Here is a 72089-nt window from a genome sequence, read left to right on the forward strand (position 1 = left end):
GGGAGAAGTACTTACCCTTAGTGGAGTATGCTTACAATAACACTGTACATACTTCCACAGGAAAAGCACCTTTCGAGGTAATTGAGGGAAGATCAAAAAGTCCCTTGCTACTTAAGGTACATGGGAAGATCTTCGCTGCAGATGAGTATAGCCGAGACCTACAAGAATCTTTCCAAAAGATTAAGGATGCTATCTCTATCTCACAGCAAAGGCAAAAGGCTGCTGCTGACAAGCACAGAAGAGGCCAAGCCTTTAAAGAAAACGATTGGGTCTTGTTAAAGTTTCCCAAGGCTCGATTAAGGCACACGACGGGCAAGAATCCTACGGGCCACCAAAAGTACTATGCTAAACTAGCAAAAAGGTACTATGGTCCCTTCCAGATTCTTAGGCCAATCAATGACATGGCCTATCAACTTAAGTTGCCCAATCATTGGCTCATACACAATGCTTTTCATGTGAGCCTATTAAAGCCTTAAAAAGGAGAGCCACCTCAAGAACCAACTATTGAAGACCCATCGGAGATCGAGGACCAAGAGGAGGTGCTGCAGCCCGAGTCCATTCTCCGACATGAAGACAAGGTATTAAGAGGCGGTAAGACTATCCGACGATATCTTATTAAGTTTAAGAATTATCCTTTTGAAGATGCTAGATAGATGCAAGGCATACAATTAAAGGATAACCTAAACCTTGTCAATGCTTACAATGCTTCCCAAGAGTAAGCAAATGTACAAAATGTTAAAAATGAACAAAGTTTTTGTCTTATAAGACTCTCTTTTTCTTTATTTGTGCACAAAAATAAAGTAGTATGCATGCTTAGATCAAGTTTGTGGAGACGACGTCTCCCAAACACCAAGTAGAGCTTGTCACTCTACTATGGAAGACTGATAGGACTGATGTGCAGACATGCTTGCGGAAGTCTCAGGCTCTCAAGCGCCAAATGGACTAGTCATCCATTATGGAATGATGTCGTAGGGTAACATAGGGATCCTCTACCCGCTAAGAAAAGGATTCATGAATATGCTTTATCTTCTCTACACCATAGTCGAGGACGACTATGATTTCAAGAGAGAGGTAATGTCATAATAATCAATATCTAATTCTCCTAAATGATTTTCTCATATTAAACTGATCATTTAATGTGGGGAGGTACCAGGGGAGAAAAAGCTAGAATATTGGTTAAGCTAGCAGACCGGCCACAGTAGGGATCCAAAGGAGGGAAAATAGGGATCAAAAAGGGGGGGCCATCTTCAAAAGAGCCATGTGCAACAATGGGCTAAAAAGACCCTAAGGTTCACCCATTAAGACTTCCAAAATGCTAAGGTTCCAAAATTCAAAGGTTGTGTCCAAAGGTCAACCCTAGGGAAAATTGGATGCTTAGTGTGTGTACAAAAGTGTTCTTCAAAGCCTACAAAGGAGGGGGCAAGCCCATTTAGTAGGGGATGAGAGAGAAAGCCACACACACACACACACAGGCTCCCTTTACACAAAGGGAATTAGGGACACATGTCAGCTCCCTAGGCCAGATGCCCACAAGGTGTGCCCAATTCCTATTGGAAGACCCTTGAAGTGGACCAATGAGAATTAAGCTAGAGTAAATTTAGTTTAATTAATTTAAAAACATTTAATAAAAGAAACCAATGAGAATTAAGTCTCCTAGAAGACTATTGGGCAGTCTCCCAAGGGGTCCAATGAGCATTCAGGAGCCCAATGGCTTGCCTGATTCCTATTGGCCAAGAGGCAAATGGGTCCAATGAGAGTTTAGTTTAATTATTTAATTACCTAAAGCTCTCACAAAAGGGGAAAGGGGGACACATGTTAGAAGGCTATCACTTATGCTGCTTAACACCCATTGGCTTGACTTGGGGAGGTCCAATGAGGCAAAAGCCATACCAATTTAACAGGAAGGGCTCGCCCAAGAGAGAGAGGGGGCTGATTTTTGCTTGGCATTGACACACACACACTCACACTTGACCATATGTGAAGAAAGAATACTCTATCTCCTCCCAAGCTTTAATGGATAGCTCATCACCTACTCCAAGCTTGTGAAATAGAAGCCTACATCAACACTCTCTTGGCATGTGGATGCAAATCCAACCAAGAGCCAAGCTTCAATGCATGCTCATCTTCTCTACCAAGCTAATTACTAAGCTACGCTATGCTAATATGAGTGATTATGTGAGGAGATGTACATCTTTCTTGTAAGATACTCCTTCTTCCTCTCAATCTACTCTCATACCCTGCTAGCTCTCACCATCTTCGAAGGTGTGTGAGGTCTTGGGTCTGAGAACGGGGATAATTCAAGTTGTGTTTGATTAAGTGTTTTGCTTAGTGCATGAAGCTTCCATCTTCATTGCACTAGCTATTCTTGAAGGAACACAAAGAATTGTATTGTACAATGTCTCTCTTGATGGGAGAAACCATAATACAAAGCCTTTTGGAGGGGGGACCGGCTCCATGAAAATCCGGTCCTCAACTGTTGTCAATAGCTTAATTTCTCTCTCTTTTGAAAGTATTGTTGATGCTATCTAACTAGGTGTTATGCTTTTTGTTGCTCTCTCCACCCAAGCACTCTTGTAATTCTCATTAAGAATCTATTCTAATGAAATGCCCACTATGTTCATGCTAATTTCTGCTACACATAAGTTATTAGGCCATTAAATGTTACAGTTCCATGAACTTCCATCGCCAATGAGTGAGAAGCTCTGAGAGAGAGAGCCATAGCCATCTCTGTGAGAACCTTAGAGAGAGAGAGAGAGAGAGCGAGGTCGCCAGTGAGTGAGAAGCTCTGAGAGAGAGAGCCATAGCCATCTCTGTGAGAACCTGAGAGAGAGAGAGAGAGAGAGAGAGAGAGAGAGAGAGAGAGAGAGAGAGAGAGAGAGAGAGAGAGAGAAAGAGAGCTCCATTGGCAGTGCATGCAGGTGAACAACAGTGGTGTGTGTGTGTGTGAGGCGCTGGGGGAGAAGCGGTGGCAAGGGTCAGGGTGGCAAGAGGGGGGGAAGGGGCAGCGGTGAGGACACGGGTGAGGCAACGAGAGGAGGGGTGGGAGCCCTATGTGCTTTCTCTCGCCGGCCCACAGCCTCCCGCTTCCTCTGATATAGGTCCGAGCTCTTCTGTGGTTGTTCACGGCCCTACTTTCTTATCAAGCTGCATGACCAAAATAGGCGCGGGGGGGGGTGGGGGGGGGGGGGGGGGCTATGACAAGAGGGGGGCTGCAATTGCCTCACGCTTGGACACCTTGCCTTGCTAGAGCTTCGTCGCCAGGCCCCAACTGCGTGGCACCGTCACTGCACCAGCCGCCTACATCACTGCACGCCTGCGCCGTCACTACACCAACCGCCCGCATCACTGCACCAACAGCCTGCATCACTACACCAATCACCTGCATCACTCACTAGCCTATTCCACCTGTATTCATTGCGCAACCAGAGAGAGAGAGAGTGTCGGGAGTGAGGATAGAGACAACAGGAGCAGGAGTGGCAGGGGTCGGGGTGGCAAGAGGGGGGAAGGGGTAGGTGGTGAGGACAGCCGCGAGGCAACGGGAGGAGGGGTGGCGGGGGGCGGCGAAGGCTGCGGCGACAGGATGCAGGCTACACAATAGCGCAACGAGAGAGAGAGAGAGAGAGAGAGAGAGAGAGAGAGAGAGAGAGAGAGAGAGAGAGAGAGAGAGAGAGAGAGAGAGAGAGAGAGAGAGATGATGAAATGAAATGTTATATTAATGAGTGTATGATATATATATATATATATATATATATATATATATATATATATATATATATATATATATATATATATAAAATAGAGAGAGAGAGAGAGAATTGAAAATAAAGATTAAAAATTATTAAGAAAGAGAGAAAGCAATGAAATGATATATTAACATTTTGAAGAAGTCGGTGTTGTGCCCTAGGTGACCAAACCATTTCAAACTTGTGAATCATAAACCATGTATGGTATTGTGTGGGGTGTGTGATCATTGATACAATGCAATGTCGTGAGAGAGAGAGAGAGAGAGAGAGAGAGAGAGAGAGAGAGAGAGAGAGAGAGAGAGAGAGAGAGAGAGAGAGAGAGAGAGAGAGAGAGAAATGAAATGATATATTAACGTGTTACAATTAACGTGGTAAATCTAATATCGTGTCTGCATGGAACAAAAAGAGACCCTAAAATGGATCTAGGGTTGCTACTAGCAAGAAATATGTGGGGTGTGTGTCATCATTGATACAGAAAACCAAAGAGAATGCAAACCATTACACTATGGTGAATCTGTGTGTGAGAGAGAGAAATGAAATGATATATTAACGTGTTGCGAACAAAAAAAGACCAAACTATGACAATTTGGTGAATCCACTAAATCTTATACCATGTTTGCGTATAACAAAAAAAGACCCTAGAATGAATCTAGGGTAAATCTGATACCATGTCTGCGTATAACAAACAAAGACCCTAAAATGAATCTAGGGTTGCTACTAACAGGAATTATGTGGGGTGTATGTCATCCAAAAGAGAGAGACGATAAAAAACCAAAGAGAGAGCAACCCGAGTACACTATGGTGAATCTGATACCATGTATAGCTGTGTGGGGTATGTGCGATCACCTATTGTATGGGTGCCCAATGCAACATAACCGTTGCATACTGGTAAATCTGATACCATGTCTACGCTTAAACAAAAGAGATGCTATAATTAATATAAAGTTGCTACTTATTGGAACTAGTGGGGTGTGTGTCATCGTATAATGGGTGTCCTCTACAATATAATCGAGACCAAACTATTACAATTTGGTGAATCCACTAAATCTGATACCATGTCTGCGTATAACAAAAAAAGACCTTAAAATGAATCTAGGGTAAATAGGATACCATGTCTGTGTATCACAAACAAAGACCCTAAAATGAATCTAGGGTTGCTAGTAACAGGAATTATGTTGGGTGTGTGTTATCCAAAAGAGAGAGATTATAAAAAACCAAAGAGAGAGCAACCCGAGTACACTATGGTGAATCTGATACCATGTATAGCTATGTGGTGTATGTGCGATCACCTATTGTATGGGTGCCCAATGCAACATAACTGTTGCATACTGGTAAATCTGATACCATGTCTGCGCTTAAACAAAAGAGATGTTATATTTAATATAGGGTTGCTACTTATTGAAATATGTGGGGTGTGTGTCATCACTGGTCCAATGGGTGTCCTCTACGATATAATCGAGACCAAACTATTACAATTTGGTGAATCTGATACCATGTTTGGACGTGAGTGGGATATATGGGCCTCCAATGCATCATATATATACACGAGAGAGAGAGAGAGAGAGAGAGAGAGAGAGAGAGAGAGAGAGAGAGAGAGAGAGAGAGAGAAAGAGAGAGAGGAATTGAAATGAACTTTTATATTAAATTCTGCAAAAGGCCAAAATAACTTATGAGACAAGAAGGATACATCCATGATGAACCACATAGGAAACAGAGAGGGAGAAAGAAGCAAATTAAGAATCAATTCCAAAATAACTTATGATACTAAACGTTACATCCCAATAATATCTAGAAAGTGTAATATAGATGGAGGCTTAGAGGAGAAATTTCCAATGCTTTGTTCTCCCTCGGGCTGCTGTTACACACACACACACACACACACACACACACACACACAGAGAGAGAGAGAGAGAGAGAGAGAGAGAGAGAGAGAGAGAGAGAGAGAGAGAGAGAGGCTGAGAGGAGAAATTTCCAATGCTTTTTTACCCCTTGAGCACTACTAGGAAGTAAACTATTTGATATGTAGAAGATGTAGAAGACAAAGATGTACACACTTTATAAGCATGATTCTTAGAAAGCTCCAACATGCTTGAAACTCTCTCTCTCTCTCTCTCTCTCACGCTCATTTATAATAGCTCTGTTGGGTGATAGAAAAATTATGTACCATCCTTCGATTACTATGAGCGAGAGGGTATGCCAGTTACATGTGCTTACTTTCACACCCCACAAATCTCAAATGTCTCTTGGACGGACGGACGGACAGATAGATAGATAGATAGATAGATAGAGAGAGAGAGAGAGAGAGAGAGAGAGAGAGAGAGAGAGAGAGAGAGAGAGAGAGAGAGAGAGAGAGAGAGAGAGAGAGAGAGAGAGAGAGAGAGTTTTCTAATGCTTTGAGCATTTACTCAAGAGACAAATTTTAACGTCAAGTTTTGCTTTAGAAGAGAATACCTTCGTGGGAAGGATCCTAGAGAAATTAAACTTATACTGTCTTCTTTTTTTGTAAAGCAGAGACCTCATGGCAGCTAAAGTTTTTGCTGAATGCTTTGGTCATGGATATGAAGCAATGGAGATAGTATTTGATCATATAATGATCCATTACTCTCCAGAGAAGAAAGCTGATTTTTATCAAAGCATTGTTCACGGTTTCTTTCTAGGTGTTACTATAGAGGAAGCTTGGAGAACCTATGATCGTACATCTATGACTCGAGATGGCATACCCTTTCACCAGGTTTTTGTCAGAATTCAAAATGATCCCAGTCAATGGTTTCGTAACCTACACCTATTGCAGTTATGAGTGAAGTTGGGGTACTCGGCTGTTCTCTACCTTGATTCCGAGCTAGGGTGTTGCTCTATTTGTGAAGCTTACAGTAAAATCAATACTTTAAAGAGCATTGTAGGCTTTGAAAAGATAGAGAATTACAAAGAGCCTGCTTTCAAGCGTTCGAGTATGAAACGCTCTTTCCTATTATTCAAATGTAGATGGGGTTGATTATGTAATGATAAAAAACAATTTCATTTGATTGTAGCTATGTGAAGAGTAACTTGGGTTGATGGCAAATTTCCATGTAATTTCTCACTATACCTCATAGCTTATTGTTTTGCCAGTATGGTTGTAGGTAGTAAGCACTGAGATAATTGTAAAGATTGACATGATGGAGCTCTTTATACTTTTTAACATTATGCTTATGTTTTTTTCCAAGTATTTAAGTGTATGTTTTGCAAGCGGTCATGTTAATAAATCTCTCTCTCTCTCTCTCTCTCTCTCAGTCTCTCTCTCCACACTTTTCAGGTTTGAACACTAATGTTGTCCTATTTCCTTGCAACCAAAGAAATGGCTCACAAAATTTCGAATATTTTTCCAAGTGTAAAAACTCTTATTATTGATGCCTTTGAAGAAAGTTTGTTACCTGTTGAGTGGAGATGACAATGGGCATGGGAAGTGGTAGAACACAATTGCACTGCATGGGGGTCACATATAGACGAAGAGTTGGATACAATTTACATGAGGTTGCTTGATCCCTATTTCTTTCCCAATCTTAGGCTCATGGTCTTAAAGCTAGAGCTTGGGTTGATTCGTCATTACAAGATTTACTTGAGTTGGATCCAAAAAATAGATTTAAGAGAAGTATGTCGAGCTCCAACTCAGTATCTTGATCCTGTTGAAATAGCACGACTAAGAGTGTTACGTAGAAATATTCAAGAGCCTTTTTGGCACTGATGTAACTTTTGAAATCTTTTTGAGTGAAAAGTTACAAAATCTTTTTTGGTTTGAAATCTCTCTCTTTATTGATGTGCCTTTATGTAATCTCTCTCTCTCTCTCTCTCTCTCTCATTGAAGGTAGAGGGAGAAAGGACAATCCATATGAAATGTTTGCAAGCATGTCAAAATGCACGACACAAATGCATGATAATCTTCTCTCTCTCTCTCTGTGGCACCCAACATGGAGTGGAATAAATCGGCATTTGACAGCATGTAAACAAGTATCAGTAAATTAATTTTATTTATGTCATAGTAAGAGAGAGCGAGACTCGCCGGTATGCGGGTCACGCAAGCTAATGTTCAATATAGATGTCACTATAGCAACGCCTTTGGCCAGGCCAAAGAAGAGTTGGGTCACCAGTGCCCATTGGGCAGGCAGTAAATAGGATATGTCCCTCCACATTTCCACTCGGCTGATTACGCCGCACACTCAGGCTCTTCGGCCATCGTTCTCTGCTGCAGCGTTGGTAAACGAGAGGGCGAGAAGGGGTTCAAGCCTCAAGGGGATGGTGGCGCCAAGACCGAGATGAATCTTGGCGGGAAGAAGAGGGTGCAGGGGACACGGCACTGCGGGTTCGTGGTGTCGGACCTAAGTAGCATAGGAGCAGGGTCTTCAGAAGGATGGATCCAGCATCCCTCGCTTCTGGTCGCTATGTCTGCCCATCTCCTAGCCTTCGCCAAGGGAGCCCACTCGCTTATTGTGGGCTGGGAAGGCCCCTCTCCAGAAGACGAGGGCTCTGCTCCCCCCCCTATTCACCTCCGCTTGCCTGCCGGAGGCAAATCTTTTCAGGAGGAGCCCATCCTTACCCACTTTACGTCCATCCAGTGGTTAACCTATCGTGACTCGATGTTTCTTGTTCTCGGAACCTCGCAAGGATGTGTTCTCTTCTACTCTACCAGAGGCTCTCTTCTTCACAAACAGGTACCAAGGAGTGTTGGATTTATGAAGAGGAAAAATCGATGTGTGTGGTATCCTAATTAAACTTTGTTTACATATATGTGCCATTGAAAGTTTGCCATCATGTCCACTAGCACTATGAAACTTTGCCACATCCAACCATACTGAAGAAGTGCTTGTTTTACCATAACACAAATTCTTGTATTTTAGACTTGGATGGTATGACATGCATCTTAAACTGACTGACATTATTTTTTGGCACCAATTTGGCTAGGGATTTGATATGAGAAATAGCCAGAGACAAAAATTGAGTTTAAAAAGCTGACCTTCATAAGATGTGAAGCCCCTATGCTAACTTGGATTGTTAATCATTGAAGACCGCAGGCTTTCCTTTAAGGTCTATCCATACAAAAACTTTCACTCATAAATTTATACCAAATGCTTACAAAGATCTATATTTGGTTCAATGCCAGAGAGTTGTTGTTGGGTCACTAGGATCAACCAAAAGTGTTGTTATTTATACCCATCTGGAGCTTGCTATGACCAATGATTGGAATTGTGACTATATTTTCTAGGAGCTCATGGCCAGCATTTGCCAAGCAGATGACTAATCCTTTGCTTTGGATTAAATGTAGATGATGTCAATGGGTGTCAGATATCCTAGGGCCACCTTGCATGAGAAATGGCTGAGAAAAAATGTTGTCGTTTGCCAAAGCTAGTCAGCTTAAGCAACCATTTCATACCTGAATCCAACGAGTTTGGAAGCAAGAAACTATCAAGTAATCTGGTATCATTCCTCCATTAGTGCAAAGTCTATGCCCTCTGCACATCCATCGACCTGAATGTCTGCCAATTGGGTAATTTGGGTAGCTTGTATTAGCGTTTTATTGCCACCTGGATGGTGCTGCAAAGGCGGCTGATCTTGGATGTGAGCTAGCTTTTTTGGTGCTGCTATGTCTCTGCCATGTTTGCCCAGCCTGTGTGTGTTCGCATGTGCTAAAAGATGCCTGGAACAGGAAACTATTTTTCTCACTTATGGCTTGTTTTTGGGTTGCTCTACACTTTTTTATCTCATCTGACATATGTCATGGGGTCTGCATGTAAGAGTTGTTCAGTGTTTTATGTGCATTGGGCCTTTTACATCAACAATGTGATCACAGCATATACTGGCATTTTCAGCCCCCCCCCCCCCCCCCCCCCCCCCCCCCCCCCCCCCCCCCCCCCCCCCCCCCCCCCCCCCCCCCGGCTCTCTCTCTCTCTCTCTCTCTCTCTGTTTGGGCAAGGAAAGTTACTGTGTACTGACTACAAGTAGACCTCTAGTGATGCTTGTGTGAGCCTGTAATGATGAGGTTGCAACTTGGTAAATCTACGTACATATGAGCCATTTTCATGAAATATTTGAAACCATTTACAAATGCTTAAGCTGTGAACAGGCATGTGCACTAGTAGTCCTCAGGCTACATGTTATGACTATTGTTGTCCAATCACATTCTGCAACCTTGCAGACCTATGATCTATCAGTTGACAAGTCACCTTGGAAAGATGCTGGTTTGGCATGAATTTGCTTCCCATTTGAATCAGATTTTTATGAACAACAGATTCTTTGAGCAACATGATTTTGGTGGATATACAAAATTTTTTTAATTGCTTTCTCTTTAAATCGCAGTCATCTGAAGCTGATTTCTAAAAAGTGCTCTAATTTTGTGGTAGACAGGTGTTTCAAGGGACTCCTGTTTTACAGTTGCGGGTTCGAGGAAGTCACAATAAATCGTCACAGTATAGCTTTGTTGAGGAGCTGTGTGTGGTGTATGCTAAAGCCATTGTGCGGATTGATGCACTTGACTTGCAGGTTCTTGTCTCTAGAATTTTCTTAGACAATCTATGTTAGTTGAGGGGGATACCTTGATGTGTAGGAATTCGATTGATGGACTTCTCATGATGATATGGGACATAGCCTTTGTTGCACAGGTGCCTGCAAGATGCTGAAAATCGTGCACGGAAGGGGCTATCAGATGATGTGGCCAATGACAGGGATTCGACTGTGCAAAGGCTTGCACATCAAGTTTGGAATGTAAGTAGAAACCTTGGAGGCACGTCTACCTGTTTAGATGGGGCAATAGCAGGTGTGATGCCCCCCCCTTTATTGGAACATCAGGTACTTTAATAAGGCTTCTGTCATTGTCCAAGGTTCTGTTGTTGCAACCTTTAGCTAACTACATGGACTTCAATGCAGTCTACTCAAAGATACTATTGTGCCCTTACAGTTGGATCGGATTGTGCCCTTGCAGCGCACAGGTACTCACTCTGCGGGTTTGACATTTCTTCTTTTTTCCCCTTTAAGAGAGGCATAAGTGCTTTTTCTACTTGTGCACTTTTGCGACCTTGCGCTCATGCACAAGGCGCAGAGACATACACCGCTTGGTGACAATGGAACTCAAAACATTTTCAAAATGAACCTGTTTTGCTTAGTGCACCACTGCACCGTTCTTCCGAGTTCGTTCACCAGTGATGAATTTTCTTGACAAATTAATCCAGTCTTGGTTTGGGCTAAGAAGGTGCCCAAAATGCTTGTCGACCGATCAATTCAGTCGTCAGAAAGATAATTTTTGGTTTATTTTGGTTTCTAACAATGAATACATGGTTCCCTTGTATGTCCAAAATGCTACGCTGCCCAATTATCACAACTTGGTTACGTGCCATATGTGGTTGTATAGTTGCGAGCTAATGTGGCTAGCCATATAGAAAGTTGATTGTGTGGCACTTTTTAGGCTAGGTTACCTCTTTAGTGCCAGTTATTGCTTTTTTATGATTTTAATGCTTTTTGTTAAGACATTAAGTAAACTTATAGAGTGACAAGCAATGAAAAGTCGTTCAACCTACGAGATCCTGGAATGGCTAGGGCCATTGAATAAGTCCTAAAGATAGACCAGGTGCGAGTGTGTAAGTAGGTTGCATGGCTAGGCATGTCAAGTGTGATTGCAGCACACAGGGACAAAGGCACCAATATTAGCCATATATTGCGGCAAGTAGCCAAGAATCCGTCCGACACTCGGGAGTGCTTCTAAGAAGAGAAAGTTCGGCAAGGTCTCACAGAATGTTCTAGAAGGGCAAGTGCTTTCCTTATGTATTTTCAGGCATTTCGCCACTGCCTTATGTCTGCAGCAAGGTGTTTCCTTTTGGGCACCTTGCAATAGTGAAGCAGACACAATTCCGTGGTGATACACCATGCCACCAGAGCTTGGTTGTTGAGTTCTTGAGTGTTGGATACCTTTGGAAGTGCTATGAACCCACGACTCTAGAACACATACTTATTGGCAGCCTAGATACTTCATCTGCCAGCTTGGCACCGATGCTGCCACAACAGAACAGAGGAAGCTAAGTGCTAGAGACTCTTGCAATGAAGGACACAAAGCTTGGGAGCGAAACTGAAGCAGGCAATAGAGCATATCAAGGGGTAGAAGGAATTGCAATGGCCATTCATCAGTATTTGTGTATGGGCTCGCGATGCCTCTGTTTGCTCTGCCGTGGACCACCCATTTTACCCTGCCTTGCACGCGACACCCCGCTGGACTCTTCGACCGCTGCTGCCAGGCCTCCACCTCATCCCTACCAGCCTCCGCGCGCCTCCCTTGGATGTTACTTCTGCTCCTTGCTGTTTCCTGCCCTTACCTGCACACCCGCCTTTGCATGCTGCCTGTCAGGGGGAGTGTGTGTTAGGGTTTCTGTTTTTGTGACTGCCTGTATGGCGTGTGTATTTGCATCGCGTGAGGTTTTCTGTTTGCATGTGTGTGTTTGTGTCTGTTTTTTCTGGTTGCTGGGGTGTATGTGTGATTTTCTGGTGTGCAGGTGTGTGAGTTTCTGCTGTGTTTTGTGGTTGTGGATTTGCCTGTTTGTGTGGTTGTTGGTGTCTCTGTGTTTTGTGTGTGTGATTTCATGGCTGGTGTTTGTGACTGTTCTCGGCATGCACTCTTCACTGCATCCTCTTCAAGAACAAGTTCAGCATGGTGGGCCGTTGCAGATCGTCCGGGACAATGACTGCGCTGCTCCTCTCCTGCTTTCGACTTGTTTGACAGTGCACTTTTCGGATTTGGCCCACCCGGTACTGCTGCCTGTTCCTCCAACCGGATTCGAGGAAGTTACAGCAGGCTTTGTCGTGTCAGGCGACTCTTTTGGTCTCCTTTGGCTAGCCTTTCTTCAGGGTTTGTAGTGGCTCTCTGGTGCTATATGAGCTTCTTCTTGGTCTTCATTGCTGGGCTGGATTCTTCTTAGCTTTCACTATTCCCTCACCATCTACTGGAGGACTCCATCTTCGACAGTGCAGGTGCCTATCTTTCAGAGGCTGGTGTAGCTCCATCCTCCTCTCGGCTTTCACCTAGTTCCTGGGGCATTTTTTACCCTCACTAGGAGGGGTTCTTTCCCCCTGATTTTTTTCAGTTTTGTAGCCTGCGGGCATTAGTTTCCAGTTTTTACAGTTTTTGATGGGCTTTAGTTTGCAAAGGTTCTATGCCATTTGGCAGCCTTGTACTTTGCCTCCGGGTGGTTGTATCAGTTTTACTTCCCTTGTAGGCAGGCACCTTTTGGACACCTACAAGGGGCTTAAGTAATAGAAAATAGCACTCTGTTCTTCCCCACACACACACACACACACACACACACACACACACACACACACAGAGAGAGAGAGAGAGAGAGAGAGAGAGAGAGAGAGAGAGAGAGAGAGAGAGAGAGAGAGAGAAATGAAATGAAATGAAATGTTATATTAATGTCTTCAAAAGGCCATAATGACCTATGAGACGTGAAAGTTACAAAGTGGTGGATCTGATACAAAGTCAGAGTAACAAAATAACCTAACAACAGTACAAAGCAAAGATATATACTATGGGGTCCTAAGTTGGTCGATGTGAGTCAAGCAAAAACTAAGCAGAAAAATGGGCGGCTTGTTGGGATAGTTGAATCACAAGAGATCTAGCATCGGTCGTTGGCGAATCTCATCAATTTCCTCCATGGTTAGTAGTCTGACCGGGCATCGTGCATGCTTGGCCAGCGTGCTCCGAATTTTGTGTCGTAGCCTCCGTCAATGCTGTGTAGTTCTCCGCAGTCGCGGGCGCCTGGATTTCCCCAGTTCTATCGCTCGGTCAATCAATGTGCCTCTGGTGTGAGACGAGGGGGAGCTCTGCTGCGGGAGTGGCTCTTGCGGCTGTCCCGTGTTTGCTTTGAAGAAGTCTGTGATCCGTCTTTGAGACTGGCTAGCCTCGCCATTCATCAGGCTATCTCTGTGTCTGCGCAGCTCGAGCAAGAACAAACCTAGACATCTCTGATCTTCGTATCCCATGACTCTTGAGAGTGGTCCAAAACCCTCTTTGAACAAGCAATGGAAGCGGCCTCGTATCGTGTAGTAGATGGGGCAACGGCATGTATAGTGTAGCTTTGTCTCAGGTTCCATGTTACACAAGGGGCATGTCCTGTCCTCTGTTGGTACTCCGCTGTATCTCCCAGTCTCAATCCGCAACTGGTGAGAAGATGTGTGTAAGTGGCCAATAGCACATCGTATCCCATGAGACAAGTGGGTATCCATGTATCTGGGTCTCGCCACAAAACCATCTTCCGTAAGCTGGAGGAGGTGGTCTCTGTAGAAAGCCATCTTCGTGCCCAATTCCTGTGCTGGTTGTATCCATGTCCTCCTGGTGTCTAGCTGGGTCAGGTCTTGGCGGATGAGCTTGGTGATCTTTGACTGTGTAAGAGTGAGAGATGGTGCATCCAATGAGTAATGGAATGGTGGCAGCTTGTCTATGTTGAACCCATGTGCCTGAAACCATGATGTCATCTCCCCATACCAGCATGTATCTCCTTGTATGGCTAACTGTCGAGAGGATTCAAGTGCTATGCGAGCATATCTGTCTCTAGGAAGTGCCCATGTGCGGTTTATGAAGGAGACTGATCTGGTGAGCGCCTCCACCACAAGTGGGGGGGCCGCTAGCTCTGCTCGGATAATGGCCCGTGGTACTGATTCCTTGGCTCTAATGAGCCGCGAGATCATAGAGACGAGAGGTTTCTCCATGTTCCCCCATCCGTCTGAGCGACCCGGCCTCCCGTGGTGATCCAGTGAAGGTCCCCATATCTCGGTTCCATAGAGCAATGCTGAAGCCACCAAGGTGTCAAAGAGCCAGAGCTTCGTCCGAGGCTCCTGAAACTGAACCTGCGAACACATCCTCTCCAATCTACCCAATGCTGCGTGGGCTCTAGTAAGTCTGGTCTCTGCTGCTCTTCTGAGTGAGAATGCAGGTCCGCTAAAAACCACTCCAAGGTAAGTGTAAGCGTCTGTGTACTCCACAGTCTCTTGGCCGTATGTGAATGTAGGTGCTGACCTCCTGATCCGTTGTGGGGTGGTATTAAACACCATAACCTTGGTTTTTCCCAGGTTGACAGACAAACCACTTTCGTGGGCAAACGTATGCAAAGCATCCAATTGATGCTGCATTCCCTCTGGGGATTCGGAGATCAACACTATGTCATCAGCATATAACAAAAGTGGAATCCATGTCCCTGCCAACTGAGCACCTTTATCCCCATCGTTGTCAATGTAGTCAGAAACCTCATCCACATACATACCGAAAAGAGTAGGAGAGAGCGGGCAGCCCTGCTTCACCCCAATAGTGGAGTGAACCGGTGTAGAAAGTCCCTCCGGGGTGCGTACATTCCCTACTACTGATCTGTACAATGCCATGATCCCCCAAATGAGTTCTGTGGGTACTCCCAGTTCTTGTAATCTGCGCATCAGTCTAGCTCTGGGTACCGTGTCGAAAGCTTTGCGGAAGTCCACAAAGCTACAATAGATCCGTCTCCCATGAGATCTGCCTTCTTCAATGATGGCCCTGAGTGTTAGGATATGGTCAAGAGTAGAGAAGCCTCTCCTAAATCCTGCCTGCCCAGTTGCACGTATTCCTTCCCTCTTTGCCCATCTACTCAACTGTTGCTCCAGAATGGATGCATACAACCGTGCCAGTGTGTGCCCAATCATAATAGTGCGATAATTCCCAGGCTCCATGGGGTCTCCTGATTTGAAGATAGGTACGATCGTAGATAGGCTCCAAGTGTCCGGTAGGCCCTCACACATGGCCCGGTTAAACATAACTGCTAGAAGCTCTGCTAGTAGGTCTTTGGCATGCATGAAATGCTCAGCGACTAGGCCATCATGATCATATGCTCTCCCAGTCTTCATCCTGTCAATAGCTTTCTTCACCATCTCAGCGGTGAAAAAGACACATGCGTGTGGGCATGGATCGGGGGTTGGGGAGGGGCGGCTGTCCAGGTACTGTGTACAAAGATGATGCGTACTGCCCCCAGGTCTCTATGGAGGAAATAGGGGGGGGGGGGGGGGGGGGGGGGGGGGGGAATTGCTCGTGAAAGAGCCGCCACGCCTCACGCGAGTCCTGACTCAAGAATAGCTGATATAGATCCTGCTCGAGTCGAGCCAAAAAAGCCCTCTTCTTCCGCCGCACCAGACGTCGGAAGTCAATCTATGACTGCCTGTGAGTGATGTCCCCCAACAGCACCTCCCTCTGAAGTCTGGCTCTAGTCTGGCGGCACTCCTCATCGTACCAGCTGTTCTGAGGCATGCTCCCTGATCGGCGGCTGTGCTCAGGCTGGGTGTGTGGGTATGCTTCTGCTGCTGCCTCATGTAATGTCTGTGTCAGTATAGTAGTTAGCTCCTCCAGAGGTCGCCCCGGGTCCTCAGTGCATAGGCGTCTGTAGATTCCGTCCATGTATACAGAATCAGTCTCCCGTGTGAATGTGTAGCGAGTAGGGGCTGCTACTCGTGGCCTGTGTGCTACACTGAACTGGAAGGAGATGGTCATCGACACCAGAGCATGATCCACTGCCACCCCGACCGGTCTGGGCTCAACTGTGAGATCCTGGATACTAGAGATGAGATTCGGCTGTGCCATGACATAGTCCACTGTGCTGGCTCCATGTCTGTGTGGGAAGCATGTGTGTGAGTCTTGAGAGAGAGAGAGAGAGAGAGAGAGAGAGAGAGAGAGAGAGAGAGACGACACTGTATGTTGGGTCACAATCACCCTCAAGAGTCTCCTTGCTTTGTTGCCCTTGCTTAGATTACTTGCACAATCGCTGATATAATGCCTGAGTATGAAATGATGATGCTGATGCTGATGCACAAATGCTAGGGTTGGATCTGATGCAAAACACTAGGCTGACTGATGCAAAAACTTTGGGCTGAACTGATGCAATGTGCAAATGCTAGGGTGTTGAGGTGTTGTGGGCGTTGGATGCCCTTGCGGGTACTGGGTTCTGATGATCCAAGTGGTGACTGTGTATACTCTACGTAAAAGCCTTGTGCTCACATACGTTTTTCAATTATGATTGTTTGCGGAACCTATGCAGTGGTGTTATAAACTTTGACAAAACCTTTTTGAACCCTGTTACACACACCAAAACTACGTGGCTTCAATGGTTGAATAAATAAATAAATTTTGCTCATATAACTTCTCCTATTTATTTGCTCTCTTGGTGTAAGAAGATCTTTCTTTCTTAAGTTGTTAGAAATGCTGAATGCTGTTCTTTTTTCAGTATGAGTTACAGAATGTTGGTTGCTACATACGCTTGCTGTTTATGCTGCTTTATTATTCTCTATCAGGCTATCAGAAGACAGGAGCAGCTCAATAACCAACATGATCATGAAAAGAATCATGCCAGCTACAGTGTCTACAGTAACTGCCTTGGCAAAACTACTCTGGCGGAAAACTGATAATCAGCAAGCATTGGATTACAGGCCACCTGAAGTAAAGCCTCAAGAATTTGGAAGAGGTTGAAGTCACATTGCTGTTTCTCTTAGTGTCTTTGTTGTTAGGAGCTTGTGAACATATGCAACGTGGTGGCCACTTTAGTTGTGTGTAATATGTTCACATTACTTAGTACGTCTGGTGATATAAATGCAAAACTTTACTTTAGGTATGGTGATATAAATGCAAAACTTTAATTCACGTGCAGCTTCATTGATTACGTCGCTTAAGGATCGCCCAAGGAAAGGGGAGAGGATTGCTTTGTCTCCAAGTGGTGCCATGGCAGCAATAACTGACTCTCTCGGTCGGATTCTTTTGGTTGACACACAAGCTTTGGTTGCCATAAGGTTATGGAAGGTAGGAGTTTTACTGCTTTTTAGTGGGATGAGGTTTATGAGGTCTGAAAATGGTTGAATTTACTTGCCAGGGATATCGGGATGCGTCCTGCTTCTTTCTTGAAGTACCAGCTGGTAGAGGTGCTAACCCTTCGTCCAGTATGCCTTCACACCAAGGCACAAGAAAGCAGGACTTGGTCTTGTGTCTTGCAATACATGCTCCTCGGCGGGAGGTAGTTGAGGTGAGGTTTCAAGAAACTCCCATGGGTTTAAAAGTGTGTGCCCATATGGAGGGGTTTCTAAACAGGTACTTGGCAACATAGGTATGGAAGCTGAGAGATGGGCCACGAGTGTCAATAGTAAAATGTGAGAGTGGTTGCCGCGTGATTCAACCGGCTTGCTGCTTTCGGGGATCAGATTATGACATGGATGAAGATTATATACCTGCTCAGGCATATATATTAAATGGTGATTCCGGCCACCTTACTGCTCTTAGCCCTCAATTATAATTATTATTGACGAAGTACATGGTACGTGCACTTATTCACTAGCTTAAAATAATATTCTTCTGATTGGTTGCTTTATAATAAGAACAGGAAAAGCTCATCCAAGCCTTTGTACGGTCGTAACGTGTTTGCTTTGACTTGTGAAGTTGTGTCATAAGCTTCAAGATTTTGTATGCTGCAAATGTCGTCCTAACCGCCTCAATCTAAGCCTCCATAATAGGAATGAGGGATGTACACTCAGGGGGTGCACCTCAAACAAGTGTATAACGTGCTTTCAAAAGGATCGCTATTTTGATTCATCAACTTTATTTTATTTTAAAGTATATTATTAATAGAAAGGGTTTTGTAATTGAAATAAGAGAAAAGCCAATAAGTTTAATAGAAAAAGGGGTCATTTTATGACGGCAAGTACTTTAACACCATTTGAACACATGTGATGCACCCCACCTCAAGGATGTACATTTCCAATTTTTGTGCATACGCGGAAGCACATTTTGTGTTCAAATTATTGAAGACCTGGGATCTTTGTTTCTCTCTTTGTCCATATGTACTCTGAAACTTCCTGATTTGCAGATAAAAATATGGCCTTACAGTAGTTGAGTCCTCCGGTGCGTGTACCTGATTTTCTTCTTCAGAAAGTCATCCCTTTTGTAGTAGAAACTCTGCTTATAGCAATACATTGGCTTGCATGGGCCTCTTTTTCCTTTTTGGTTTAGCCTAATGACTTGTTTAGAGCTGAGTCCCACTTGGTATTAGTATCATTAGTGGCATGAAATAAAAAGCATTGAAAGGCAGTTATCCATCATTTGAATTTGTTTAGTGATGTTTAGGGACCAAGATCCTATAAACTAATGATTGTACTAATACACTCTTCCCTTGGTATTAATATTATTGTGGAATGACTATCCAAAAAGACTTCAGCCTTGAAGGCTTCCCTTTTCAAGAAATCAGCATGTTCAGCTTTATCCTTATTTTTTAGTGGAGTCATCTTTCAATCACTTTTGAGTGGGACTATGTATAAGTTTAATCTCTTTACGCACTTACATGCATGCATATGTATGTATATGTATGTGCATACATCCATTTAAAGGTTGTTCCATTTGGGAAAATCTCAAGGTAGATTCGTCCTGGATTCATGTATGTATGTATGAATCTCAAGTAGATAACAGTGCTTTGAAGGGAGTGCTTGATTTTTATTTTTTATAACATGTGGGAAATTTTATCGGGAAGTTGACTATAGTCGAGTGTTTTATACTAACTTTCTCTAATTTGTAGGCTTCCAGGTTACCAAGTGGAGGTAGATTTCAAAATTTGTCGGTGGGTCTAGGTATTTTTGAAGCACTGACAATTAGATTTAGGTATGCAAACCCTAAGGTGGAGAAATTAACTCAGGAAGTTTTACTGAAGGAATCTTTGATGCTATGACACTTAACAAAGTAATGACAAGTCTAGGATTTATGTTTAGATCGATTGGTACTAATCCAATAGATATGTTTGTAAAAAAGTTTTTTTTGTAATTTTCTTTTGGACGTTTGAGGAACTTTTGCATTTGTTGATTTTTTTATAGGCATAACCATTGGAAAGGCCTACTATTGAATTTAGGTGCACATTTGTTCTTTGAAGGTGCATAAATTTTCTTTGGGTATGCTCTTTTGGACAAATGGCGTAGAGGATGCTGGTGTGAATTATTAGCAAGTTGTAGTTTAGGGATTTTAGAAATGATAAGCATAATTACTTTCCTCGAATTAAGAAAGATGGGTGCATCATCAAGCCCCAAATTCTCCATAATCCAACCTCATCTGTGGCAAATTATGTGTGTACAATACTACCCAGAGTTTCTATCTTTGAAAGTCCGGGCATGTATGCTGGCTATATATGTATATGTTATATTCAAAAAACACTCTTGAGAAGTGCTTAATTGTCACTTTGAAGTGCACATATGAGCAGTATTCCATGTTTTGTGCTTCTACGTATGTGTTTCTTCATATGCTTTGCCATAGACTCACCTTCTCGAGCAGAGAAAGATGCACATCTCATTGATGGATTATTGTGGATGATTTATATAGTATTTATGCTTATTACGCTAAATGGTCGATGTTTGCTGCTTACTATGCACCATGGTAAATTTTGGATGGGCCTAACGAAGGCCCCATTACGCTATTGTTCTTATAGCATCTCTCTCTCTCTCTCTCTCTCTAGGTGTGGTGGCCACCGATCTGCTAGAGGGTATCTAGTTGTCATCACCACCTCTAAGAAAGCTAAAACATTATTCTCCTTGGCCCCTCCGTGTCTAGAAAATAAAAATTTGTAAATATCCCTCCTTTACACCTGTATAAAGAGGTCATTGAAGGACATAACACCATTGAGGTGCATTATTATCAACTCTAGGCACCCATGATGCACCACATATTTGATTTTTTTTTTTCTCTCGAGTCATCGCAATGCTACTATCCAACACAAATCCCAAGAGGATTTACCTCAAATACCCCCACACCCCCTATCATGTCACTACATGAGCTTGCAGTGAGATCATTAGATGCACCACATGCCACTGAGTTTGCTAGCACAATTGCTTGTGAATTTATGTGTAGCAACACCAGCTTGTAGGATCTACATGGTGTAGTGCATAACACAACAAACTCACCCAAATCTACCACCAATCAAGTTTTTTTGTGTACGCATCAAAACCAATGGATGGGACACGACAGAGTCCTTGTAAATTCAAGTTGTTTCCTTTGTGATCTATATACATGTGTGATGACTTATGATTGACGGTTTGCAATGGGATGTTTGGCATGATTTTTTGAAGACTCTCTCTAACTCCCTCCTTTTCTCTCATCTTTCCCTCTCGCACGTGCTCCATATTACCCTCTTTATGTGGGTAGAGTGTGTTCCATTCTTGGTTGTGCTTGATGAGTGTGTGAGCAAGCGTTCTAGTGTTCTTCTGTTTGCATACTTTTTGATCTGCACCCTGTGTCCTAGACACACTCCCAGCTATAGTTGCAATGGGATGTTTGGCATGATTTTTTGAAGACTCTCTAACTCCCTCCTTTTCTCTCATCTTTCCCTCGCACGTGCTCCATATTACCCTCTTTATGTGGGTAGAGTGTGTTCCATTCTTGGTTGTGCTTGATGAGTGTGTGAGCAAGCGTTCTAGTGTTCTTCTGTTTGCATACTTTTTGATCTGCACCCTGTGTCCTAGACACACTCCCAGCTATAGTTGTGCCCCCCCCCCCCCCCCCCCCCCCCAACACACACACACACACACATTTGATGCCAGAGCGAGCATTCTAGAACTCGTGTTTGCATGCTATGTTGATCCTTACCCTATGTCCTAGCCACACTCTGAGCTAGGTGGTGCAACCCCCCCCCCCCCCCCCCCCCCCCCACATTTTGTATCCACCATTTTCATTCTAGTTTGACATCATCAAATGCTCTCTCTCAACTCCATAAAAGAAGTCTAAACTAAACACTTTGTATCCTCTTATTACCTATCATCGTATCCTACTTTGTAACCAAACAATTTGCATTATAGTTTATCATTAATCTACTCATAATTTGCTATCTCCGCTAGTATTGATCCCTCTCTCTCTCTCTCTCTCTCTCTCTTTGTAATCTCTTGTAATTAGCACACTAATCACATCATGAATCGTATACTCTTCTTTCATGTGGTATTAGAGCCAATGGTTCCACATGTAACCCTATTAACTCCTATTGCATTAGCATCCCTAATAATCCTACACTCTAATCACCACTTGAGCATGAGCATGATTCACTACCCTTTGATGGTTAGGTGAGTATAAGAATGTATTTTGCATTTTTGATTGCGATTAGAGTGAGTGATTTCATCCACCTCTTATAAATAATTAGGATGGTTTCCTTGCGTCTAGCGTGCATTTTTTTGGTGTGTGTGTGTGTGTGTGTGTGTGTGTTTTTTTTTTTCATATTTCGCAACCCCAATCAATCTTGCTCCAAGCCATAACTCCTCCAAGAGACCTCGAAAGTGTCCTAATGACACTCGCTTGGTGATTTACAAAAGAAGTTACATGATGTAATGACATTTAATCAATAAGAGAATTGTTTACCTTGTTATGTGGACTTGCCTTCTGCATGGCCATCTATTCTTGGAGAGAAGATCTACCACTTTTCTCTTTCTTTGCCTTGCAAGCCAATGGGAAGGTGTGTGAGAGGTGGTTTACATGATGGTGAAGGTTGTGGGAGCATGATTAGAGGTGAACATACTTGTCTACAACTTATTTAATTATGTGTCCGCTATCTTCAAGTTTTCTTTGTGAAGCCACTTGAGATCATTGATTCTTTGAGCCATTATTTGTTCTCCTCACTAGAAGAGGTTCGAAGTTGGTTAAAGGCGTGCACTTCCTTTGTCCTTGCATTTCTGATTGAAGTAATTGTGGTGGAGATGGCATCATTATTCGTGAAATATCAATCGGTAATTATTAGAATTGTTTTTACTTAAGTAATTCCTAAAATCTCCAGCCTTTCCTCTTGGCAAAATCGAAATGATATTCAAGGCGGAAAAAAGGTTCTTTTCTTTCTACTCATTTTCATTGGCTATCCATCTTCGTTTTATTGAGTTGTATCTATCTAAATAGATATAGATAGATTTTTCTGCTAGGTTGGGCAAATAGAGATTCCCCTCTATCCATAGGTCAATGGATTTGGATTGAACCATTCAAAGCTAGTCATGTGGAATGGTAACAGACTGTTGCTCAAAGTAGTATACTGTGTATCCAGATGGAAGTTGGATGGCTTGTTGATGATATCTTGCAATGGAATTTGTAGGAATGGAAAGAGCAAAGGTATATGGAGGAAAAGGTATGCAAGTGGATAAGGAGACTAGGGAGAATGAAATGATGCTTTGGCCTCTTGAGCTTTGAACAAGGATATGAAAATACGAGGCAAGAAAGTGGTGGAGATGGAGGTGAATAACGACAATGGAGAAAGATTCGAGGGTGGGAATGGCAGATGGTGCATATCTCATAGCTATGGATTTTTGAGAGATAGAATGGTGGTGGATAGAGATTGGTGGGGGGTGGAAATGGATATGGAGATGGAAAGAGAGTTGATCTATGGAGGATCACATAATGTAGCATTCATGGTTGTGTGAGCACCATAGCAATAGAGAGATAAGTAGATTAGAGATAAAATGTACTCAATACAATGAAATAGAACTTGCTTGATTGATTGAACTAGATGTGGAGAGAGGATGCAACTTTAGCATAATGGCCTTATATAAGCTCAAGATGGAGGTTGATGATAAATGCAAAAAGTGATATGCGGCACATATGGTAAAGGGAAAGTAGCATGTGGGCTATAATAAATAGCATATGGCTATAATGTGTAGCATGTGTGCATAACAAAACAGCATGTATTAGGGAAATTTATGTAGGAGGGTTTATCCATGTGCATAGGGGTGCATGCTAGTATGCTTGGATTTTTGGATTGGTCACACATAGAGTGTAAGTTAAAAGCTTACCCCAACATATGCCCCCATAATCTAAAGCTTATATGAAACACATGGATTCTAATAAAGGATTCTAATATGGGCTACATTGGGTAACCACATATGGCTTAGAAGATTAAATAAAATGCAAAAGTGTAGGTCTTACCGACAATACATCCTCATAGTAGATACTGTTGAAATCCTTTTCTTCTTCTTCTACAACATATACATTTCCTTTAGAATCTTTCGGATTCTTTTGGTTCTTAGCATTGTCTTGAAAAAATATACATTAGATGCGTGTACATTCTTGTTGCAATGAGGGCATACCTTAATGTGGAAGCATTTTATGAAGGTTAATGCCTTGATAAGAATTGCATGCATAGCATGGGAAAATGGTTGAATGCTTATTGTGTTCATGAGAAAGGTCTTACCGTATTTAAATGTGGCAGTGTAGTTTTTTGTGCAACACAAGTGAAAGATCTTCTCCATAATGGAGAACATATATTGTGGGATGTGATATAAGGTTTATAAGACTCATTGCGCTTGTAAAGTCCTCCTCTTATGCTCGAATGCTGGAGGTGCTTTGGATGTGTATCGTAGTGGAGACAAATGTTAGTGCATTGGATGTATTGTTGAGTAAGCCGATATGGATGAAAGCATGTATAGGTGGTACCACTTTTTTCACTTTTTAGTGGTACCTTTTTAAAAAAGTGGGGACCATTAAAATTTTTGCAAAAGAAATTAAAACTTGTCAGACTTTATGTTTTAGATACTACATGAAAACATATATCCATTGATATATAACATGCTAGTTTATTTTACATGTAACACATGAAGATGGGCCTTGTAAATTGCTACCAAAGGACTGTCCAAGACATCCCTTTTTGGTGTACCACCAATACATGCTTTCACCCAATCGCCTGTGGGAAGAGGTTCTTGATTGCTTTAGTCTTTCATTCTTGCAACATCTTCACCCCCCTAGGTACAATACTCCAATGAACTTGTTGATGTCGTTTAATGTGTTCAACACATAAAATGCATGGCTAATTGACATTTGTTTCTTTGACTTCAATGCGAATGCTGATGCTACTGCATAATTAGGCATTGTGTACATTGGTGGCCTCTTTTTTGTAAAAGGAAAATGTTGGTGGTACAACCAGGTGCGATCTTTACCGGTTTTATGGATCATGTTTGAGAATGTGTTAACAAATTTATTCTTGGTGAACACACCAATACACTTCTTTTCCTTAGATCTCATAGAGACGCTCTTTGTTGGAAGCTTTAGAGTTTTTGCAGCCACTTATTTTGGGATATTGGATTCAACTATTTGTCCTGTTGAGTAAAATTTTTTGGCGGTTCCATCTCCTTGGATTGTATTCAAAAGCTCCTAAGATCATTGTAAGTCAACCTTGAATGGCTCCATTTTCATAATGGTAACAAGCCTAATATTTTGTTGGGCTTTTTGGTGTCTGGTGCTCTAGCCACCTCATATATCTCATTTGGTAGGAGTTGGAGTTCAACCACCTGGTTGTTGTTGGGGTATAAAGCCCAATGTGGTCGCCCAAGTAAGTGGGCGGGCCGCCAGGTATGTACACATATTCTTTTGTAAAAACCTAATAAGAACTCACTATGCTCTACACATTACAGTAGAGCGAGTTCACCATATCGTCGTGCTCTTCTTCTCGCACTCTCTCTCGCGTCGCACTTCCGCTCGTACTCCTTCAACTAGTATCAGAGCTCAGATCGAGGCTCGGGGCAACACTGTAGGAGGCTAGAGTCACCAACTCAGATTGGAGTGAAATTCGACAGGCAAAGACACGGCCCCAAATCTCGTGGGATAGCCCTAAGGGCTTGGTGTTGTCATAATTTCATTCTGAGGTCATCTCGGCCACCGTTCGGCTTCGACAAAGGTCTGCGCAGGCCATTTTCGACTACGTGGTCTCGACGGGTGCAGATCCGACTCTGCAAATTTGGGGTTTTCGGCCTACGACTGTAGGTGCTGAGGATATCGACACTCCCAGAGTGTTGATTTGTGGCTGTCTACACATCGAAGGACGGCTCACAGTTCTTGGAGGCGTGTCACATACGACACGGGCGCATCTACACACAGACTGTAGGCGACATCCACTAGTTCATCAGGTAGCTTGTGTTTGCTGCTTGATATTCCAGATTTCATCTTGACATTGCAGGTACTTCCACATGGGATGTATTGTCAGAGATGATGTATGTTTGTTGAGGGTTTGCTGGCTGTGAGTCACGCAACAAACAACCGCCGCAGCGGTTACAGCATACAGTGGGAAATTTGTGAATGTATGACTTTGTGGGAAGTCTATGTACTGTCAGATTTACTGCAGCCTTTGTTGAGGGTCGAGTGAGGTTTTATTGAGCTGGGAGATTCTCGAATGTTGAGATCCTTTCGGTGATACAGGTCTTGGAGCGATCCCTCGAGCACCCTTAGATAGGCAGCTAGGATGTATTGACTGTGAGTTAGACAGTTGGGATTGCATCTTTGCTTTACTGCCGTTTAGGCATTGTCGCAGTCTATGCTTATAGGACAGTGACAGGACAGTCAGAGACAGTACAGGTGCAGGACAGGTTTACCCACAGCTTACAGTGTCAGAGAGATAGTGTTTTTTGAGCTGTTTTTTGGTCTGTTTTTTAGTACACCAGAGCCATTTTACAAAGGAGACTCTGCCAAAATTTATGCAGAATCTGAAGCTTTCTTGGTTCATTTGACAGGTTGATATTGGTTCAGAGGTCAGTTTACAGGGGAAACTCTGCCGAATTTTTCCCAGGAAAGTAAACAATTGTGAAGCGTAGCTATGGCTGGATCACAGGACACTGCTCTTTACAATATCAAGAAGCTGGATGGAACCAATTTCCCATTGTGGAAGAAGCAGATTTGGCACGTGTTGGTACAAAAGAAGCAGATAAAACCTATAAAGCTCAAGGGGATAAAACCAGAAGATATGGACGAAGATGAATGGAGCGAAATGGATGAATTAGCACTTTCTACCATTATGCTGACTTTGGCAGAAAGCGTTTACTTCAATGTAGCAGACGAGATGTCGGCTTATCAAGCATGGTTAAAGCTGAGTGATCTTTATGAGAAGTAGAGTGCAACTTCACAGGTATACTGGCTTAAGAAGCTTGTTGACTTGAAGATGAAAGAAGGGACACCTATGTCCAATCATCTGAATGAATTCAACACAATCTATAGTCAGTTGTCAGCTCAAGGTGTCAAGTTTGATGAACATGTTAGAGCTATGTTCCTGTTGATCACATTGCCGGAAAGTTGGGACACTTTTCGCACAGCTTTGAGTAATTCTGCACCTCCAGATGGTTTGAACATAGCAGTTGTAGAAGGAAGTCTGCTTACTGAAGAAACCAATAGAAAGACAACTGACAAAGGCAAAGGAACAGCCTTAGTTGTCAGGGGAAGGACCAAAGAAAAGTACAAAGGTGGAAAGAGGAATCAGTCTCGTAGCAAGTCCCGCAGTGCTAAAGGAAAGAGTGACATAGAATGCTACCATTGTGGCAAGAAGGGTCACATGAAAAGAGACTGTAGAGAATGGAAAGCAGAAAAAGGCAAAGAAAAAGCTGAAGACCATGGTGAGAAGAACAAGTCCTCAGTGAAGATTCAAGAAATAAATGTGACAAACACTGTTGCAGAGGATGACAGTCTAGTGTCAGGAGACATCTACTTCTTGAAGAATACAATGGACTCAGCTCTTCTTACAGCATCTGATGGAAATGCACTGAGTGATTGGATTATAGACTTAGGGGCATCACTTCATGTGTCTCCAAACAAGGAGTGGTTTACTTCTTATGTGACCACTAAAGATCATGTTCGGCTAGGCAATGGGCAGACATGTGAGATCTTAGGTGTTGGAGATGTTCAATTGAAGTTTCAGAATGGCTCTTCTTTCACGCTGAAGAATGTGAGACATGTTCCCGCAATTACAAAGAGCTTGATCAGCACAGGTTTACTTGATGATGCTGGCTACGTCACCACTTTTGGACAGAACATGTGGAAGATATCCAAGGGTTCTATGACAGTAGCACATGGAGTAAATTCTGGAGGACTTTACATGATTTATGTATCAAATGTCTCTAAAAATGTAATTAATGTAACCGAGCAGCCGAACGTTTCTTTGTGGCATAGCCGGTTAGGACATATGTCCAAGAAGGGAATGGAAATCTTGTCTCGTTCTGGTTATTTGCCTGGCTTTTCATTTAATGATTTTGAATTCTGTGAACATTGTCTGTATGGTAAGCAAACATAGCAGCCACATAAGCATAGAAGCAGTAGAAGAGATACACAGTTGGCACTTGTTCATAGTGATTTGTGTGGACCTATGCCTAACCTATCTCTAGGGGGAGCTTCTTACTTTATGACATTTATAGATGATTACTCGAGGAAAGTATGGGTTTACTTTCTCAAGCACAAGGATGAAGCGTTTAGTGTTTTCAAAACGTTTGTGACACTTGTGGAGAATCAGAGTGGCAAGCAGCTTAAATGCTTACGCACTGACAATGGTGGAGAGTATGTTTCAAAGGCCTTTCAGGACTTTTGTGAGTCAAAAGGTATAAAACGTGAACTTACTGCTCCTTACAATCCTCCTCAAAATGGTGTTGCTGAGAGGATGAATAGGACCATACAAGAGAAGGTCAGAAGTATGTTGTCTAATGCACAACTGCCAAATGGGTTTTGGGCTGAAGCTGTATCAACAGCTGTTCATCTTGTAAATAGATCTCCTAGCAAGGTTTTGCAGAAGGATTCAGTGCCAGAGATGGTATGGTCAGGCAAAATGCCCTCATACAAGCATCTCAGAGTCTTTGGCTGCGAGGAATATACTCACGTTCCAAAGGAATTTAGGAACAAACTTGAGCCAAAGAGTAGAAAGTGCATCTTTCTAGGCTATGGTAATTCTGGTGAGATGGGGTACAGACTTTGGGATCCCGAATCCAGAAAGGTTGTCCGTAGCAATGATGTTCACTTTAATGAATCCAAATATCATTCTAAACCAGAGAGGGTTGAGGAGATTAGAAGAGTTGTCTTCCAAGAAGATGGACCTGCACGTGCAAGACAAAATGTCAGGGCTCAAGAGGAGCAAGGACAGGATAGAGTGGAACCACAGGTTGTGGCTGAGCCTGAGCCACCTATTGTGCGTAGATCTGGACGTGTCACGCGACCTCCTGATAGGTTTGTTCCATCTATGAACTATGTCATGTTGACTGATTGCAATGAGCCTTCATGTTACAAGGAAGCAGTGCAAATGAAGGACTCCGAGAATTGGCAATTGGCCATGCATTCAGAGATGACAGCTCTGCATAAAAACAAGACATGGAAGCTAGTTAAATTACCACAGGGCAAAAAGGCTCTACCTTGTAAATGGGTTTACAGGTATAAGATCACCGCTCATGATAGTCAGCCAAAGTACAAAGCAAGGCTTGTTGCCAAGGGCTTTAAGCAAGAACAAGGCATTGACTTTGATGAAGTCTTCTCTCCGGTGGTCAAGATGACTACATCGAGATGCTTTCTTGCATTGGTTGCCATATTAGATTTGGTGTTGCACCAAATGGATGTCAAGACAATGTTCTTGCATGGTGATTTAGATGTGGAAATTTACATGCAGCAGCAGAAGGGTTTGTTGAGAAAGACAAGGAAGATTGGGTATGCCAGTTGTTAAAGAGTCTTTATGGCTTAAAACAATCACCGAGGGCATGGTACCATAAATTCCACAAGTTTATGCTTTCTCAAGGCTACAAACGTAGTGAGTTCGATCACTGTCTATATACAAAGAAGGCTAAGGATGGTAGTTGGTTGATCCTTATTTTGTATGTGGATGACATGTTGATTGCTGGCAAGCACTTGGAAGAAATTTCAGCTTTGAAGTCAAAGATGGCAAAATCGTTTGACATGAAAGACATGGGTGAGGCAAGTCATATACTTGGTATGCGCATTGAGAGAGACAGATCAAAGAAGTTGATTTGGTTATCTCAAACAGAGTATATTGACAAGGTTTTGCAACGTTTCAATATGGAGAAGGGAAAGGCACTGAGTGTTCCATTGCCACCATATGTGAAACTTAGCAAACAAGATTGTCCTGTGTCTGAGGAAGAACAGGCTGAAATGGATAAGATTCCATATGCGTCTGCAGTGGGTAGTTTGATGTATGCAATGATTGCTACTCGCCCAGACATTGCATTTGCAGTGGGAGTAGTAAGTCGATACATGTCAAACCCAGGCAAGAAACATTGGGAGGCAGTGAAAGGAATATTGAGATACCTGAAAGCTACAAAGAGTATGCGTATATGCTATGGGAGTCAGGAGCTAAGTGTAAAGGGTTTTACAGACTCAGATTATGCAGGTGACTTAGACAACCGAAGGTCTACGTCAGGGTATGTCTTTACATTGGCTGGTGGAGCAGTATCATGGCGTTCTAGATTACAAGATTGTGTTACTCAGTCTACTACAGAGGCTGAATATGTTGCAGCATCAGAGGCATGCAAAGAATCAATTTGGCTTAATCGACTAGTAACAGATTTGGGAATCAAAGAAGAGATGCCTGTGTTATATTGTGATAGTCAAAGTGCTATACAATTGGCTCGCAATCCAGTTTATCACTCAAAGACAAAGCATGTGGATGTGAAGTATCATTTCATCAGGGAAATGCTCGAGGATAAGCAACTTCAGCTTGTCAAAGTTCACACCACAGAAAATCCTGCTGATCTACTTACAAAAGGACTTCCCTCAGAGAGCTTTGCGCATTTTTGCAAGCAGTTAGGTGTAGGGTAGTACATCACTTCTCTACATCTCTTGTATATAATCTTGTATAGTAGATTCTCTCACACTTAAAGTACCACATTGGACTTTAAGTGGGAGGTTGTTGGGGTATAAAGCCCAATGTGGTCGCCCAAGTAAGTGGGCGGGCCGCCAGGTATGTACACATATTCTTTTGTAAAAACCTAATAAGAACTCACTATGCTCTACACATTACAGTAGAGCGAGTTCACCATATCGTCGTGCTCTTCTTCTCGCACTCTCTCTCGCATCGCACTTCCGCTCGTACTCCTTCAGTTGTCAGTACTTCCAAACAGGGATTTCATTCACGTCTTCATGTGAATTGTGAACTGGTAACAACTCGTGTTATCAACAGCCCATGGGAGTGTTAATAATGTCAAATTCACATTGACTTGTTGGAGCTGATAGTTCCTATTTGCCTGCCAAGCCCCCTTAGTAGCCAGGTGGGCTCGACATTCCCTCTAAATTTTCAAAGAGCTTCCAAGTTTGGAGGGGCCTATATAAACAATGGCCCATCCTCTTAGACACCCCTTTTGGCACACTCTCTAGAGTCCTAAATAGAGCTAGAACTTGAGGTCCTTGAAATTTATCATGTATTTTGCATATTTTCTTCCCAATTAGGACATCCACAAATAGCTACCTCCCCTTGTGTCTATCTTCTTGGAAGCAAGTTTAAGTAGAAGGATTCTCATGGAGGGTTTAGGTGGTGAAAGTGCTTGGGACTCATTTCTATTCTTGGAATGGAGCACTCCTCATCACTCCACCAGCGTACTTGTATTTTATGACTAGTCCCTTGGGGTGTCTATTCACTTGGAAATAGGTTTGAGTAGGGAGAATCCTCATGGAGTATTAAGGTGGTGCAAGTGCTTGGAAGTCATTTCTATTGTTGAAATGGAGTGCTCCTCATCACTACACCAGCATACTTGTATTTTACGACTAGTTACCTCCCTTGGGTTTCTATCCATTTGGGAACATGTTTGGGTAGGAAGCATCCTCGTGGATGGTTTAGGTGGTGCAAGTACTTGGTGCTTCTTTTGTTGTAATGAAGCACTCCTCATCATTACACCAATTTCATGCTTTTTAATTTTTTTTTTTGCCTATATATCACCTTTATTGGGGTGTTGATGTTGCCCAAAGGGCCCTTGATGCTTCTCGAAGGGCTAGGTCTATTGCTTGAAGGGACTTGGAGGGCCAGGGCTATTTCCCGAAGGGCCAAGGATTTTTACCGACAATCAAAAGTGATCGGACTATCTAGTAACCTTCAGGTCACATGGTCATTTTCTATGAATGTGAAGAGTTAAGAGTTAACAATTTTGTTAATTAACATCGTGATCACATGAAAAAAAACATGTGATTACGTGAGTATGAAATCCTTGAAAGTTCCAAACTTACCATGAAAAATGGCCACATGGTGCTCTTCTACCAACTGGCTTCCGTCACACATGTTTCCTTTGCCACTTTGATCAAATCCTCTTCCAAGTAACCTTTTATTCATGGTTTTCCTTTTTTGAGTAGCACTTGGTGATGATTGGATTGAGCCTACAAGTAGTAAATAATTCTACAAGTTAGTTACATTGCGTTTTGAGTAGCACTTGTTGATGATGAGCTTGCAAGTAGTGAATAATTCTACAAGTTAGGTACATTGTAGACTTCCAATATACATGAATCTCCATTACTTGAGCTTGGAAATATCAAATTCAATTTGGATGCTTACAGATTATCACAAACCCATGAAAACATGATGCAACCCCAAAACCCAAATTTGGGCAAAAATTTTAAACACGATAATAATCACAATTATTATCTAGGGCTTGATTTTGACATAAAACTAAAACTTTGACATTGTACATGGGTTAAGGGAATCATCATAAATAGGTACAATTTCTCTTGTGAGCTTGTGATGACATACTAGAGCCTTGGGTGATAAGAAAGTATAAAGTTGGTCTCATTTTGGCCCAAAAAATAATAAGCATGATTACTATCTACTGACAATTTTTCAATTATTTTGCAAGTTTGACCCTGGGCATTGATAGACCAGGAGATTTGATGAATCTTTGGATGTGGTTTTTGTAAAATTAGGACATTCTAAGTGCTTTGGTCAAATTTTAGAAATTTGAAGCCTTGGTGCAATTTGTTTTGGCAAACTGCCAAGTGAAATTGGATTTTTGCAATTTGACTTGAAATTATAGAGTGTGCGGTGTATGTAGAGTGTGGGGGAGAAGAAGAGTAGACACATAGAGTGGGTAGAGCATGGAGTGAGTGTTGGAAGATTCCAACAATGATGCCTATTCTAGAAAAGGAGATGCTCAAGAAGATTTTTGAGCCTTTATAACAAAAATCGGTTGTAATTATCTTTCCATAAAATCATTAGATTGTTTCTACTTTGTATTCATGAAGAATTTGGACCTATAAGGTTTCAAGTTGTATCCTAATCTATTTCCGAAGTAGTTTAACCCTTGTACATATAAGACCCCTTTGTAAAGTTTGAGAGGCATCATCATTATTAATGAAAAAGAGCACATAAGGTTTATGTACATGTTGTGTGTCATCCCTTACTACTGTGTCTTTATCTCTTTGCACCACACCACACAATCATCCTATCTAAATTTTGAGAGCACCATTGTGTTAGTCTCAAGGATCTCTATGCGTGGATATCAACATTTGCAAGTATATCATAAGATCTAAGCATCAACTCCCATGATCTTCTAGGTGATATATCTCTTATTTTGAGTGTCATTTAGCATATCCGATTGTTGAGTCAGAGTTCGGATGCTTATGAGCATTTGTTAGGTGTGTTAAACTCCAGATTTGGTAGCCTAAATTTTGTGTCTGTAGAAGATTTCATTTTTTAACAGAGTACGAATTTAGGATTTTAGGGTCCAGAAGTATTTTTGACCTTGCACGGATAGTGCCTACTAATTTTGGTGTTTTTGGAGTTGATTTGCTAGTGGTTTTGCCTATTGAACGGATCATAGAGATAACATAGATACTTTTAACGGAGTGTATGGTGTTTAGACAAGAGATTAACAACCTCTTGGCATCCTTCCATGCCCTAGTTGAGTCACTTACTTCCTAGGATTGACATTATAGTCCTGGGTCTATCTCTTCATGAGATGTGATATGTGATGACAGTGTAGCCCTAGACATTGGTGCCATTGCTGGGGAGTGAGTACCTAGACTAGTGTGAATGCATACAAGTAGAAGTAGAGCTTGGTGTGTAGGTTTGTTGGTGGTTAGAGCATTGAAGTTTGCACTAGGCTAAAAAAATTCAAAGAAAACATAATTATTAGGGTTTCTAGAGTAAGTGTTGAATTTTTAAGTGGCTTTCTTTTTGTCATAGGAGTAGAGTAGATAGAAGAAGTTCAGAAGAAGAAATTTCCCTAGTTTGGCTCATATTTGGACAAGATAAGTGATGATGTATGTTGTATGTAAGATGAAATAGTAAAAAGTGGAAAAGATGTTGCATAAGTTGAAAATAAGTGCTTTTGTCACATAAAGGGAGTCTATAGCATCTTGTGGATGTGCTGCATTCAAGATAGAACTGAAAACAGGACACAAATTTATAGTAAGAAGAAAATAGCATTTTTTCTTGACTGATAACAACAGCTGAATTTTTAGATGAAACTTGATAAGAGATCTTCAACAAAAGGGTAAACACTTGTGGGAAAGTCAAAGTTGAATCTAGGACCAAAATTAAGGGTGTGGAAAGATATTGCGCTTCATTCATGACCTCACATTTTGGTGCAAATTTTTCAGTGAAATTTTGCATAAAGCATCCACTGACCAATACAAGCACACTTGTAAAGTCAAAAGTTGGAAAATAAGTCCACAAGTCAACTGCAATTTTCTTTTGAGGTAGCTCTAGAAGTTAATTTTTTGGATTTTGCTTGGACATATGCATTCATTGGATGCTTGAAAGCTTGTTTGTGCTAGAAAATTGCATACTTGATTGTGGACATTCACAAACAGAGAGATTTCAGGCAGGAAGAAGCGTGACAAGCGCACAATAGATAGTGGAGATAGTCAACCTTGACCAAAAGTGGGTATATAACATTGCTCGAGACTACTAAGTACAATGCTACTGTCAAAAACCAAATTGGACTAAGGGCATGTGGGAAAGAGAAAAAATTGCATTTTTTTTCCAACCATCTACTATAGGAGTTAAAACTTGATAGAACTTGGGACAAAGGTCCTCCTTAACCCAAGAGATCAAACCATCAAATCAAAAGTGAGTTTAGGCATACAATTTGAGTGTGAGGTCAAATCCTGGCTCTCAGATTGACCAAATAGATAAATTGAGGGTAAGGTTAAAACCAGTAGTTCAAACACTGTGAAAATTGGTGTGTACTCTTAGAAGAAGGTAGAAAGAACACTTAGAAATTGGAAAAATTTGCAAAAAGTTAAAAGAAGCAGGAGTAGAGGAAAAACTGGCACTTTTTTCTTGACTACCTATTGGAAAGGGAATTTGTGCCCAAGATTTGGACGAGAGGAAGACTTTGATGCAAGGATCAAACCTATCAAGTCAAAATCGCAAAAAGTTGACAAATGCAATAGTAGAGAAAAAAATCGCAATTTTTTTCTTGAGTACCTGTTAGAGAAGGAATTTTTGACTGAGATTTGAATTAGAGGAAGACCTTGATTCAAGGATCAAACTTATCAAGTCAAAAATGAAATTGGGATTTTGCACATTAGGCTTGACCAAATCCTAGTCAAAAAGCTGGCAAAAAATTTGGTTAAGTGACTACCAAAGACCACTAGTAAGCTAATTTTTTTGGATTGGTGCATGATTGCATTCATAAAGATGTGTTGCAAGCCTATGAAAAAGAGGGAGTAAAAATCAGGTAAAAAATTGATAGACAAGAAACAAACATGAATTTTTCTTCTAGAGAGCAAGGAGCACAAAATTGTGACAAATTTTGATTCTAGGTAATGATTCAAGCCTTGTATAGAAAAATTATCCCTTTGGATCAAGAAAATTGTGCATAACATATTGTTGGATGCAAAAGTTGTGTATAGATCAATTGTTATCTTGACATAAGTCAATCAGTACTTAAGTTTTGTGTTTAGTCTTGTACAAATAAGGAGTCTAGTGCATGAATGGAGTTGAAAACAAGTGAGGATTACCAAGGGATCTTAAGAGTTTCAAGTAATAGGTTAGGTTTCATTCACACACATAGTTCATGTTCTTATGGTTAGGTGAAAGTCTATCAAGAGATCAGTTGAGTCATGTGTCTACTAAAGAGAGCATCAATCAAGCTAACTTGGAGCATTTATTGACTATTTAAGAAGAGGTAGCCTCAGATATTTCATTCAAACAAGTGTTTTCTATTCTTATGGCTGAGAGAGCATCAAGTATGAATTATCATCGTGAGAGAGATGTGGTTGGTGCCTCTAGGAAAACCAAATTCAGGCCCAACCATGCTTTTACACTAACATTACATTAATGGTAGAGGAGCCAAAATTTATCTGAATATCCATAACAAAAGCTATCAATAATGGAGATTGTTTCATTGATGATAGAGGGGTTACCTATCTTAGGACACATAATAATGATCTTGTAGATGCGGTATGACTAGAACCAAGGACAAAGTTGATGAGGGGTGGAGAGAATGCCTTTGGAGAATGACCCGAGAGCTAAATTCATAGCAATGAAAGATATTGAGAGGTGTTTTATTGATAATCCTAGGGTGGTATTATATAATCTGGAGACCAAAGAAGGGGAAAAATATTACATCCGAGAAGATGTGAACCAAAATCAAGAAGATGTACATGCATGTCTATCAATTTGAAACAAGAAAACAACCTATTTTGGTAGACAATAATGGGCATGAGTATAGATACGCGGATGTTGCAGACATGTAAAATCTTTCTTGTTGGGGAGAACCATTTTTTGTCACTTACCTAAATCAAGTGGCTAATAGAAAGCCAGTCGAGAAAGAGGCATCAAGTCACAAAAATTTCATTGCTTGTAGAAAACACACACATGACAAGGTCAATATCATAAAGAGTTCTAGATCTTGGGATGAGAGGAGCTACTTGTCTAAACTAGAGCCTATGAGAGGTGGCTTTATAGACGTTATAGGGTTATACATGCCACACCTTACCAAGCGAGTAGTGCTAGATGTGACTACGAGAGAAGTGTCAAGAGCGTCAGCACTTGCATATGAGGAATCTTTCCTAGGAGCTCCCTGATTGATGAGATATGTCACTGAGACGAGGCCCATGCATCCATCTCATGTCACAAAATTCATGGAATCAAAGTATAATGGATCAAGGGATCTCCATGCACATTTCGCATCTTTTAAGCAGGTATTGAGAGCTAGACACATCACAAATTTCCACATTTAGTTTGAAGGTTTTGGATTAACTTTGGAGGGCATAACCCTTATATGGTTCCAACCTTTGAAAAAGGAAGACTATGGGAACATAGAAGCATCACTGCAAGATTTTGTGGAGAAGTTTTCCATGCAAGGAAGTAAGAATAATATAGTGTTGCAAATCCATTCTTTCAAGCAAAAAGACATGAAAGAGTATGAGAGGTTGCCTTGCAATTCAAGCAGTATACCAAGAGATGTCCACCATGGGAGAAACCTAAGGACCAACAAGTAGTGTTGTTCATTAAAGGGATCAAGAACAAACACCTCAAGAAGGACCTGCACTTGAAAAAGTATGCAACTTTAGATGAGGTCATGAGAGAATCTGTCTATTTAGTAGACAATTGCAAGATCTATGGAGAGGTATCACAAGATGCAAATACTACCTCAAATGATTCATGTGCAATATCTAGTGGTGTAAATATAGCAAAGACAACATTGCTATAGCAACAACCAATGAATATTGAGCAGCTTGCAGATGAGCTCATGAGGAGAATGAATAATACGTTTAGAGTCCAAAATCAAAGAGTACAACCATTGCAACATTGGTTGACATGTGGAGGAGATCAACTAACACAACAGTGTCCCATGTTGCCACAACAATATCCTCGATAGAAGTGGTGCACCTTGGAGAATAAGTGGACAAACCATATCACTAAGAAGTGTGACTGTAATAGAGGCCAAGTTAGAGAAAGGCCTTATCAGCCCAATCTACAATATCAGCCTAACGCTTTAGTGAATCCTCAATAACAACAAAATAGGCCAGCACCACCATTGTTTAGATATGTATCAAGACTAGTAAATCCACACCAAGAAGATGAAAGGTCAAGACCAATGTTAGGACACCAACTGCCATTGCAAAGTGAAGATCAAGTAGCTGTGAGGTATGTGTATCCAAAACCATACTCAAAAGAGGACGCTTTAGTTTTGGTATAGTCATATCACAAAGAGGAATGCTATGGGCATCACAGTGCATACAATCCAAACCCAATGATCATGGAGTTATATGACCATAAGAATAGTGCTTCATCCTCTAGTAATCCTCAGTCAAAAATGGGTAGCATATCTTAGAGTGAAGGGTTTAATTCGAGTCAAGGAACATGAATGTTCATAGCCAATCAAGGAGAGGCTAGAAAAAACACATATCCTCAAAGACCATATGCCTAGAAACTTAGGAAATTGAGGACTCAAATGCAAGCCCATTTCAGATGCAAAACTTTGGCATGCATGTTTTGGGCATCTAATTTTTTCCAGTTTGATGCGTTTGCAGAAATCTGATATGGTTGCTTCTTTGCCACCTCTTGAAGTACGTGTGAAGCATGTTTGTGAAGGCTGTATTTTGTGTAAGATACAACATTTGAAGTTTCCAAAGGATGTTTCAGTAAGGGTTACATGCAGGTTGCAGCTTGTGCATAGTGACGTTTGTGGGCCCATACAAACTCTGGGTAATTACCTTTACTTCGTGAACTTTGTTGATGATTACTTCTGGCATGCATGGGTGTATCTGCTTAAAGCTAAGTCCAAAGTGTTTATGTGCTTCAAGCAAAATTTTACTACGTCTAAAAATGTTCCTAAATATACTATGGGCACCCTCCGTTTAGATCGAAGGGGGGGGAGTATATGTCTCATATGTATAATGCATTTTTAGCTAGTCGTGGGATAAATCACCAATGTACAATGCCGTATACACCTTAGAAAAATGGTGTTGCTAAAAGGAAAAACAGGATTGTTAACCCTCACGGCTCACGGACACCCTATTACCTACGACGGATGTTGTAACCTACGGCGAACATTGTATTATTTATTTGGTAGAGTCAGGTACCGGGCTTGTCGGTCCAATAGGAAAAGGGTAAGAGTGATCGCCGATGAGAGGCGCACTCTAACTGGAACATTCAAGTGATTAGTTGGCTAAGCATGGGCGCCCAAGTGTGAATGGGGCGAGCTCATATAAAAGTCAACTAAACCTAAAATTCACTCATTCTCTCATTTGTGCAATAGAAGAGTGCTCTTGCTCCATCTCCATCTTCTTCTTCTTCATCTCATCGTGTGTGTGTGTATGCGTGAGAGAGAGAGAGAGAGAGAGAGAGAGAGAGAGAGAGTGCGATCGAGCATTGCGACGACGGCACGGCGGCGACGAAGCGGTTGAGCGCAGCAAATCGGCGGCTCCTTCTTCTTCGCGGCGAGGAATCCTCCACGAAGCAAGCGTAGAGCGGTGAGTGACACACCATCGCCTTCTTTGAGCTTACTAGTTTAGGCTTGTTGTGTGCTTGGAGCCATTTGTGGCTCGTACACGGTGTATCGGCAAGTTCCTTGCATTGACACGTGCGACATACGCGCACATTTTTGGCGCCATTGCCGGGGAATGCCGTGCATTAAGCTCGAGTAGCACTCTGTGCTTCTCCGTGGTGCAATTTCAATTATAGGAAAGGCAGGGAAGGAGTGTGTGTGTATTGAGAAGAGTATATTGTGTTTTTTTTTGTTAATGGAGTTTTCAAAGGTACTGTGTTTATTCTCTGTGTATTAAGGTAGTTAGTTTTCTGTGTGCGGTAAGTAGGAAGTAGATTAGTGAGAGTTAATAGAGTGTGTTAGTGTGTAAGAGTAAGTGTATTAGCTAGAAGTAGGTAGATAGAGTGTGTGTGTGCTCTTGCGCAGGCCGCAGCGACCTTATCCTTTTAAAAAAATAAAAAATAAAATAAAATAAAAATAAAATTTAAAGGTAGGACCGGGATCGGGAATATCTCCCAGACCCAAGCCCAAGCTCACGCTCAGGCTTAGGCCTTAGTCGCCCTTAAAAAAAAAAAAAATTAGCTTCACACGTAGCTAAAAATCGATTTTTTGAGGACCAACGGAACGTCAGATGCCCGAAAATTGTGCTGTAAATCACACAACGACCCTCTAAGTGATACGCTCGTTTCGAGCTATCACACACTTTAATAAAAAAAATCAAACATTAAAAAAAATTCAGAAAACATAAAAAAAAAGAAAAAATCAAGTAGAAAATGGGGTGCACAAAACAAGTAACCTTTAAGGGTACTTGCCGACACTTGTAGGGCACCCAAAGCACATGTATCTACGCTCTGGTCGTGTGTTAGAGTCCGAACAACTAGCTAGTGCTTCGATTTACGGGGGTACTCACTATCCTTCCACGCTAGGGTCTACGCCCTCGGCGAGGACCCAAGGTAGTGCAACCCAAGACCCAAATATAGCAGCTAGCGACTCTTCCTCTGACTACGATATTATGGAAGAGCATCTTACAGAAAGCCCCGGGGGAACAAATGAAACCATGCCTAGCTGGGCCCAACAACCTGGAACTAGTGTTTTTAGCCGTTTGATGGAAACTTTTAGTAGAGCTACACGCTCTGAACCTACGGCTAGTAAAGTAAACAAAGGGGGTGGGAAAGTAGAATCACCATTCACATCTCCTGTGGACCCCACACTCCCTCAGAGTGTCCACGTGGACATTCTACCTACCTCATTTAATGAGGGCCCTACTGAGCTACCACCTTCCAAAGTCACCTCTAAGGTAGCAGTGACTAAAAGTCAAAACACGGGAAGCAACAATGCATCCACCTCACGGCAACCCTCTAGTACACCAAGTTTGGACGGGGTATTTCTCAATGAAAATTGGGAATATGAACTACACACGGAGACTTTGACCGACCTATACATAGGCTACACATACCATGTGGGTTGGTTAGAAGTTGTACAATCCACATCTAGTGCCACTAGTCTAGAGGAACAACAACACATGATCTGCAATGTCATCCATAGGATTATCCAGTCCGAGAGGCAAAATCGAGGAATAAACATACCTTCGATGGGTCCTATGCGATTTTTAGACACGGGCAAAGGGAAACAACCCACTCTATCACAAATGGAGACTCCCCCAGTGAGTCCCATCGATCCCCCATATGTTGTTTCGCCAGGGGTCTCAATGCAATCTGAGCCCATAAGTGATAGCTTTACTTTTCCAAGTCTAGCTCATCTTTCCCTGGATGACACCACGGATACCATGCCTACCCCAATGATGGGCATGCCAAGAAACACACCATGGACCTCGTTTGTTAGTAAAGCACCGCTACATGGTAGCTCAATGCCTGCAATAGTACCTACAAGTGCGTACCAATCGTATGCACCTATGGGTCCACGTACTCATGTAGTCCCTACCCCTCCCATTGTTTCAACTACCTATGCTCCACAACCACAATACACAAGTTCTTATTTCCATGGGACTATACCGGCTAGCATTAGCATGTCTCATCCGACGTCTGCTATGCCTAGGGCCACTCATATGAACTATGGACCACCACATGGCACAACATCGTACCCAACGTGGAACCCAAGGTCTTCCTATGCGCCAAGCCCGATGCCAATACCTACTCCACATGTAGTCTCTGGAGCACCTCCACCCATGGTGCCTGCTCACTTAGGTGACTTGGCAACATTTGCTCAAGCTATTGGTCGATCTATTGCTGAGAATATGCGTAACACGCCTGATAGAGAGCCTAGAAGTAAGGCAGTACAAATAGCCAAGCTCACACAAAAATTTAGCGGAGACGGGGATGTGAGGAAGAATATCGAAGTGTTTGAACAAATATGCGATTTTCTAGGAGAACACAATGACCTACATAAGAGCAATGCTTTAAGCCTAACCTTACGTGGAAAGGTTGGGGATTGGTATAGAACCCTAAGGGTGGAAGAAAAAACGATTTACCCTACTCTTAGGAGACTGTTCTTAAAAGAATACATACTAGAGGGAGTGCTTTGGGGTGTAGCCTCTCAGCTTCAGAAAGCCCAACGAGAGGAAGGAGAGTCGGTGAGAGACTTTATAAGTCGCTTGAAGCATTTGAATTCTCGTTGTAATCCAAATGAGCGCTTCAACAATAACCAATTTGTTGATAGGTTCATTAGGGGATTACGACATGAGGATATCTACAATGGCCTAGTCATTAGAGGTATCACCACTTGGGAAGCAGTCACCACCAATGCGATCCAATTGGAGGATAATTTAATGATTCAAGGAGAAAGAGTGTCTGTTGAGCCTAAATCTATTAACTCACAAGCATCGGGGCATCAGCCAATGACCCTAAAGCCTATTGCTAAGGAGCCAAAGATATCTAAGATGACTTTAGCAGATCTCACCAAGGCTATTCAAGAGAGTCTTAGAGACAATCGTGCTCCACAAAACAATCATATGTATCCAAGAAGGGAGCAACAATGGTGCTCAGTATGCTATGGACCGCATAGTACCAGTGAATGCCCTACTTTTAGAGTAAAATTCAATGGGAACTGCAATGCATGTGGAAGGTATGGTCATCAAGCTAAGGATTGCATAGTATTTAAGTGCGCGATGGCCAATAGACCAACCTTAGCATGGACAGACACACCTTGAGTGCCTGCATTGATGTCGGACCCGACTCTTGAACAAACATCACAACATATGGTCCCTAGGGCCCAAAATGTTGTTCAAACAACACCCTTACCACCTCCAGTGCTAGGACCGCAACCACCACATTCGAGAATCACTTCTGTGAATCAAGTGGGTTGTGATTCATCTATTTCTTGTTTGGAAGGCTATGAGGAAGATATAGATCCTAATATTGCCTATGGGATGGATGTGCTTGAAGAAAGTCCAAAATAGTACATGGAGGACTATTGGGGACAAGTCAAACCTGTATATCAAGTAGCTGCTCTTGCGGCAAGAGGCCAAAATATCAATTACACTGCTAAGAGACCACCTCTTCAATGCTATGAGTGTGGAGGTCCACATCGTGTAGCCGAGTGTCCTATTAGGCTACAAAATAATGCCACACTAATGCAAACCAATCAAGCAAGCACGTCTACAATGCCGATACTCATGTGTAATCGATGTGGCATAGATCATTTGATTGCCCAATGTCCAAATAATCCAAATGCACCGAAGATCACGCCATTAAACTTGATTGAAGTTACCGAGGAGCCATCACCAAGTACACCCGTGGTACCAGTAAACGTACTCACACGATCGATGCTCCAAAAACAAACTTATATTCTTGAGGAAAGAGACATGGCATCAATTGCCCAATCTCAGAAAAAGAAGAAAACACGAAGAAAGAGATCGCAAAAAGCAGCGAAGTCAGACCCCAGTTCAAAGACCAACATAGGGACAGGTGACGACCCCGTATACATGAATGACGCTGAAGAAGATTCTGATTCAGGTGAAACCATGGAGACCAAAACGACCACTAACATAGAAACCAACAAGGAAGATGTTCATGAGCCACAATGGCCAGGATCCAAAAAGAAGATAGGAACTTACCCAAACCCTACAGAGGAGATTGAGCGAGTCAAGCAATTAAGTAGTTTGATAGAAGATACCCAAAGGGATCTAGAACCAGCACCTAGGAAGATCCAGATTACAGACACCGTGTTCCCTACGCAACAACAACCTCACCAAGTCCATAGACCCTTGGACATACCTAGTGTCATCCAAGAAGAAAGTGACTTAAAGTCATGGGAAAGTGGGCGTACTCACTTCTTGATGGAAAGAATGTTTGTAGAGGGACTACCTGATCCTATCGAAGAAATGGAGATTCCATCTTCCCCACGTCAAGGGACTCAAGGCCAAAAGGTGCCGTTAAACATTGCGAAATTGATGGATTTCATGTCTTCAGAAGTTAGAACCACCATCATGTCCAAACTATATAAAGACCCCGAGCTAGTCTCAGCTCTTCGAGCCTTCCTCAATGGAGAACTAAAGTTTGGGCTACCACAATTTGCACAGATGGATGGAGCTGGGGAGATGCCAATAGAGGAGGAACACTTAGATCCACAACCCAACCTAGATGAGAACCTTGTTATAGAAATACCTGTTAACAAGTTGGGACAATACTTTGAGGGTGATGAATCTAATGTGACTATACCAATCACTACCAAGGGATTAACTGTGAAGGGAATCCTTGATGGTGGCGCTGGGGTTAGCATCGTGACTAAAAATTGCTGGGAAACTATGGGAAGACCTCACCTTGCGACCACAACCATAGTAGTGAAGATGGCCAATGGGTCTATTGTTAAACCTATTGGGATGCTAGAAGATCTCAAGATCAAGGTCTTTGGACATAAAATAAGGATTACCTTTATTGTTATGGATTTCTCCAAACACACTATGGCATCGGAGATGATCTTAGGATGTCCTTTCATGAGGGAAGAAAAAATGGTGCATGACTGGTCTAAAAACCATGTCTACTTGCAGTTCCAAGATTCTGTCATTCGAGTGGATCTTGTGACGGGTTGAGCACATCCTCTAGGAAACATGTTTATAATTGATCATAGATTTGACACCACAGTTCACTTGGCCCCATTGCAGTATTGTTACACGTGTGCGTGCTAGAATAAATGAAAAGAAATCTACCGCAGAATGGATTAATTATATAGGGGCATGTGATGCTCATCGAAAGTTGGTAGATAACTGGGGTGAATACCTTCAAAGTGTTATGTGGTGTAGTCCACAACCCATTGACATCGCACAACTAGAGGCTACAGATAAGCCAAAGTTAAGCTGTACCGTAAGGAGACGACAAAATCGAGAGTTAGCTCAACAACAAAAGGAATCAGAAGTTAAATCACATTCCACAGAACAACAGGACCCCACAGACTTACACCCTGCACCTGAACATTTCAAATCCTATACCACAGAGGAACGTAAGGTTGTGTATACAAAGGCTCAAAGAAAACCTATCGATGGGAGAAATGGAGTCTATGATGGTCCAGTGATAGTTAAGGAAATAGAGTTAGCAGACCCAAGAGAAGAGTCTAAACCTGTCTTCATTTCCCAAGATCTGACAGCGACTGAGGAGAGTGTGTACTTAAAGAACTTCTCAAGGAATTCAGGGATATATTTGCTTGGACATATCATGATATGAAAGGTGTTCCACCTTCTGTGGTGCAACACACAATCCCCATGAATAGCATGGCTAAACCAGTTCAGCAACGACCCTACCCAATGAATCCTAAATACGCAAAAATCGTTCAAGAAGATATTGAAAAGCTTGTGGAATGCGGATTCATATACCCTATTGAGCACTCAGAATGGGTGTCACCAATAGTGATTGTGCCAAAAAAGAACGGGAAACTCAGAGTGTGCGTGGATCTCAAAAAGGTCAATGCCGCCACTAGGAGGGACCATTACCCCTTGCCATATTCAGAACATGTGCTTGAAAGAGTTGCAGGGGAGGAAGCTTATAGCTTTTTAGATGGGTACTCTGGCTACAATCAAATCACAATTGCGCTAGAGGACCAAGCTAAAACAGCCTTTATAACCGAATTTGAAGTGTTCGCATTTCGTGTTATGGTTTTTGGCTTAACCAATGCCCCGGCTACCTTTCAAAGATTAATAAACACTGCTTTTAGAGAATATTTGAGGGAGTTTTGTGAAGCTTTCTTAGATGACCTTTGTGTTTATTCCTCTTGGAAAAAACATCTATCATGCTTACGAAAAGTGTTTGAGAAGTGTAGATTGTATCGCATCTCCTTAAACCCTTTCAAATGCCAATTTTGGGTTAAACATGGAGTCATTTTAGGGCATATAGTGTCCTAAAATGGGATTTCCACAGATGAGAGCAAAATTAAAGCCATTGCTGAATTGCCACCACCTACAAATTATAAAGGAGTTCAAAGGTTCATGGGCCATGTTGGTTATTACGACGGTTCAAAGGTTCATGGGCCATGTTGGTTATTACGACGGTTTATTTTAAACTTTGCCGAGATAGCTCGTCCTTTGTACAAGCTTCTTATTGAGTTCCAATGGACTACGGAGTGTGACCATGCTTATGAGTCATTTAAAAAGACCTTGACTAGCGCTCCTATTCTACGAGTGCCCGATTGGAATGTAATTTTTCATGTGCATATTGATGCATCGAACTTTGCTATTGGGTGTGTTCTAGCTCAACCAGGAGAACATAAACTGGACTACCCCATTAGCTTTGCAAGTCGTCAGTTGAATGATGGCGAAAGAAACTACACCACTACAGAGCGAGAAGGTTTAGGTATGATTTATGCAGTGAAGAAATTTCGCTGCTACCTTCTGGCCAACAAGTTTGTGTTCTATGTTGATCATCAAGCCTTGTTGTATCTAGTAAATAAACCTTGTTCCACGGGAAGAATTACACGATGGTTGTTAATTCTCCTTGAGTTTGATTTTACCATTGTGGTGAGACCTGGTAAAAGACATGTCATGGCTGATCATTTGTCTCGCATACCCAATGGTGAAGCCCCTACTGGAGTCGATGATGAATTGCCTGATACTTCTCTATTCCTAGTCGAAACCATACCTGAATGGAGTGAGAAGATTGTGAACTTTCTAGTTAATAGTTTTCCACCCAAAGAGCTTCGTAAAGACATAGCTCGAAAAATGTTAAAAGAATGTGAACCTTACTCTCTCATTGCAGGAACTCTCTACAGGCTAGGGAAGGATGATATTCTTAGACGTTGTGCTCGTGAGGATGAGTATTTATACATACTGCAAGAAGCCCACATGGGTATAGCCGGAGGACATTTCTCGGGGGAACTAACAGCTAGAAAGGTGTTGCAATCAGGCTATTGGTGGCCAACCTTATTTAAGGATGCATCACTTTTTGCAAAAGGATGTGATGAATGCCAACGTTACAAGATCACACAACAAAAGGATAGGATGCCCTTACATCCTGTTAAAGTGACTCAACCATTTGAAAAATGGGGTTTGGACTTTGTAGGCCCAATTAGTCCGGCAGCTCGTAGCACTCAATCTGGATATATTATCGTTGCCACTGACTATGTGACAAAGTGGGCGGAAGCCAGGGCGACAAGTAAGGCCGATGCAAGGTCAACTGCCAAGTTTCTCTTTGAGAAACTTATTACACGATTTGGTTGTCCCTTTCAGATTGTGAGTGACAATCATACTCATTTTATAAATGGAGTAATCAAAGAGCTCACTACTAACTTCATGATAGCTCACCATAAGTCCACACCTTATTATCCACAAGCAAATGGCCAAGCTGAGAGCACCAATAAGACCTTAATCTCTATCTTAACCAAAATGGTGGAAGCTCATCGCACAGATTGGGATTTAAAGCTTACATCAGCTCTATGGGCTTATCGTACTGCGTATAAAGTTTCCATTGATTGCACACCATTCAAGATGGTGTATGGCCAAGAAGCGGTTATGCCATGGGAGTTTGTCATTCCTAGTCTTCAAGTAGCTTCTCAAGAAGGTTGGGGTGGTAACCCCTTAGTTGAGCGATTATATATCCTTGAAAGGCTAGATGAAGAGAGGTAATTAGCTGTGCAAAATGCACTTGTGGAGAAAGATAGGAGGAAGAAATGGTTTGACCGTCATCTAAAGAACAAAGATATCAATGTTGGTGATAAAGTCCTTATGTATGGAGTGTGTAACGAAAAGAAAAAGTTGAAATATGCGGGAAAAGGACCATATAGAGTATGTGAGATCACCCCACAAAGAAACATTCGTGTGGAGACTCTTGATGGAGTTGAAACCATTGGATTCCTCAATGGGAGCAAATTTAAAAGATACTATGATCCTTTAAGCCAAGAGGAGTTGCGTGCCATCCATACAAAAAAGGCAGCCAAGGCACAAATAGAATTGAAGAAGATACAAGCTCAAGCTGAGGCTAAGGGGCGACAACAACGTATAAGACGAAAATGAGAGGCTAACCTTGGAGTCACACATGCATTCCACGTTGAAATCGATGACGATTGGTTGGACTCTGACACACCTCTACGATACCCTATTGAGTTAAATAGTGCCTCTGGAAAAGTGCTATATAACGCCTTATTGGACACGGGTGCTAAATATAATGTGCTATCATATGGGGTGTGGTGTTAGTTAGGAAAGCCACCTCTATCTGAGAGTATTATCCAAGTCAAGGGTGTCAACAAGAAAAAAACTACGGTTTTTGGAATCTGGCACACTTCTCTCAGTTATGACAATGGGATTGTAGCTCAAGACTTTTTGGTCATGCCTACTGGAACTATGGAGGGTAATATAAACCTAGGACGCACGTGGATGATAGCCACCAAATGCACTATTGATTGGGGGACTAGGGGTGTCACAACACAAAAACCAACTCTTATCCCTACCACTCAAGCCATAGTCCCTGAGAAATTGCCTAAGGAAATAAAACCCAAGACATTGCATGTCCAGGAGGTTGAACCATACGTCCCCATAGCCCAACTCTCTAGAGCTTCAACTGATGTAGTTGAAAGAAAACTTGAGACACACAAGAACCATCCTAATATAACAAAGCAAACATACAAGTGGGTCCGTAAAGCTTCTTTAGTGACCATGGCTGATGCTAAAAAATGGAAGCATCGTAAGAAACGCCCCCCTCACTCTAAGAAATGTAAAGAAACATTGCGTTGGATTCCTAAACGACTATTGGAAGCCCAAGGATACTATGAAGGAAATGATCAAATCTGGGTGCCCAAACGTAAATTATACTCTTACTTGTCACCTGACCCATGTAAACCCAATCCTGTGGCTTCAAAACAAATTGAAAATCATGGAAAGGAAAAAATCACGGAATGCGACACACCTGCTCCAGAGCTAGTTTGGGTACCAAAGAAAGAACGATTTGTTCCAGCTAGCTCAGGAACAGGGAAAGCAAATGAAGCTTCTTGCTCTTCATGTAGTTCCTATATGGAAATAGAAGCTTCGACACAACCTCCACCTACCATTGTACATATCCATACAAGCAAGAAAGAGTTTGGACCTCCTGTTGTAGGTTCACCACCTACAACAATGTTGCAAATAAAATCATGGGAGAGTACCTTACCACCCTTGCAACTAGATGAAACACATAGGGCGATCGAAAACTATTGGTTAGAGCCTTCACCCATAACAACTTGGAACAATTGGTTTCAAAAGGTGACGATATCATTCCAAAAGGTATGATCTACCCAAGGAAGGGGGGAGTGTTTGCTGACATCCATCATTCACTTGCTTCCCTCTCAACCTTCCTCCCTGACCTCTCAATCTCCAATCCTAGGGAATGTATATATAAAGCCTTATAGTAGTTCTAGCAAACAAACAAAAAAAGATTAAAAAAGAAAAGAAAAAGTAAAAGAGCAAGAGCGACTAGCAACGAGAGAGCACCCTATCAGATCCTACACATAAGTTTAAATTCACCATGTCACATCAAGCAACACACAAAAACAACTCATGTTTTAAAGACCTAACCAAATCTATCTATATTCTCAGAGATGGATTGTTCACCAGAGGCATGCGCTTCTATTTTTGATGAAAGGTACCCTTTTTCATTTTCTCAAGTGTTTTACATCTGCTACCCTGTACTTTCTTGCGAATGGGATTTGGTAGAGAGACTTGCGTATGAGCGAAATTTTGAGGAGTTAGAATGGCTGATACGTCTATGGATAGTGATCCCTACCCAATAGTGAATGTTTCTCCGGTGGCACATGCTTATTCTTTTGCATAGGATGAGTATCCACGCATCGCGAGGTTCTTGATTAACATGCTTACGCAAGAGGATGATGAAGAAGAAATAATAGAGACCGAGGAAGACTATGGCCTCACGGAAAATGATTTCGTTTATCTAGATGATGAGGATAGAGGCCTAGCCTTAGGGTGGCCACCCGGTTTATATAATATCCTCTTTCCTTGATTCTAAAAGGGATGACAGATAGGTAGGTTAGGGGTCTGGATTGTGTTTTGAGTTTGTTTTCTAGGAGTTTTAATTTTTCCACACTGACATGCCTCCTAGAGGTATAGTGCTTGTTTTTTGGATGTGTTAGGTAGAACTTATATGGATCTCCATCTACATGGCTGAGGAAATCTGCTTCGACGAAATGAGCAACTCCATACCTCCAGGTGTACTACTTTCCATGACCATGTTGGTGGATATGTATAATTGCTAATAATGATTTTTCATGGTTTGTTTGAGTGTAATAGTTATGTTTGTTATCTGCCATTGTAGATGTATAAATTTATATTTGCTTAAGTTGATGGAACTAGAGTTTAATCTTATGGACGAGCCTTGAGATTAGGAGACCGTGACTTTAGGTTAACTCATTTACTTGACCACTAGGCCTAGCTGATAAAATTATCTGAGTATTTGAGACCTTAGGAATGTTTAAGGCATAGAAAAGCTTGCTCACTTAAATAACAAAAACACTAGTGAGAATACAAAGGAAATGGAAGAAAAAAACATAAGTGCCACAAATGAAAAATCTAATGCTGGAAGAGAAATCCTGGCTTGATTTGGTACTTCACTCACATGTATTGTCTATGGTACTAGAGCCCTAGAGGTTCCCAGTGTGGGCGCTTTTCTTTGAGAAGCAAAAAGCCCCGGACATACAAAATAAGCACACACGTCAAATGATTGTGAGCCAAAGTAAAAAAGAGAAAAAAAAAATTTGAATGACATTTAAAAGACTTCCATCGAGCTTACAGTTAACATTTCAAGCTTTTGTTTGTAGTTGTGAGAGCTAGTTGGCTAATCAAAGCTAAAAAGCACAATTAGGAAATCTTGCATTTAGATAATCTTCTTAGCTTAGCTAGTACTAGAGTAGTTGTTTTAACCTTAGTCATAGCTAACTAATTGATAGACTCACCCATAAGCCCAAAACTCTTGATTAATTAATTTATTCAAAGTGCGATTTATTTGTCCTTAATGGCAGTCTAACATTTCATAAATCTTGCATTTACTCATTTCCACATGTACTTTACATTCCCCTCATGATTTATGGCCATATAATTCTGAAACAGTGACTTTGCCTAGCATATTCAAATCCAGATGCCCTACAACATGGACATAACAAGCTTCAACTCAATAGCTTCCGAGGACGGAATCTACATCAGGAAGGGGGGCATGTTAACCCTCACGGCTCACAGACACCCTATTACCTACGAGACGGACGTTGTAACCTACGACGGACATTGTATTATTTATTTGGTAGAGTCAGGTACCGGGTTTGTCGGTCCAATAGGAAAAGGGTAAGAGTGATCACCGATGAGAGGCGAAGTCTAACTGGAACATTCAAGGGATTAGTTGGCTAAGCATGGGCGCCCAAGTGTGAATGGGGCGAGCTCATATAAAAGTCAACTAAACCTAAAATTCACTCATTCTCTCATTTGTGCACTAGAAGAGTGCTCATGCTCCATCTCCATCTTCTTCTTCTTCATCTCCTTGTTGTGCAATAGAAGAGTGCTCTTGCTCCATCTCCATCTTCTTCTTCTTCATCTCCTTGTGTGTGTATGCGAGAGAGAGAGAGAGAGAGAGAGAGAGAGAGAGAGAGAGAGAGAGAGAGAGAGAGAGAGAGAGAGAGAGTGCGATCGAGCATTGCGATGATGGCACGGCGACGACGAAGCGATTGAGCGCGGCGAAGCGGCGGCTCCTTCTTCTTCGCGGCGAGAAAGCCTCCACGAAGCAAGCGTAGAGCGGTGAGTGACACACCATCGCCTTCTTTGAGCTTACTAGTTTAGGCTTGTTGTGTGCTTGGAGCCATTTGTGGCTCGCACACGGTGTATCGGCAAGTTCCTTCCATTGACACGTGCGACATACACGCACAAGGACGCTTATGGAGATGGCACGATGGGGGATTTTATTTTTTTGAGCTTTCATTTTCAATCTTTTACAATTGGAACTTTTTTTTTGAGTTTTTGAACCCTGATTTTACACTAATGATATCTTTAAGTATCATTGTGTTGTGAAAAAACTCAAAAACTCATAGTACAATCCTTCAACTACCAAGCACTTTTAAGAAATATGGAAGCATGTCTATGCTTATGCAAAATGCAACTTTATAAAAAGCACTATTTCTATTTATTTTTAAGCTTGTACATAAAATGTGAATCTTAAAATTTTTGCCAGAGTCTCTTTGTATGAAGACCTCTTCATACAAAAAACCGTACACCCTTTCTTGGGCTCCACATGGGATTTCCTTCACATAAATTCTTATTTTCATCACTTTAACAATTTTGTTATCTCACAAAATTCAATACATTCTCAATAGCACAAGCTCAGCCCAAACCACCACACCCTGCAACAAGTCCAAAACATAGTCACGAGGCTCAATAAATGCTGCAACCAATCACCTGACCATATAAAAAGTAAATTAGAAACCTAATCCAAACACACATATACTACAACATTCACTAGTATCATACATTGGACTAGTCTACAAAGAAGACCTCTCTGCCCCCCCTCTAAGAATAACACCATCAATCTCCATGGGGAAGACTAAATCATCTATCATGTAACTACAATCTACTGGGAACAATCTCTCAAAAATTTTCTCCCATGTCTCTCTATCATAGTGTGGCACAGGACGGCCAACGCAATACCAAAGACACATGGTAAGATCAAGTACCTGCATAAATAAATAACTCAAAGAATGAATGTCTTAGCTACAATGTTTTTAGTTAGGAAAGTAAATTATGAAACTAAGTTTCTTATCTCACCGTCTCTCTAGTGAGTGGATGATGACGTGCCGTCTTATTACACATGAGGGTCCATGTACGTAAGAGCACAAGTCCTACCCTAGTTGCATCTCCAATAAAATCTCCAATATGCTCTTCCATGCACATGGTGATTAAAAACCCCTCATCGGCCAAAAACTGACATGCAGCATCCATGCACCCTGGTACTGGACCCTGGAAAATGTGTTCCACTTGGGAACACTCATGCCCTCTACAAAAGTGGATGATGACATGTAAGCATACAACCATAGTAAGTTGTAGGTACTAATCCAAAGAGTAGTTACTTACCCAATGGGATTGGTCCTAGACCATCCACAAGTAAACTTGTACGAAAATATGCAAAGATAAGCCTAGCAACCTCATGACACGGCACACTATCTTTGCTATATAGATTTGTATTATGTGTCGCAAAAAATTTATTGATGCTACAAGAAAACCAAACATGAATCATGTTCAAAATCATAGAACAATGTAAGAAGAAAATGCAAATAAGTAACCATTATCCAAATCTACCTATTAAGGGCAAGCTTATCAATTTGTTAGTATATCCACAAGCAAAACATCTACAACAGTTTGGTAATGGAACCCTGCAAGCATTATCCAAATAAGCTTTGAATTAGAAAACATGGAAGACAAATTTGCTAGCAATTTTCTTACACTTACCAACAAATCGTGTGATCGGCCTTCTCTCCCAAGCCTCTCGCCCAAGTGAAGACTCCGCAACAAATGAAGTAGTGTGCACCAATGAGGATGTAGTGGGCCCATTAGAAGAGGGTGCCATATGGGGTGTAGTGGTTGCCCCAAAGAGGACATGCCGGGCTCCATAGATGGCACAATGGGAGGCATAGAAGAGGGAGTGGGTATCCTTGATGTACTTGGAGGCTCCATTTTCCCTTTACCCTTCTTGAGTGCATTGCTTGCTAGTGGAGTACCTTGAGAGCCACTCCCAACGGTGTTTTGAGTAACTCCATGAGAAACGGGAGGGAGTCTCATTTTGAAACCCTTCACTCAACAACCATATAGTACAATATCACATACATTAGCACTAAAGTAATATATACATTCACAAAAGAAAAGATCCACAAGTGTTAAGGTACTTACTCTTCCATAATTCAATCTCTTGCTTTGAAATAACTCCTAGTGGATAATCCAACCACCAAGGACAAACATTGGCCTACCATGTTTTCACATTCCTTTCAAGCAAAGAGGGAGAGAACATTGTATTTTCATTACTCACATTAATCCACTCTCTAGTGAATAATGGGGCTTCATTCAATTCTTGCATCTCAACGCATTGCATAACCCATCTACACAATTTTTAGAGCATCATCCACTTTAAAAAGCACATACACGCAATGGTATAATAAATGACATGTATCCTTTTTTTTTTGCCAGAGTCTCCTTTGTATGGAGAACACTTTTTCAAAATAAACCATTACCCCTATCTTGGGCTCCCACAAGGGATTTAAGGGTTTTCAACAAAGACATTATACATGACCTTATTGTCAGAAAAGCCATCCATCCCATATCGGGCTTCCATAGGGAATTTAAGGATTTCATCATACTCAAAATGACCCACTATCAAAAAACCATAGCAAAAAAAAAAGCTCTTTTTTTGCAAAGAGTGCAAGTGAAAGATACAAACCTGTAAATAACTCTCTTAGCTGACAACACAAGCTCCGTCATCTTCTCACTAAAGTCAAAAGACTTCACCGCATCCATTGATAAATAAAATCCTACATACATAGTAACAATCCAAAAACACACTCAAGTTGATCTTATATAAATTCAAACATGTTTATATTCGATTAAAAACAATGGTCAAATGTCTACCTGCAAAATATGATTCTTCATGCTCATCTTGTAGAATAGGTCAAAAGAATATAGAATTTGTGGACCTTCTACTTGTAGCCTTTCAATCATAAGTGTAGCCTCCCCATGCGAATGAGCCCTCCTTTTTCATGTAACTTTTAAAAAGTTTATAGTCACCAAAATAAAGATATTGTAGATCCTTAGAATTAGTGAGACTCATGAGGTGCAAAATTATTTCCTTTCTACAATAAATAAGAACAACATATCAATTAATCATATAGAAAAATGAAATGGAACGAACATAATTATCAAATGAGAAACAAATAGCTTCATTACCTCTTTGGAGTGATTTTTGAGCTTGTCAAACAATAGAGCTTATCTCTAGTGATCTTTAGCATGCCAGGTTCATCCCATCTAACGATAAATAGCAACTTGAAGAGTTCATCACCATTAAGAGGATTGGTGATTGATAGGTAATTGTATCCCCTATCTTTCAAGTGTTCCTCTTGTACCTTTGTGATCTTGTTTAGTCTCTTCTTCTTCTCAACATCATTTAGTCCAAGTGCATCAAGCTTTGCTCTTTCTTTGAACATAAATGCGGTGAACTCATCCTAATACAAAACACTTTATTGAAACCATACTAAAATTCTACATTAATCTAAAAACATGTAGTGTAGATATCACCTTCCACACAAGTTGAGATATCAATCCACATGGAGTGTTGTACCATGGTGTAGCACCATGGTAATACCTTGCATCCACAATCATCTCCACCCTAGCCCATTCTCTCATATCAGGTGTCAATTTTTGAAGAATTGACTCTTTATTTGCCATGCCAAATCTTTGAAACATATAAACTTCATCAGTGATGTTTGGCATGACATGTGCCCTAGAAATGCTGTTAAAAAAAAAGAAAACAAAGAGTTGAACACAAGCATTGTTTGTAAAAACATGAGAGTTAGTATGCGATTAACAAACTTACACATTGGAAGTGTCAAGTGCAAGAAGCAACTCCGCTTCTTTTGCTCTGTACAACTCAAGGAATTGGCAATGAACACTAACATGGTATTGATCATTGTTCGAGTACTCTATCACATGAACAAAATAATCATCATTTGTAAAAACAAATCTTTACAAATAAAAGAGTGAAAAAGGTGAAAGATCTCACTATCTTGATTCTCTTCCACCAAGTTTTTAGTCTATGGTTTCCATCCCATACGAGAAACTGTTTCCTTTGAGCTCCTGCCACTCTTTACCAAGTGCTCTCTCAAACTCAACATTTCTTTCCCGTCAAACTGGTCCTCATTCCTCCAAATCCGTTGCGATCATGGGTATGGTATCTCCTCTAGAATCCCCAACTAACACAAGAAAATGCCCCATAGTTTCTAAATACCCAGTAGAATCGAATGAGGAAATGAGCCATTCTACATCATCTCTAGGAAACCTAACAGCCTCATGCCCCATGAGTCAACAAAGTGGAACAAGAGGAGGCAATGTCCTCTTCTTGACTTAGAAAATCTTTCATCAAGCCAAGAAAAATTTGTTTGCCTAGGGTTTGGAATGCTTATTCTCCTCACCCCATTCTTGATCACTATCTCCTTCATTGTCATGAGGATTTTCAATGTGCACATTGGTATCTGCATAGAGAAAACAAATGACAAGCATGTACAATCCAAAAACATATGCAATTAGGAATAGATAGTCACAAGTTTATGATTTACAAAAGTCTTGCTAGAGTCTTCTTTGTACGGAGACCACTTATTTTTGAAAAACCGTACACCCTATATAGGGCTCTCACATGAGATTTAAGGACCTTTTCTCCAACATAAAAATAGACAATACTCCATATGTTCACTAAAATTTATCAATGGTATGAATTTAGAAAAAATGGTCCACCCTTTCTCTGAGTCTCTCATATGGAATTTAAGGATAGTATGGTGATCTATCACCCAACTTTCTCAATAAAAAAAAAAGGTCCATCACATTTAACCATATAATATTGCAAAATTTATAATAGAAACTACACACCAACATAAATTTATAACACACACTTATAATTTACCTATGATCTCTACATCATCTTTGACGTTGTTGGAGTCTTCATCAACTTGAGCCTCGTCATCAACAAAAACACACCTTATGAGAATCCGATTCTTTTTTGATGATCCCTCCTGATCGATAGTTCCCTTTGGAATGTAGCCGACGGACCTTAGCTTCATGCTCATTTGATGGTTGTTGAAAGGAGAGATTGGAGATTTTCTTTTCTTGCTATCCCTCTTAGTAGCCATTATCTACAAAACACACATCAAAATTATTTTCATCTTGAATATTAAAGAACCGGTAATAGGGATTTTATTCACGTCTTCACGTGAAGTGCGAAGTGCTAATAACTCATGTTATTAACACTCCATGAGAGTATTAATAACATCAAATTCACAAGAACCAGCCCTTCCTGTTAGCTTGGCGGTCTTTTGGTGCAGCCCGACAGGGCCCAGCGGGCAAGCTGTCATACCTGGCGAGCTTGGCTATATCCTCCTCTTGCTCCCCATTTCTGGAGGTGGCTATATAAACGATGTCTTGTCCTTGCATCCGTCCATTTTGGCACACCTGTTGGATTATTTGAGGTCTTGGTTTTCATTAAAGTAGCTTTGATTCCTATATTTTTTAGCATCACAAATAGTTACAACTGACTTTCCCTTGGGTGTCTATCTGCCTGGAAACAAGTTTGGGTAGGGAGCATCTTTGCAGAGGGTATAGGTGGCGCAAGTGTGTGGGGGCTCATTTCTATGGTTGGAATAGCATGCTCCTAATCACTACATCCACATACTTGTTTGCCCATTTCTATTGCTGAAATCAAATTTTCACTTCTTTTTGCTTTATGTTTATATGTATATTATTTTACTTTATTATACAATTGTTCAATTAAATATTGTTTTTCAAAAAACTAATATTTTTACGATTGTATGAAACTATAGGTGGATTGTGAACTTGTCATGGATGCCAATGCTTGCTCTCAAAACATCAATGCAGCTACTTCTAGTCGCCCATTGACTTGTGGTGAAGTATAAAATAATGGAGCTTCCAATAAAGGGAAGCACAAGGATGTTGGTGGTAAGGTGCTAGGGCCTGAGTGGAAATTTGCTAAGAATGTAAGATCATTTATAGATTGGCATTGCAAATTATGTGGCAAAGAAAAATCAGGAGGTGCACCTCATATTAGGGAACACTTCCTTGGATTAGGGAATGGAACAACTAATAGGTATGATGGAGCCAGATGTAATGGTGTAGGTCATGAGAGTGCTATGAAATGCTTGAGAGAGTTGTTACGAAGTGTAGCCAATGATATACACTTTTAGTCTGATGTTGGGGACACATACTTGGTGATGAGGCCTGTGATGTTATCTTTGCGGCAGTTTAATCTTAAATTACCCAATATAGAGAAGGTGTACATGGGATGGTATAATGTTCACGAGAGTTTGAACTCTCCTTTAGAGCCAAAAAATTGTTTGATCAAGCCCTGGAGAGCACCTTTTAATAAGGCTAAAAGAGATATCTTAAATAAGTATGTACATGCTCGATGGGTTAGTGCACATAGCCCACTACATAGGGTTGTTGTTTTGCTTGATCTAGAGTACTGGAACATGGATTGTGATGATTTAGATGAGGAGGTGATTGAAGACTCCAATGATGTATTAAGAAATTTCTACAGCAATCCAGATGATCAAGCCCAAGCAGTCATCGACCTGACAAAGTACAGGGTAAAGGATGGCCTTTTCAATTCGGAGTTTGTGCAAAACCTTGCATCAAAACAAACAGCATGGAGATGGTGGCTCATAAATGCTTTGGTGCCTACATTGCGTTGATTGCCTGTTAGGGTTCTTGCACAATGTGCTGCCAATTCAATTTTTGAGAGAAATTGAAGTACGTACAACTATGTACACTCGACTATTTGTAATCGGCTTCTCAATGACCGAGCCAAGAAATTGGTTTACCTATATTGCAATCATAGGCTACTTAGAAATATTCAATCAGAAAGGTATGAAGAAGATAGACCACGGTGGATTGTGGATATGAATGAATATGACCAGGAGCAAGGGGAAGAGGTGACAGTCGAAGAACTTGAGTACTGTGAGCTTGGTGGATGTACTTTGCTTGAATTGAATGCGAACCTTGAGGTGGATGATTTTCCTCGTACTCGGCAACGAAGTGCATTGTGGAACAATGATGTAAACACAGATAGCATTGTAGGTTAGCGCTTCATTGAGGTGCAGAGCAATTGAATGTAATGCAAACCCTTTTTTTGTGGCTTGTGGCCCTTGGACCAAGTGAAATAATATCACTTTTATTTTACTATCATTTAACACGGTAGTTTGAGCATTTCCATTTATGAATTTATAAAGTATCATTTTTGTTTGCAATTCCAATGGAAAACTTTATACACTTTGAATTTATAACATTACTTTATGCACGAAGGAAGACTATGAAACCTTCACAGATCAATTTACCAACATTCAAAAAGTCATAGCAAGTTTTACAAGGCTTCAATGTTCATTGCAAGGGAGATATATACAAGGATCATAAGAGTCACTGCAATCCACTACAGGCTAAGAAGTTTACACTTTACAAAGATAAATTCAAATTATCCAAAATAGAGTCTCCCTCCCTTGCAGTTGCTGCCAATAAGCATTGATAGTCTTTCTCCATTTTGAACATGGAATACATAAGCTTGTCAATAAGAGCCTTGAAAATGTTGAACTCTTTTTTATTTACCATGTTTTGCATGAGACATGGAAAATAATACATGTGGCCACTTAGTGTCCACTCCAACTATGGAAAAAGTGTCTGCAAACCGGGCAAGGGCCCAGTGCATCCTCAATGTGAGCTGGAGGTGGCCGTAATCTATTAGGATGCTCAATCATTGTCATGATCTATTGTTATTGAACCTGTTCCTCCATTTCATGGAGTTCATGCGTGAGAAGCTTGGTATCTCTCTGTAACTCTTTGTTATTGCTTGAGTCCCCTTCCCCTGTCGTCTGTGTGGAGGTATGAAAACTGTGATTGCAATTCCTCCACAATGTCATTTGTTTGCATAGTAGAGCCAGCCAATGCATATCTTAGCTCATCTTGTGATATTGTGACTGTCTCACTTCAGATACTACTATGCTCTTATTGGGGACTGTGTTGTTGATGTCCACTAGCTCGTTTTGAACGAATTGCACGTATAGCATCTTTGCAAACCACAAGGGACAATCTATGTGGTTTAGTGTACTCCCTGTGCATGCAAGGTATATAGCTTTGGCATGCGTACGTATGTCTAGCACAACACATCCAGCTTCCATCTTCCCTTGCAAATAGAGAAGTCAGACACATTTGGCCATGCTTCCTTGACCATCTCCGTGTGACTTCTTTGTTGATGTCTTTCCATTGCTTGCCATTTGCCGGTGCCCACTCACTGGTCCTTGCAGAAACTCTCGCTTGGTCATTTGGGCCAGTTGCATCTGCAAGTGGATGCAAGAGATCTTATGCTTTTTTAGATTTCTCACGCTCATCCATACCTGTCACAAACACATTTACACTATCTCAATGTGCGATAGAACTTAAGTTTGCATCACAGATACACTTGCAAATCCACTGGTACACCATGGTTTAAGTTATCACAACACACCACATTCTGCATTATTCACTTTGCAAATTTGGAGTCCAACATTTCCAAAATACTTTATTTGCGAATACAATGTCCAAATTTCAACTAAAACTATAACAACACACCACATTCTGCATTGATTGCTTGCACCATGACGCCATAATCATAAGAAGAATATACTTGCAAATAGATGTTCAAATTGCAATAAAAAATATAACAATACACCACATTATGTATTAATTGTTTTGCTCCATCATTATAAAAAGACTTTACTTTTAAATACAGGTCCACAAATTCAACAAAAAATATCATGACACACAACTTTTTGTATTAATCGCTTTGCCCCATGACTCCATCATTATAAAATGGTACAATTTAACTCAATGGTCCATGAATATACAAAAATCTCCATTTACATATGTCAGATAATCCGCAAGAGACCACTTTTACAACAGTGACCAAAGCCCAATAAAATCTAGGCATCATCTCACTAAGCAAATGCAAACGCATCTCCGAGTTGAGCTCTAACATATCTAAATGCTCACTCATATTTTGCAATGTCTTTCTCTGCCTGGGAGGTTGTTGTAATTAGTTTTTGTGCATTATAGAGGCAATCATGCCGCAATCAATTTGGTTTTGTTTTTGCCATGGCACATTGTAACGCTCTAAAAAATCTTTGCACCAATCACATAGTTGCTCAATGCAGAAAGCAACTGCATAGGTGTCAGTGGCTTTTGAATACGGACAAGCAGCTTTTGGATTGAAAAGCTTGGGGGCCATCCAAAGACGTAGGGCATGCTCTATGGGGTCTTTGATGTTGATTTCTTGCTTCTCAATGCCCACTCACGATGCCAACCCCCAATCAATGACACCCACACGCGACACACCCTCCTTAGTGAACTCAGTCATGATGTTCCATGGGTGCAAGTCAGAATGTATAATTCCTTTGTTGTATGCATGTGCCATGGTCTTCACCATAGCATCCATAAAAGAAGGCACCCAATTGAGCATATGATTGCACATCTCTAACTATTGCTCTATGGGAGGGCGTCTAGGATCTTCTTTTTGAGCTGCCAATATGTTAGAAAATTATCCTTTGGGTGGTGGAACACACTCTAACATGTCACCCAGATCCATTCCATTGAAGCGAGGAAAAACAAAGGACCATGGTTCTTGGTGTGTTTGTGCAATGCATCTAACAATGCCTCTATGGAACAATTGCACGCTTGGCTCTAGAGCAAAAGATTGGTGGCTCTTTGCTGCATCTCCTTTGAAGTCTTTGACCACATATTGCACTTCTGGTGGCAACCAAGTGACTCCATCGACTGTGACACAATTCCATAGCATCCTTTCGCAAGCTTTCAACCACATTTGATAGCTTTGGGTGTGAGGTAAACACCAATGGCACACTGAGACATAAAGCGGTTGCGTAATAAATGCTCCATCCCATCTTCTATGTCTGAACTTGCTACTATAGCATATTGAGAGGATGCTGCTGAATAAAAGATGGTTCTAGCTTTGTGGCTATGGATATCTTGAGCATCAATATTGCACTCTTTTTGATTTTGACCTCTCTACACGCCATACATTAGTCCAATGCTGTAGCTTGGCTAGATTTGCATCTATTGGTGCATTAACACCCAAGTCTCTTAAGCATTGTGCCATATTGCTTACAATACTGTCTGTTAGCCTACAGGCAGCCTTTGCTTCTACACTTGAGAAGTGTGCCCAAACTGCTTCAATTATCGTATCAAAGAAACGATCTCTGCATGTCTCATTCTCCAATAAAGTGGTGAGCTCCTCCGTGGTCAAGGCACATATACACGTGATCAACAGAGATCCGATCTTGGTTTTTAACTCCTTCATTTCCACAAGATCCATGTATGCTACAATCAACACATATTTTATGATTTTTAAAGACAACATAACTTTAAATTTTATAACAAATATATGCATCATGCATTGAAACTAACGACAACACTAGCTTAAAGACTATGCAATCATTCAATGAGAGTGACGACACCTCCAACTCAGTAGTAGGGTTGATGTCGAGACAAACACTGAACTAACCCAACAAGACATGTCATCATCCAATGCAACTAACAACACCTCCAACCCAATAGTAGGGCTGTAGTCCTCCAGGTATCTTTTTTATCCCGACGGGCCCCGTCGGGCAATAGAGCTATCCGAGTGGGAAAATCTCACCGAGCCTCCCGGTTCCCTTCAAGTCACCATGCCAGTTTTTGTGAATGTGAAGACTTGTGAATTGAGAATTTTGTTAATTAACAGTGTGATCACAAAGAAAAACACGTGATCACGTGAATTTGAAATCCCTGAGGTCCGCTAAGTAATATATTTACTATAGACTGTGTTTTATATAGATATAGTTTAGTTTAGTTATATAGTTCTTAGTTTATAAAAAACCAATAATATAGAGTTTAGTACATATTACATAAAGTAGACTACCTACTATAAAATGTAGATTATAGTATATAACACTATATGTGGTATACTATAATATGTAGTAAGTAATATATAATACTATAGTTTATATACTATACGTAGTATACAGTATATATAATATATGTAGTATGTAGTTTATATACTATATGTAATATACAATATATATTCTATACTATGTACTATACATATCATATTATATATTATATACTATGTATTATATATATACTATATACTCTATCGTAGTACTATATATTAGATATATATACTATATACATACTACATACTCTATATTATATACATAAGTACTATATACTATATATTTACTATATATTATATATATAGTGTATATTCTATATATTATATACTATATATAGTTTATACTTTTATACTATATATTTACTATTATATACTCTATATACTATATACTCTAAATACTATATATATTATATACTCTATATTATATATATACTATATTTACTATATCCTTTAATACTATATAATCTATATACTAGATATATTATATACTCTATGTTAAATATATACTACATTTACTAAATACTCTATATATTATATATACTATATACTATATACCAAATGCAAATCATGTGTATATTTATGCTTCAAAATGCAAATCATGTGTATATTATTACTCAATATGCTCCTTCAAAACGAACAAAAAGGGGGAGGTAGAGCTCCCCCATCATCCGTGCAAGCGTGGATGATGGGGGAGCTTTGCCTCCCCCTTATTTCTATAAATCTTTATAGGTGTTTATCACAGGTGTTTTCGGCGGTGTAATAGTTCTTCCTTCCGGTGGTGGATTCGTGCAAGGCTATAGAGGCACTCATTTTTCTTGTCGTTTGCACGCTAACAACGCCAAACAACAAATCGCAGAAAGGGGGGAAAGGGGGGGGGGGGGGGGGGGGGGGGGGGGGGGGGGGGGGGGGGGGGAGCACCCCATCATCCATGCACGTGGATGATGGGGGGGCTCTCCCCCACCTTTTTTTTCACGATTTGCTGTTTTGGCGTTAACAGCAGTAGATGTAAGCAACATAGCAAGAGAACAATATATGCGCGTGAGAGAGACGAGGAAGATCGACATACCTGTGTGTAGGGTTTCGCGCTTGAACATAAAATTTTTTTCACTCCCAAAGTTTTAAAGTGTAAACCCTAACTATTGATATCACATTATAAGCGGCCAAAGTACGACTGACTATAACCAAACAAAGTTTACTATATTAGATTATCTAAATTATATACTGCATAATATAAACAATAAAAATTATATAACATAACATATATAATATATTATGTACGATTTAAGTATTATATAGTATAAGTACAATATACGTATAGTATAAATACAATATAACTATAAATATATGTATATATTATATAAGTACATTATAACTATATACTATTCATATAGTATGTATAGTATATAATATAACTATATGATATATATACATATAACTATAACTATAACTATAAGTATATATACTATATAAGTATAAAATAACTATAAGTATAACTCTATATATATTATATACTATATATTCTATATTATATACATACTATTATATTATATAAGTATATAATATAACTACCAGTATAAGTCTAGAAGTATATATTATAACTATAAGTATAAGTATAACTCTATATACTATATAAGTATAATATAACTATAAGTATAACTCTATATATATTATAGACTATATACTCTATATTATATACATACTATTATATTATATAAGTATACAATATAACTATATACCATATATACGTATAAGTATAACTATAACTATAATTATAAATTATGACTATTTTTATAAGTATATACTATATAAGTATAAGTATATATCATATACTTATAATATAACTATAAGTATAAGTATACGATGCATATTATCTATTATAACTATATAGTATATAGTAAAGTATAGTATAAATATGACAATAAGTATATATTATATCAATATATTATAACTATATACTAAATGTATAGTATGTATAGTATATAATATAACTATATAATCAAAGTATAATATAACTATATAATATTAGTATAGTATAACTATATAGTATATATACATATAGTATAATTATATAATATAGGTATATAAATATATAACATAATAAATCTATTTATTATATTTAAGTATATATTGTATAATGTAATATAGATCTATATACTATATACGTATAATATAAGTATATAAAGTGAGTGTCATGCTTGGGCACATAAGTGGTGCTATGCAAGTTGATGAATTTCCATATGATCCAAGAGGAACTTTGGGATCACTTTTGTAGTTTTATGTCACTGTTTGATGCAATTGTTGAGCATAAATGTTCAAGTTTTATGTCATTGTTTGATGCAATTGTTGAGCATAAATGCTCAAGTTAGGGCTGGACAATGATGATAAACCGCTTTTGGTTTGTACATAGTAGGTGAATATATGCATGGCCATATGCACAAAAAGGTGTAAATACAAGAATTTGGAAGCTTCGCAATGTGGTTTTGAGTTTCAAACATGATGTGACATGTACACATTATAAATATTTGGAAGTCACGCATATGTACGTGCCTGGATAGGGTGGTGAAACCTTAGATGGAGTTTCGAGGGGCTTCTTTTGGATTTAGGGAGTGTGTTTGATCTTTTTAGAATGTAAATAATGCAAGTGGGAAGTGTGGGAACTCTCATCCCCACCTAGGAAGGTTGACACCTGCGGTAACTATCTATCTACAAAATTTGGTGGATTTTGGAGCTGTTTGGTATTTTTTTCGTGAAAAATGTCCGTCGGCGGTTAAAACTGGTCCAAATTGACCCAAAAAAGGTCAAAAAAGGGTCAAAAATAGTGTGAAAAAAGGAAAATTGACACATCACTCATGGTTCCGTGAGTGTTTAAGCTGAAGGAGTACTTGGGAAGTGAACAATCAACACTTTCACCTCTCTGTGTGTGGGAGGAAGTAGGGTTTCTACAGGCAGTCCTATGTAGTCCTGACTTGTTTGAGTCCTGCCTTCTAGTGTATGGAGGAGTGAACGAGAGTTTCTTATCTTCAATTTTTCACTTGGGAGAGTCTATGGAAGTTTTGAGGTTTCCATGGACGTGTGTGTGCGAGGAATTGAGGGAAGAAGGTGCGGCAATCTGCAAGACTATGTGATCCTGTATCAAAGCCATTAGGCTACCACAAATAGTCCAACAAAGTGGAGTTTGCTAAAGCTTTTGGGATGATTTGAGAGAGGCCTTTTGTGGCTAGAGTTTTTGATCTTCTAATGGTTTTTATTGTATAGTTTGGTCACCCTCGAGTGTGATTTCAAGTGTTGATCAACTCGACTTACCTTGTGGTGTCTGCAGGCAGGCAAGGGCTTGGAGGTCGAGGCGTTTGGGGTTTGAAGTGGGCTTGGGGGGAGGATTTTCATTGAGCTTTTGAGTTGTGGAGTGTGGGATGAGGGAATTAAGTGAATCCCTTGTGTTGTGTTGAGGTATGAGGGTGTGTGAGTGTGCACAGGATGTCTTTTGCTCCATCATCGTGTTTAAAGCAATTTTGTAGGCCACTCTATAAGCCCATAGAGTTGAGTGCAAATGCATCTCCCAGCCAGTATAGGTCCCATACTAACAATGTTCATTAAGACGTGGATCAAGATTTTATTGTCTGGGGTGGATTTGTTATGTATGATCATGAATTCATCCAACAGGTATTCAATTACTTTGTTCAAAAAGTGTCTCCAGGCAGTCCTGGCCACTCACAATTTCAATTGGTAGCCCATATCTTATAAACACATTTTTGTATAAGAACTATGAAGTGGTTTGTGCGTCATTTTTTTGAGTTTCCTTGGCTTCTACCCATTTTCTAAAATAATATGTGGCAACTATAATATATTGTGCCTATGTTCTGTAAGCTAGTGCACGAATTGGATCGACAAAGTCAATTCCCCACTTTGTGAAATGCCGTGCACCCATCATTGGTCTAAGTGGCATATTGTCTCTTCTTTGTGGCATGTGTGTCCTTTGACATGCATCACAACGTCTAACAAATTCTTTGGTATCCAAATGTAAGCTGACCACCATATGCCTGCTGCCATTGTTGATCGTGCGATTGTTTCTGCTGCAAAGTGTCCCCTTGCTAATCTGACATGTGCTTGTTTCAAAATTAGAAGATATTCCATTTCAAGGTCAGAAATTTGCAGATTTTGATCTTGTCCCCGTTTATACTATTTTCCACCAATCAAAGTATAGTTATGGGCTTCCACTCCTAGGGGATTTACTCTATATACAAAATGGGACGCCACCTGTGAGTGGACAACTTTGATAAAATCCCTATATATGACTCATACTAGGGAATATGACCCCCCTTTCTATGCTTATACGAGAATCAATGAAGAAAAATATCATACCCCTATCTTACATATAAAATTTAGGTCTCACATGATCTAACTGAGTAAAACTAGTTAAACAATGTGTAGCATAGTGACTGGCAACGTACTAAGGAACCACTTCTGTTGATAAATAGATGTAACCTCAATGTGTCTTAGTTTGACTTTCAATCTATATGCCCGATCACGCTGCACTCTAGCTACTCGTCCAATTTTGACCCATCCAAAACTTGTGTAAATCAACCCTTGACCTGCTCCAAATCAGCCCTTATCTATGACCGGCTTGATGCAAAATTTGATGTGTGACTTGGAAAAAAACTTCCTCTAAATTCATCTCAGTTTTAGGGCACACCGGTGACCAACTGTTACAAGTAATCAACCCAGGTTAGCAGTCCCCCCCCCGCCCTCCCCATAAATATGATACCCCCCTTTCTTATTTTTAAGCGTGGGAGATAAATTATTGGGGGCCTGTCCTTGACGCCCTCCCCTGCACCTATGTGGTGTGGTAAGTTCTCCAAGGTGAATCCCCTAGGCTTCTACTTTGATTGCGTGTTTTTGTCTCTTGTTCATTTTCTCTCGAAACGTCCTCTTGGATACGATTCTACCAAATGTTTACTCCATGTGGGTGTGGTTGTCAATTGATACATAGTTACATGTGGAATGAGTTCCCTCTATTGACACCCCTTGCAAGTTTCTATATAAGCTACCACATCCCTTGCCATTGTTGGCCAATAGACTCCTAACCACTTTAGTCTCTCCATTGTTTGGTCTCTAGCATAATGCAATCCCGCTATGGTTTTGTGAGCTTGGGTTAGATATCCAATTTTCTCATGTGGTTTGGTGCATAAGAGTAGAACTCCCTCCAATGTTTTTTGATATAGCCATAGCTGGTACATATCAGTTTGTGCAATCAATTTTGGTGTAAGCAAAATGGAATATCAGAATCCATTTGTGCTATAGTCATGATAGATATTATTTTTTCTTATCACCTGGGTATGACTTCTATTGAGAATAGATATGCAATAGGAAGGTCACCATCTATCCCCATAGGTTTTTTTCCATTGGTTATCCTAGACATATGGTATGCTCACATGTATGTGGTCCCCTTTTTGACATCAACTATGAAGTCAAATTCAAGAAGACTAATAAACCACCTGACAATTCTTCCGGTATTGTAGGGTTTATTGACCAAGTAGAGAAGTACATATGGTATGCTCACACGTATGTGGTCCCCTTTTTGACATCAACTATGAAGTCAAATTCAAGAAGAGTAATAAACCACCTGACAATTCTTCCGGTATTGTAGGGTTTATTGACCAAGTAGAGAAGGGCTTGGTTGTCTACAAGGAATACAAACTTGTTTGCTAGCAAATAATGCCAAATTTTCTTAACACTAGGTTGGTAATGGGACACTTTTATGTCCTGGGAAGTGACCATTTTTCTTGAATTATGTCAAGAGTTTCAAAATGGATTTTGAGGTGCTATCTATCTAGAAAGTTGTCTCATGAGCTGAAAAAAACTCAACATTTTTTTGGAATATCAATTCCATCTTTAACATTGTCCTTGCACAACATTTCACAACCTAAACTGTGTGAAAAAACGGGTCCTGTTTTTGGCTTTTTTCAACTTTTTGCAACTATACCACTCTAGAATTCATGTTTGTGAGGTCTATAATGCTAGAGAACTATTTTAGTAGTCCTCAACATGTCCTGATGCTTCTAGGGAGAAATAAATATTAAAGTTGTAAGTTATGACCAAATTACAAAAATTGTCAAATCCTGTTTTTTAGCCAATTTTGGCTCTTCTATGATTTTTTTGGTGGATTTCATGATATCCAAATTCATTTTTTATTTTCTATGTCGCATATTGTAACATAAAGCTAACATTCCTTGAGTTTTGGGGCACCTAATACCCTATTTTGCATAGTACACAACGATGGTTGATTTTTTCAATTATGGAAGAAAACGAAACATTCTAGTATATCAAGTAGAGCTTTTTCAATATTGTTAGTTTCTTGTGACAACTACATGCATTTTGTAGGTAGTAACCATATCTAGTCATAAGGATCAAATTTGGCTAGATATTGAATAGTTTCTATGGGATTCTACAACTCATAATATTCAACCCAGTTTTTTCATGTTTGCTGTATTTAACACTTCATCTTTGCCCCCAAGATTCCCCTTGGTAAGAGATGTATTATTCTTTTGACATGCTCCATGGATCCTTATGAACATAAAGAACGATAGGGAACTAAGAAAACATGTATATATTATTTGTATTGAACGTGGCTATAGAAACTTTGATGATAGGTTTGCAGAATGGTAAAAATTCAACTTTTTTGTACCTATTTATTTTGGAAAAACAAAAAATAGTGAGTGAGAAGCAATCATATGTTCTCATCACCAACCCATTGAAGTTAACTAGGGAATTTATCTCAAGTCCTACAAAAATCCCTAATCTTATTTTTATGCAACAAAACGTAAGAAATGACTGTTTTGATGAAAATTCACTGGTCCATCAACTTTGGAGGCTTGGTGTGACCAAAAGATGAGAAATTTTACAAGTTTCTTATTTTTTCCATGTTTAGTAGGCCTTGAACTATAACCTCATGAAAGGATTTTACAAAATGAGTGGATCTACTATGGTTTTGGAGGTTTTTTTCAAAACCCTGAAAGGACACTTTTATGTCCTGTTAGGTTACCAACCTAGTGTTAATAGCATATATCATTCCCAATTTCTCTCTTTCAATTGTTGTGTAGTTCTTCTCTACGGTGTTCAATTGTCTACTTGCATAGCATATAGGAAAGTCCATATTCCCCTTTACTAGTTGAGCCAAGATACAACCAATAGCAAAATGAGATGCATCTATGTGTACATGTGATATTTTATTCCAATCCGGTGCCTTTAAATATAGGTGCACATAGCAAAACCATTTTTAGCTTTTGGAAAGAGCCCTCACAAAAATCATGATTAGAGCGTATAGAGGCTTTGCTACAATAGCATACATGTATATGAATCATCGGTAATATCCACAGTGTCCCATGAATTCTTGCACTTCCCTAGCCGTGGTTGGCCTGGTTGCTCTGATCTTTTTAAGATATGTAGAAATCCCATTCTTGGATGAAATGTGTTCGAGGCTTTTTCCTTGCTTAACCATAAATACACACGTACTTCTTAGGATTTAAGCAAATATAAAAGCGGCATTTCTCAATAAACTTTTTGAGGTGCTCAAAGTGATCTTCCCTTGATGAGGAATGAACGCACATATCATCCATAAAAACCTTAAAAAATAGTCTCAAGTATTCTTTCAACGCGTGACTCATTAATATTTGGAAGGTATCAGGTGCATTGGTTAACCCAAATGGCATAACTCCATAGGAAAAAATTTCCCACTCAGTTGTGAAGGTTGTTTTTTGTTCATCCCTAGGATGGATGGCCTAAAAGCCCATCTAGGAAGCTATAAGATTCTTTTTCTGCTACCCTCTCTAACACATGTTCCGTTATGGGAAGGGGATAGTTGTCTCTTATGGTAGCATTGTTCACCTTTTTGAGATTTATACACAATCGTAACTTACCATTTTTCTTGGGTACCACAACAATTGGAGACACCTAGGCTGTTTTTTGTTGATCCCTAAGATGGATGGCCAGTTGGTTGTATCCTGAAAACCCATCTAGGAAGCTATAAGCTTCTTTTCTTGCTACCATCTCTAGCACATGTTCCGTTATGAGAAGGGGATAATTGTCTCTTATGGTAGCAACATTCACCTTTTTGAGATTTACACACACTTGTAACTTACCATTTTTCTTGGGTACCACAACAATTGGAGACACCCAATTTGTGTGCTATAGATGAATCCCGCATCTTTGAGTTTATCTATCTCCTCCTTTATTTTCTTTGCGAAGGTCTCATTGTAAGTGTAAGGTCTTTGTCTGGTGGGTTTAGCATCATCCTTGATTTGAATAGTGTGTTGATAGATTTTTGGATCTACACCTTTAAGATCCTTATAAGACCATGCAAATACATCCCAGTACTCCTTCAAAGTTTCGACGAGGATTTCTTATTCCTCTGGTGAGAGATCAACAGCTATGTAAGCTGGTTTTGGCTCTTCTCTAGGTAAGGCTAGGTCAATTTGTTTGGCATTCTCAGGTCCATCATAAGACTTCCCTGGTTCTTTTAGTTCCCTCATAGGTTGTTGAACCACAATTTTTATGTCTTGAAGAGTGTATTTCTTGTAGTGTGATGGAACACCAATGGTTTCACTCCCCTTTTCTTCCTCTGTTTCTATTTCAATGGTCCAAACATCTATAAATGTTTATTTTAGCTTTCGATACTTGGCTTTTTGTTTAGTTTTGGACATTTTTGCAAGTGTTTCATGCCCCTTTTGTTTTGAGTTTGTTTCCTTTTTCTTTGGTTTCGTTTTTCTTTGGCAAAAATCTAGCAGTTGCACTAGATAACATCTTGTTATTTGGTTTTAAAGACAGTCTCGTGCTTTCACCAATTTTTCACAATTTTCTCTCCCATTTTTGTTGGTATATCCTTTGATGATTTCTCCTTTGGTTTGGGGGAAAAAAACATTTCTTTGCCATTTTGTTTTGACATTCGTGCTCGTGATCTTTCCATCCCCTGTGGTGATTTCTTTCTCCTCATATTCATCCATTGCATAGTAATACTGCTCATTTTCATTCTCAATAAGTTGGTCCCTTACCAAAATTTCATTCCTTATTCTCCTCAAAGGTATTTCTTGTTGCATTTCATCACTCACATCTTCCAATGTACTCTGGTTTTCACTATTGGTTCATCCCTTTCTATGTACATAAATCATTTGAATGGGTATGATTTCATTCCTCTCTTTGTCTACACTCATCAACAAAAACATCCATTGTCGCTAGAATATCCGTCCATCCAAATGGCTTGAGTAAATGCTCTAGAAAGGGTTCAAGTATATTGGCATTGTCCTTTATGTCCCTTTTGAGGATGTAATCTTCCCTATGTAGACTATCATGTTCAGAGGATGCATATGTCCACATGGGTGTATCATCTTTGAGCCAGGAAGGAAGTTTTGTGCCTATTGATGCTAATGATCTAGTATCCAAGTCCTGGACCGAAGTCCTGGACTGGAGTCTCCTTCACATCCCTGTAGGAGTGATCTGGTAAATTGATTCTTGTTATGGATCTAGATTGTCTCAAATATATGGCGTTATAGCCCCAATCCTAAATCATCTATAATTGTCTCAAAAAAGGTCTTCCCAATATAATGTCGTAGTTAGACTTGGATCCAAACTACACAATAGCAAAGGTGTGCTCATAGTCTATTCCATAAGAAGTGACAATTACCCCCTCTAGTAGGCCTATGGGTCTCTCTTCATGTATGTCAGCTAGTTGCAATTTCATGTGCATCTTTCTAATAGCAGGTTTTCCCCAAGCTTCCTATAGTTCCTTTGTGGCAATGGCTATTCCAACCCCACTATCTAGCATCACGAGAGATTTAACCCTGCATATTCTACAGGCAAGGTGGTATTGCCTTCTTCTCCTTCACAATAGTCCTCTCCTTTGTTTATTGGGATAGATTTGGCTATTTTTCCCATGGTTCTTTCCTGTTTTACGTGTTCAATGGGTTCCATCTTAATCCCTTGATCC

At 40.5% G+C, this 72089-nt stretch overlaps 1 protein-coding gene across 2 annotated transcripts; it reads left to right on the forward strand.

The window, feature by feature from the left end:
• Positions 1-7875: 7875 nt before the first annotated feature.
• LOC147426226 (uncharacterized) lies at positions 7876-19583 on the forward strand. Of its 2 annotated transcripts, none has more exons than XM_086497988.1 (9): positions 7876-8428; positions 10119-10253; positions 10359-10559; positions 10638-10699; positions 17058-17227; positions 17411-17559; positions 17630-17779; positions 17861-18067; positions 19319-19583. In XM_086497988.1, exons 1-8 carry the CDS (start codon positions 8033-8035, stop codon positions 18044-18046), a joined length of 1449 nt encoding a protein of 482 aa, XP_086354114.1. In that variant the 5' UTR covers positions 7876-8032; the 3' UTR covers positions 18047-18067; positions 19319-19583. The 2 variants fall into 2 exon arrangements, with proteins under 2 accessions (XP_086354114.1, XP_086354115.1); XM_086497989.1 differs by having other exon boundaries at positions 19327-19583.
• The last annotated feature ends 52506 nt before the right edge of the window (positions 19584-72089 follow it).

The sequence above is a fragment of the Adiantum capillus-veneris genome, chromosome 24, assembly GCF_014529385.1.
Source record: "Adiantum capillus-veneris isolate H3 chromosome 24, ASM1452938v2, whole genome shotgun sequence".
NCBI classification, from domain to species: domain Eukaryota; kingdom Viridiplantae; phylum Streptophyta; class Polypodiopsida; order Polypodiales; family Pteridaceae; genus Adiantum; species Adiantum capillus-veneris.

What these genes read in the sequence shown, in the direction of transcription:
- LOC147426226 (XM_086497988.1), top strand. Translation starts at nt 8,033, where the DNA reads ATGAATCTTGGCGGGAAGAAGAGGGTGCAGGGGACACGGCACTGCGGG. An exon ending in TTGATGCACTTGACTTGCAG is followed by an intron (nt 10,254 to 10,358) that starts GTTCTTGTCTCT and finishes TATGGGACATAG; the next exon opens with CCTTTGTTGCACAGGTGCCT. An exon ending in CTCGGCGGGAGGTAGTTGAG is followed by an intron (nt 17,780 to 17,860) that starts GTGAGGTTTCAA and finishes TTGGCAACATAG; the next exon opens with GTATGGAAGCTGAGAGATGG.